At 37.9% G+C, this 69019-nt stretch overlaps 8 protein-coding genes and 1 pseudogene across 15 annotated transcripts; 7 read left to right on the top strand and 2 right to left on the bottom strand.

Annotated features, from left to right (window-relative positions):
- The first annotated feature begins 3936 nt into the window (after positions 1 to 3936).
- On the top strand, positions 3937 to 11467 carry LOC121747107 (protein LEO1 homolog). Of its 2 annotated transcripts, none has more exons than XM_042141093.1 (9): positions 3937 to 4192; positions 7388 to 7719; positions 8360 to 8492; positions 8589 to 8801; positions 10331 to 10504; positions 10567 to 10695; positions 10806 to 10928; positions 11006 to 11109; positions 11186 to 11467. In XM_042141093.1, the coding sequence occupies exons 2-8, from the start codon at positions 7616 to 7618 to the stop codon at positions 11099 to 11101; spliced, it is 972 nt and encodes a 323-aa protein (XP_041997027.1). In that variant the 5' UTR covers positions 3937 to 4192; positions 7388 to 7615; the 3' UTR covers positions 11102 to 11109; positions 11186 to 11467. The 2 variants fall into 2 exon arrangements, with proteins under 2 accessions (XP_041997027.1, XP_041997028.1); XM_042141094.1 differs by having other exon boundaries at positions 7388 to 7750.
- Positions 11468 to 18931: 7464 nt separating this feature from the next.
- Positions 18932 to 21471, top strand: LOC121748012 (UV-B-induced protein At3g17800, chloroplastic-like). Its single transcript, XM_042142216.1, has 4 exons — positions 18932 to 19058; positions 19137 to 19284; positions 19903 to 20201; positions 20469 to 21471. The coding sequence occupies exons 2-4, from the start codon at positions 19156 to 19158 to the stop codon at positions 21295 to 21297; spliced, it is 1257 nt and encodes a 418-aa protein (XP_041998150.1). The 5' UTR covers positions 18932 to 19058; positions 19137 to 19155; the 3' UTR covers positions 21298 to 21471.
- A 2-nt stretch (positions 21472 to 21473) lies between these two features.
- On the bottom strand, positions 21474 to 38049 carry LOC121748014 (N-alpha-acetyltransferase 40-like). 2 transcript variants are annotated; one of them, XM_042142218.1, is made up of 10 exons: positions 37848 to 38049; positions 37636 to 37742; positions 30286 to 30365; positions 29865 to 30182; positions 29287 to 29363; positions 28252 to 28291; positions 28062 to 28130; positions 27834 to 27884; positions 25530 to 25608; positions 21474 to 22036 (listed from the first exon to the last, which is right to left on the bottom strand). In XM_042142218.1, exons 1-9 carry the CDS (start codon positions 37958 to 37960, stop codon positions 25579 to 25581), a joined length of 885 nt encoding a protein of 294 aa, XP_041998152.1. In that variant the 5' UTR covers positions 37961 to 38049; the 3' UTR covers positions 21474 to 22036; positions 25530 to 25578. The 2 variants fall into 2 exon arrangements, with proteins under 2 accessions (XP_041998152.1, XP_041998153.1); XM_042142219.1 differs by lacking the exons at positions 21474 to 22036; positions 25530 to 25608 and having other exon boundaries at positions 27854 to 27884; positions 28100 to 28130.
- Positions 23543 to 27795, top strand: LOC121748013 (annotated as a pseudogene).
- A 6240-nt stretch (positions 38050 to 44289) lies between the features above and the next one.
- LOC121749693 (cyclin-dependent kinase D-3-like) lies at positions 44290 to 49920 on the top strand. Of its 3 annotated transcripts, none has more exons than XM_042144286.1 (9): positions 44290 to 44426; positions 44550 to 44683; positions 45013 to 45311; positions 45387 to 45495; positions 45658 to 45783; positions 46001 to 46236; positions 46305 to 46619; positions 49327 to 49456; positions 49543 to 49920. In XM_042144286.1, the coding sequence occupies exons 2-8, from the start codon at positions 44573 to 44575 to the stop codon at positions 49391 to 49393; spliced, it is 1263 nt and encodes a 420-aa protein (XP_042000220.1). In that variant the 5' UTR covers positions 44290 to 44426; positions 44550 to 44572; the 3' UTR covers positions 49394 to 49456; positions 49543 to 49920. The 3 variants fall into 3 exon arrangements, with proteins under 3 accessions (XP_042000220.1, XP_042000219.1, XP_042000218.1); XM_042144285.1 differs by having other exon boundaries at positions 44506 to 44683; XM_042144284.1 differs by having other exon boundaries at positions 44290 to 44683; positions 49529 to 49920.
- Positions 49921 to 52580: 2660 nt separating this feature from the next.
- On the top strand, positions 52581 to 54590 carry LOC121747477 (alpha-1,3-arabinosyltransferase XAT3-like). 2 transcript variants are annotated; one of them, XM_042141516.1, is made up of 3 exons: positions 52581 to 52882; positions 52971 to 53066; positions 53184 to 54590. In XM_042141516.1, exons 1-3 carry the CDS (start codon positions 52744 to 52746, stop codon positions 54449 to 54451), a joined length of 1503 nt encoding a protein of 500 aa, XP_041997450.1. In that variant the 5' UTR covers positions 52581 to 52743; the 3' UTR covers positions 54452 to 54590. The 2 variants fall into 2 exon arrangements, with proteins under 2 accessions (XP_041997450.1, XP_041997451.1); XM_042141517.1 differs by having other exon boundaries at positions 52756 to 52882; positions 52994 to 53066.
- Positions 54591 to 55936: 1346 nt separating this feature from the next.
- On the top strand, positions 55937 to 56977 carry LOC121749691. Of its 2 annotated transcripts, none has more exons than XM_042144281.1 (2): positions 55937 to 56196; positions 56264 to 56977. In XM_042144281.1, the coding sequence occupies exons 1-2, from the start codon at positions 56035 to 56037 to the stop codon at positions 56822 to 56824; spliced, it is 723 nt and encodes a 240-aa protein (XP_042000215.1). In that variant the 5' UTR covers positions 55937 to 56034; the 3' UTR covers positions 56825 to 56977. The 2 variants fall into 2 exon arrangements, with proteins under 2 accessions (XP_042000215.1, XP_042000216.1); XM_042144282.1 differs by having other exon boundaries at positions 56024 to 56192.
- A 69-nt stretch (positions 56978 to 57046) lies between these two features.
- LOC121749690 (guanine nucleotide-binding protein subunit beta-like protein) lies at positions 57047 to 59120 on the bottom strand. Its single transcript, XM_042144280.1, has 2 exons — positions 58064 to 59120; positions 57047 to 57384 (listed from the first exon to the last, which is right to left on the bottom strand). Exons 1-2 carry the CDS (start codon positions 58955 to 58957, stop codon positions 57283 to 57285), a joined length of 996 nt encoding a protein of 331 aa, XP_042000214.1. The 5' UTR covers positions 58958 to 59120; the 3' UTR covers positions 57047 to 57282.
- A 3655-nt stretch (positions 59121 to 62775) lies between these two features.
- On the top strand, positions 62776 to 65326 carry LOC121746904 (L-Ala-D/L-amino acid epimerase-like). Of its 2 annotated transcripts, XM_042140860.1 has the most exons (8): positions 62776 to 63301; positions 63748 to 63858; positions 63963 to 64179; positions 64250 to 64583; positions 64658 to 64719; positions 64810 to 64882; positions 65100 to 65139; positions 65234 to 65326. In XM_042140860.1, coding segments are annotated over exons 1-7 (1221 nt in total). In that variant the 5' UTR covers positions 62776 to 62878; the 3' UTR covers positions 65101 to 65139; positions 65234 to 65326. The 2 variants fall into 2 exon arrangements, with proteins under 2 accessions (XP_041996794.1, XP_041996793.1); XM_042140859.1 differs by having other exon boundaries at positions 65100 to 65326.
- The last annotated feature ends 3693 nt before the right edge of the window (positions 65327 to 69019 follow it).

Here is a 69019-nt window from a genome sequence, read left to right as displayed (position 1 = left end):
CGAGACACCGAGCCATGTCGAGACGCCGATCCTTTTTCCGAGTTTTTCCGAACCTTTTCCGAGCCAAGTGAGCCGTTTGCACAGTAAGGGTATGCCAGGACTTGCTGTGTTCGTGTGTCGTGTGCGCGTTTTGGGTACGTCGTTTGCATGCGGGGTGTGTTTCGAACGTGTGACTTTGTGTGTTTGTTTTGTAACATGTTGTTAAGTGTATGTACGTGTAACGTGCTAGATATTGAAGTCGTCCACGTAGGAATCATGCATTGTCGTTTAAAGTCTCGTCTCTTCTGACTCTAATCATGATACAATTTATCTTTCAAAAGGGTGATCTTTTACGAGGAAAGTGTGGTTGAAGGGAACCTTTTTAAAAGCTAAGCAATCGAGGTGGGCTTTTCTACCCTACTTTTACGTGGGTTGTTTTTAATACGGACTCTGTTCCGGAATTGTTTATGGAGGTGAACTGTTTGTCTTGCCAAATGTTTTGATTTGAAACCTATCTGAAGTGGTTTACCACATATGTTTAATCGAATTCGGGTCTGTTGGGCTGCGAACCCTCAGGCTAGTGTACACGAGACTGGGTGCCATCTGAGAGCAAGTTGGCCGGTCTAGTGACCTGGGGTGTGGCCACGCCCCTTGTCACCGTTGGGATCAGATAGTGTATGATTGAGGGAATAAGGGTGGCAATATCGGAAAATGACTGCGCAGTCGAATTTATGAAAATATATTTTTGTGTACTTGGGTTATTTTCTTACACTTAAAACCCCAAGGTTACACTGTTATGGCATGACAAACTATGATTTTGGCGTGTGTCCACTGAGTGCAATAAGTACTCAGCCCTGCATGTTGTTTTCTTAATGTGCAGGTTGAGCGGCGATGGGGATGACGGATGTTGAGCAGTGAAAGCCAAATGAGTGTTTTACTTGGTCTTTTGGATGGTGTCGTGTCGTCATACCCGGCATCATCTGTCTTTGGGTCTTTTCCGCTGCTGTGTAATCCGATACAATGTTTTATTTAACTCTGTTTACATTAACTCTAGAAATGTCGCTACAGTACCTGGTTTTAAAATGAATTTCCTTTTATCAAATGTCTTTGGGTCAAATATTCCTGTTTTTCCCCTTTCTTCCCCGCTTCTTTATTCCTCCCCTAGTCGCGGTCCACCGTACTTCCTATCCTTAGGAAATGCGGGCGTGACATCCCAATTGGTGGTTTTATCTACAGGCAGACAATCATACCATTCTTTAGCAGCATCAGTTAAGGAAAAGAGAAAAAGTCTTACCCTCACAATATCATCATCAACACCATTGATCTTAGCTGTATTAGTTATTTCCACGAATTTGGTGAGATGTCGATTTACGTCCTTAGTGTATTTTCCTGCGAAGGCATTTTTCAACCCTATTGATTAAGGGTATCCCCAACTTGAAGTTATTGGCCTCTATCTACGGACCTACAGGAATGTCCACAATGTTATCGTGGCTAAACATATTCATAACTGGAACTACTTCCCTTGCACGTTTTTCTTTTTCAGCTTTTGCCCGAGCTCTTTCGGCTCGCACCTCTTCCACCTCATTTTGGAGGGCGATAATAAGGTCATGGTTGGTAGGTTCTCCCATCTTGTTTCCACCACAATTTGTTTCCCAAAACGTGCAAGTATGCACAATCTGCAGAAACTACAAAAAGAAAATAAAAATTAAATAAAAATTAAAATAAAAAAATGAAAGTAATAAAATCCAAAGTAGCAAAATAATCCTTTCAAGGATATCAATCACGTAGTGAATGTAATCCCCAGCAACGGCGCCAAAAACTTGATGCACTTTTTATTAGCACTAAATAAACCAGCAAGTATACAAATTATATATAGTATAGCTAAATGTCAGTGTCGGATATCGAACACATGGAAAACAATCACAGATTGACTACCTTCTACTAAGCGTCTTTCACTATTTGGAAAACCGAGAGAATTTGGAATTTTTGAAAATAAAAACAATTAAAAGCAAGTAAACAACTAATTGCTAGTAAATCACAGAGATAAAATATGAGAGATAAGGGAATTCTAGGGATGTGCGTTCACAGTTATGGTTATACAAATTTCTAACACTAGGGTTGTCAATCCTAAATCCGTAACTCCCAAAAGCTCCTAAGACCCTTGAAAAGTCCTCACTCTCAATTAACAGTGCCGTTTTAAGGGAAGCTAATTGTAGTGTATACTAAGTGAACCTAACTCGCCAACCTCTTCTCATGATAATGTAGCAGGTTATATTAAATCATCACAGAATGTGTCACTCAAACGTGAAGCATTATCCAACAACTTAGGGAAGAAACGAAGTAAAAACAAAACGAATATTAAATAGAAAAACGGAATTGTATAACCAAAGTAGTTACTAACACATCCCTAGAATCCTATGAGTTTAGTTACACATGATAGAATAATCTAAAAACATAGATTGTAGAGAAAGCAAAGTGAACATAAGAACTACAACAATAAAATCCAAAGGTAGAATCCTTGTAGCATTGATCTTCTCTTGATTCCTTCTTCAACCTCTTGCACTATGGAAAACTCTCAAATTTATGATCTTGAATTAATTGGCAAAAAGAAGATCCTTAATGAAGAGGTTTGAGGAGTATATATAGTGGTAATTTCGAGCATCAGTAAATAAGACAAAAAGTGGCTAAGTTTGGTAAATCTTGGGGAGAAAGTAGGTCAATTCTATGGGCCACATATTCCCAGCGGGGCGCTGCACCTTGGCCAGCGATAGCTGTGGGTTGATCCGTAGCCTCTGCCTCTTGGATAGCGGTCGCTACACTATGTTGCAGCGGTCGTTGTGAATAATCTCGTAGCTTCTAGATCTCTTGGAGCGCTAGCTGCGCACACCCCAGCGGTCGCTGGGCGTGTTCTTTGTTTTAGCACAACTTTCTCCGGAGCGGACCGCTACTGGCTCAGCGGTCGTTGGGCCCCAGCGGCCGCTGTATGGGTTGCAGCGGACCGCTGGGTGTCTCGAATGCTCCATATTTCCAACTTCGACTTTTAGCTGTCTTTTTAGGCTCAAATATTCATATTTTTCACAAAACACGTCAAAATACCAAAATAGATAAAACATGCAAAATATGGACAAGAATTGTGATTTTGACATTAAAAACGGACCAAATAAAGGCCTTAAAACAGTGCAAAATCCGAGCGTATCAACACACTACACAATTTCACATATTTCACACACTTTACGCACAACACACATTTCACACACTACACACATTTCACACACACTACACACATTTCACACACACTACGCACATTTCACACACTTCCACATTTCACACGTTTCACACAGTACACACACTTCACATATTTCACATACTACACTCACTACACACTACACACACTTCACACACCACACATTTGAACCATGTGTAGTGTGTGAAATATATGTAGTGTGTGTAATATGTGAAATATGTATAGTGTGTGAAGTATGTGTAGTGTGTGAAATGTGTGTAGTGTGTGAAATATGTGCAGTGTGTAAAATGTGTGAAATGTGTGAAATGTGTGTAGTGTGTGCACTATGTGAATTATAATTCAATTCATTCCAATTCAATTCCATACAATTTCAATTCCAATTCTGTGTACCAAATGGACCCTAAGGATTTCTATTTTACAAATATTTCAGAAATTTTTAAAAAAGTAAAAAAAATAGCTGCAGTAATAAATGGGTAATCCGGCCAACAAAACACTAATTAACGGTTGACCGTCGGAAATTGATGGAACCGTAAAAAAAGAACCGCATCGATACGAATTTCATTTGTTATGAACCCGTTTTTTAAAAATTGAATATTTGAAGCCAAATTTATATATAAGCCACATGACCAAAATAGACTTACTCTTTGAAATATAATATTTCCACGACCCCAAATTATGTAATTTATGTTTACAATCAGAGAAACTCACTTAATATTTCGAATTTCATTTCAATAGCCTTTATCATGATGATCGACGCCCACATTTTTTTCATTTCATCTACCTCCAGGCTCCAGCCCTCTTAATCTCAGCTGCATTCATACTCTGAAAATTAATTTTTGGTATTCTGAGAAGATCATCGAGTACGAGAGATTAATTTTCGGTTTGTGTGAATAATGAATCAAAACTCTGCAATTTGGGAGAGAATGAGAAACCGTTGCTTAAAATCTCGTGTATTGACGCCTTCTTCAGGTATTGTTGCTTGTTTACGAGAGCCAATTCGTTTTTCTAATTTGATATTTACGTGCTGATCTAATTTGGGGATGATTTGATTACAATTATTTCGACCTAATGCTGACTTAGGTAAACTTGAGTAGTATGCTTCTGCGGTAACATATTTGCTGTAGTATGTGCGATACCGACTTAAGTGAACCTGGAAAGGTTTGTTATAGGTAAATAATGAGAGAGATTTTGAGATTAGAAGGTGATGTAGCTGAATCATTCATCCATATAAGCTTTTGGTTTATGAATTTGATAAGCCAAATGCTCTGTTTGAGTGTCTTTATGGTTAGACTGGTGACTATTTGACTTCGTGGGTATTCTGGTTAGGGTGATTACAAAAAAATTTGGCATATAATTGAAATATAAGACTATGTAAGCAAGAAATTTACATACAGTGGCTAGGATAGCAAACTGTTTGGGTTTTGTTCAATGCTTGACACAGAAAAAATTACCAAGCATTTTCCTTTCCAATGGTGGTAACTCTATCATGTACTATTTGAGAATACGCTTTATTAGTCATGTTTGTGATACGTTGTTTTTCCTTGCCTTCGAGTAATATTGTTGAATTATCCAGTGTGCAATTTCCATATATATGCATCTTTTTTATATTATAGAATTGGAATTGCTGAGTTGCTATTTGATAATAATTCATTGTTGGTACTAAAAGCTAAATTCCTAAAAGAAATGGAAAATGAATTTAAAACTATGAGCAGAAGCATCTATGATGGATTTCACTCTGTCTTAGATTTCAACTTGACTATGTTTTCATATAAAATGGAATGCCTCTCCTTGCATAGTATCTTCTGATGTGAGCTGTTTCATTTATGAATGTTTTTCCTACTTTGGAAAATCATGTAACACAATCATCCAACTAAGTGGATCAGAATTCAGCATCACTAGGCAATCTTTGGCATGTTATATGTATCGGACCTGACCAAGAGTTCTGGACTATAGTTGAACCTGAAAAAAAAATTCTGGTTGACCTTTGGTGTAACAAAATGTAAGCGAAAATAGAGGCTTTTATTGGAATTATAATGATATTTATCTGGGTGGTTCTCTGCTGCTGTCCATGAAATTTTAAAAATTCAAGTCAATGTAAGGGATTGAGACGATCCTTGAAGATATAAAGTAATCTGCTCTACATTTATTGCTTAAAAAAATTTCTCGAGAGAGGTAATTATTAGTATTTCACTGAGTAACAATCTGTGCTCAGTAAAGGATCAACTATTACATAACAAGCATGATGGTAGTCTTTAGAGGCATGGTAAGTTCGAAAGAAAAACAATTATGTTGATCTTGATAGCAGATACAGAATGATGTGGGTAACAACGGTGGTGGAGAAAGGGAAGGGGATGCCACCAAGATTTACTAAAACAACTAGCACCACATCCATTTGTAATTTGTACAATTAAGGCCACAATCTTAGGTGAAAAATTGTAAAACTTGTGTTAATATGGTGTCAATTGTACAATTAAGACCACAAACTTCAGTGAAAATCGTATGTGTTATTGTCAATTGTATAATTAAGGACACAGTCTTCAGTGATAACCATGTGTTACTCGTGAAATCATTTAGGAGACACTTAGGATCATATTAATATGGTGTCAAAACATCTCGTTGCATTTATTACTTTTTGCCATTGTTTTCTCTTTCTTCACGATTTTACTTACTGGTCTCTGAGAAACTTCAAAATAATAATCAGCAGAAAATGTTACTCGTAATGCCAGTTTACTTTCCGGAAAGAATCTGAACTTTCATTCTAAATAACTCCGCCGCAGAACATATAGATCCAGAATTCATTTTAGAGTTCATACACTCAGAGTCTCTCTCTCAGGGTAAGTACCCATTCCCTCCCTCCATCTCACTTAAGGGTAGTTATATAAAAAATGAATAGAGATCAAATCTTGCAAAATCTATTTGGCTATCTATCCGAAGAGGAGTCTGCATCAAGCCATGAAATGAACCACCAGCCTGAATTTATCTCTGTAAGATTTGTTCGTCTTATTTTCCTTTTTAGCTAATAGCATGTTTTTAATGAGTCTGTACGGTCCAATTCAGAAGATCTAACAAAAATTTTCCGATTAGGTTGCATTTATTTAGTTTTTTATTTTCTGCTTGAGACTTGTTAAAAATGGCAACAAAAGAATTAAGAATTTTTGGGGGGATAAATTTACATAACACATGCATAAAAAATTCTGAATGTACAATTATACAGAATATGTGAGTAAACCTTTTATTTTACATCATTCATATATGTTCTAGACAGCTTTTTGCCTGCAATCCAACATCAGGAAGGTGATTGGCATGCGGGCACAACTTAAATGTAATGACGGCTTCCTTATGGTCTATCATTCTTGCCAATATTGTTTTGCTCTGGGTTGTAATCTCTAATGTTTTTGTGCACGTGGAATTAAAAAATATCTGAAAATTGAATATCCTATGTTTGAACTCATAAATTCATAATCATTACTTTGTGTATGCGTAGATGGTGACTGTCATCCACAGATAGTTTTTCCTTTTTTGAATTGAGATTGAAATAGGAACCTAGGGTTTAGTTATTTTCCTTGTGCTATTTTAATTTAAATATTTTCGAGAATGGTTCTCTGGTTTTATGAGTAGCTCTTAAATGAAAATTCAGTGGCCTCAGGCCCTCAATGAAACGTGTTGAATTCTTTTATTTCTAAAATTACTCATTTAGTAGTAGGAATATCTCTGTGATTGCTGAACTAATTTTGGGATGCACTAGTTGGATTGAGTTCCTTCCTCATCAAGGTCCAACTCTTGCATGATCTGGTCCAGTTGAGAAACGTCACAGATGATGCATATGGATTTCATATTTTATAGGAAGAGTACAGGCGATGAAGGAAATGAGCCATAAGTATTTTATGCTTAATGCTTCTTGGTTAACGTAAAAACCTGTTGGAAGATTGATTGACATCAGAACAAACTAGGGAAGCAAATGAAGTATAGATGATTCTCCTGGTTTTTCATATGTTTGTTGCTTCTACACCTTGTTAAATTTTCAGATACTGTTCAAACACTTTATCACCATGTTGTGCACTTGTGCTTTATTTATAAACTTTCCTTATTGTCCTTTTTCTCCTGTAATAGATTTATAGTTTCTCCTTCATTTGCTTAATTTTTGTGTTTGACATTTCACTTCAGGATGAAAGGGACGGAGGAACTGAACATGCTAATGATGCCATATCTAGTCAACTGGTTGAAATTGATGGTGGTCTTCAGTTAAATGAGGATGCCATATGCTCAAGGTCTAGCGATGGAGGGTTTGAGCACCATACGCAAACAGCACCAGAAGAAGAGATCAAAATTGGAAGTGGTGCAGAGTTACATCATGAGGGCGGAAGCACATGTAACTGTGATGAAGGAGGGCCTATGTGTGATAATAAAAGCACATTTAGACATAGGGTCAAAACTGAAGGTGGAGCTGAGTTTAATGATGAGGCTGGAGGGATCGATAAAGAGAGTAGTAGCTCAATGTCTTTTGCTCAAACCCTCCACTTTTGAATAGTTTGTCTTTCTTGTGACTGTTTCTATTATTTGGTGTGCTTTAATTAGTTTGAAATTGAATCTATAGCTATTCGATTAATTATCTTTTAGTACCATGAAGTATTTTTTATGCTCCCATTTTCCTTGAATTTCAGTTTGTTTCTGATGCTTCTGAATTTTGGCGAAGATCCTGCTAATGTTATTGTTTTTAACCTACAATTGGTCAATGTAGTTATCAATCCCTAGACTAGTATATCTAAGAAAGTAAACACCCATTAATTCTTGGCTGGATATATTGTAAGCCCAGTTCAGCTGGCTAGCCCACCTAAGACATGATGACTCTCAATTAGTTTGTCATAGTTTTGAACCCAAGTTGTCCAAACTAGTTGAGATGTGCTTTACATATTGAAGTATTTGTTTGATAGGCTGGCAAACAATAAGTATTCTGAGCCCCTTTCTGAGAGCACTTATGCCTTCTATTTGAGTTGTTGATGTATCACCGACTTGATAATTTTACAGGGCTGTAGATTGCAATTTATCATTGTAATATTTCTCTTATTCACATTTTAGTGTTTTTCTTCTGCATTTTTTTGCTGAACCATTTAGCTCTGAGAATTTATGTTATGACAGGTTATTAAAGACTGAGAATGGAAAGGATCGAGCTCGAATTGAAGATGTAATGCGTGCTCTTTTTGGGGATTCAGATGAGGAACCAGGACAATATGAAGCTGAGTATGGCTCTGATCAAGGGAAAAACAATTCTGTGAGAATTGAGACACTATAATGATTATTTAGTTTTCTGGTTGTTGGCCACCCAGTGATTCAGAATGTACTTATAATGTTTCTTGTGCCAACATAGATATCTCCTGAACACAAATTAAGTTATGAGGGAGATCTGGAGTCTGAAGGTATTGTATCAAGTGAACATACACAATTTGGACCCGAAGAAGAAGAAGAAAAGGCCGACGATAAACTAGAGGGGGAGTCAAAGGATAAACTGGAGGAGCAGTCAATCGGTAGGTTGCTGGTGCTGGAGTTTCCAAACCGCACTCCACTTGCTGACCCATCTCAGGTTACCTCCTTTGTTGCTTTTGCCAGACCATATGCATTTTTTACTATTTTAGCTGTTGATACATATATTCTTTATCCAATTATTAGCAGGTTGCCACAAATAAATAGAAGGTTTTGGACACACTTAAGAAATTAGCATTTTTGAGCCTCATTTGTTGATGAAAACAAAGATAAAATATATCTTTACAATGTGACAATTGATTGATGTCTTGTTGCATTTTAGTGTAAATATGATTACTTGCAAAGTCATTTTATATGCTTGTTCTCAAATTTTAGTAGTGTCCTTGATTTGTAAAGCTGGTTATTTAGAGTATGAGGGTTTTGGTTTCGGTCATGATGCAAGTAATGCTTGTGATGGTGTCCTGAATACAATCTTCAGGAGCTGAATTGAGATGCATACTGATGTTGCCTTTCATGATTTTTTCTGTGGACTACTTTATTGCCTACTCATTATTTTCTTATTTTATTGAGACCTGTTTGTTATCCTGCTTCTGTTTTTCAGAATTCTTCAAAATGTACTCGGGTGCTTGATTCAGATTAGTTTCTTGGATTGGTTTCACGTGGTTTTGGATATAGATTAATCGCCTCTAATTCCTCGTGATGTTCACACTTCTTTCAAAAGTTCCCCAATGAACTATACGAATTGATTTTAGCGTGTCTTTTATTTGATCATATAAACCTTATCCTAATACCTTTATGAATCTAGAAACATATGACTCTTTCTTCCACTAGTCCAACAAATTATATAATGATTGGAATAAGTCTCATCAAATCCTAATGTTTGTAATGGTCGTATGTCATTGAGACATGATGTTTAAAACGCTTATATGTGTACAGCAAACTCTTCCAAGGCGTCTCCAACAGTGGCGGATGAAATGTCAGTCACACATTATTCGGATAGTGAATGTTTAAAGAGTTTTATGTGTAGGTATAATAGACTTTTCTGGTAATCTAGACTAATAATTTGGCAAAGTGAAGACAAGAAGCACGTAGTTGCTTGTGGAACTTGTTGCATGATTGTATTACTACTTGGCCAACCTAAGTGGATACTAATAATCTTAACAAAAGTATTAGGGTTCGTTCGGTACACGGAATTAGGATTGAATTGGAATTAGAATTAGAATTCCACGGAATTGAATTTCAATTCCAAATCCTTTGTTCGGTAAAATGATATAATGTATTTGAAGTTGAATTCAAAGAAATTATGCAGTGTGTGTATGTGTGTGTGTGTGTGCAGGTGTGTACTTGTGTGTGTGTGCAAATTTGTGTATATGTGTGTGTGTGTGTATGTCTGTGCAGGTGTGTGTATGTGTATGTCTGTGCAAGTGTGTGTATGTTGTGTATTTATTGGAAGAGTGTGGCTTAATGCTGGGCAGGACTTCTTCACAGTTTTATTCACAATCGTTCATATTGGTTTCTCTTTGTTAGTTTTCCTTCTACTCTTATCATGTATATACTTCGCGCATGTGGATTACCTTTTGTGTGCAGCTCAAATCTGCGTATATATAACTTGAAACTTCATATTCGCAGATGGCAACAACTGAACTCTCAAACATAATAGCATTTGATAGTAAGCCATTTGACCCAACAACATACTCGGGGGAAGATATTTATATAACAGACACTTCCGGATCTGAAAGGGTTATCCCATCAACCAATATCGTTCAATGGAGAAATGTCGTAAACATTGATGGAACAATCTCTGTAAGTGTTTCAAATTGGCCAAGAAATCATGTTTTCTAGAATCTGAACCTAATCTTGTGCAGGTTGAAAGCAATGCACGCATTGTGAATTGGTCGGATGGGAGCTTCCAGTTGTTAATTGGGAATAAAGCATTTGACATCACGGAGGAAGTCGCAAACAAGATCCTATCATATTCTTTCTTCTGGCATCAGGTGTCATAAATCATTCATTTTTGCATGCTTCATATACCAAATAGTAGCCCTCAATCGTCCATTTATAACCGCACGCATGTTTACCACAATCCCTGTCCTTAACTATACAGGGCATCTACCGGTCTCTGGTGAGCTTCTCTAAATCGGAAAAGGTTGCTTCATCTTCTGTAGTTTCTGATCCCGATAGTTCGACTGTTCATGGTGCTATGCCTGAACCAGAGCAATTACAGCAGGTAGAGTGCTTACACGAATCCCACATTTTTACGACGTTATTTTCCAGTTGTTGAATCAGTTTTACAAAATCCACTAGGATGATCAAAAAGCAACTGAAGACAATCGCTCACTTAACCAGAAGAGTAATGACACCCAATCACAACAACCGTATCTGATGAAACAGACGACGTAGATCTTGAGGTATGCTTTCAGATATCTTTGATTGATTGTATGCGTAGAAACTTATCACTGAAGATTTATATGTTTCTACTCTTAGAGGCAGAAAGATCGTCAAACTAAGAAGCGTAGGCCAAGACGCGGATAAAGCTGAGGGGAGTTGGAACTTGAACATGACAGGGGTTTGATGAGTTGCTGAGTTAAGGAACAATTCTCTTAATAAATTACTGGAAACTTTTTATATGCTTTCATTGGCGTGATTATATATATTTATCAAAGATAATCCTTTAGTTATGCATTCAATGCAATGTTTTTAGGGTTCGTCGATACACAATGAAAATGTTAATGGTAATTGATGTAAGTGTGTGCGTGCGCTTGCGCATTTTGTGTGTGCAATGTGTGGAGATGCCCAATTTTATAACAATTTGAAAATTCTAATTATTTACTTTTAATATCAAATTATGGAACTGGGAGATATTGAAATTGTAATTCAATTTTATATCTAAATGTTTTATGCTATCAAATATTAAATTTAAAATTGAAGACTCAAATTCTAATTTTATAGGATATTATTTTTTCATAATATTTGATAAAGGCTAAATGAGCTTGCATTCAAAATATTAAATATGTCAAGTCAAAGCTTTATAACTGATGCCGAGTCAAAGTGAGTCTTTAAATGACTTATGGAGGGAGTAATACGTACATAGAAGAAGATATTTTTTCTGAAAATTACACTATAACAAAATTGATCTTTATTTGTTTAGGTTTACAAAATTATCTATATTTTAGTAAATAATTTTTCTTTTAATATGATAGGAGTATTTAAAAAATTAGAAATTATGACAAATGACATCCCTTTAGAGCATCCACGATAGCGGACTAGCCGACGCCCTATTCATCGGTTTGCGGCTAGGGCACTCGGCTAGTCCGCTATTGCCTTAGGCTAGCCCGATGGACGAAAAACCAACGCCCTAGAGCTAGCCCGACGGACGAGAAATGAAAACAATTCAGTTAAAATGAACCAAAGTTGAAGAGTCCAAAATAAATAACTTCATCTTATAATATAATTTCTTCATCTTATAATCACATTGCTTCATCTTATAATCAAATAACTTCACTCGAGAAATGAAAATAATTTATAATAATGTATTATGACTAAATAGCCCCTGAGATGAAGTAAAATTGCTCTTAGGATGAATGCCAATTATTTGTACAGTCTCTCATCTCATCCATCAAAACTTAGATTAAATGGCCATTTTAGTCTCTAGTTCTACACTAAGGGGGTGATTTGCATATAATGGGACCCTTACGATATCAACAACAAATTCAGTATATACTATATATGGCATACATATACCATATTTTCGGTATGTCGCGGTATAAAGGAGATGTGAAAATTCATAATGTTACCTTATCGAAATCTTCCAGTAATGTTTCATACCATACCGAAAGTTATGATATACCAAAAAATCGTTATTTTCAATATTTTTTCGATACGATAAGATTGATATTTCAGTACTTTGATATTTTTCACCACCCTTAATCAAAATACTCTTGAATAAAATCCCCAAAAATATAAAATAGACCCAAAATTAATCTAATTCATTCATCTCGCACGTAATAAATTCACATATTAATTCCAGCTTTAAATCCCTCTATATCGAGGGTCTAGTATTTATACGTAGACCTTGTTACCCTTTATCTATTAGGACCTTTTTGGTATGATAAATGAAATAAGAAGGGAATTGAACGAAGATGAGGATGTAGTGAAGATTGGAATGGAATGATAATTCCATGCTATTCTCTTGCTTAGTAGCTACTTCCTTCGTCCGCGATTAGGCGTTTCAATTTACTATTTTAGTTTGTCCGCCACTAGGAGCTCCGGTTTTACTATAAATGGTAGGTACACCTCACTTTTCACTAACTCATTCCTCTCACATTCTATTATAACATAATATATAGAAATGAGTCTCACCTTCCACTATCTTTTCTCACCCACTTTTCTTTATATTTTTTAAACCGGAGCCGAACTCAAATGAGACTTATAATGGTGGATGGAGGGAGTATAAGAAGTACAAAATGAATGGAATTGTTATTTTCTTGGTAATTCCATGCCATTCTCTTGCTTAGTAGCTATAAGAAATACTACAAAAGGAATAGAATTGTTATTTTCTTAGTTGATTTCATTCCTATGTTTAGTAATTACATATAATATAAGAATGTAATGGAATGAAATAGTATGAATAATTAATAATGTTAGATTCCACCAAAAAAATTTGATTCATTCAAAAATATTTTTGCTAAATATTTTGGATCATATTATTTTGGTGTGTGTACAAATAGTGTGTGTTGTGATGTGTGTATGTGCTGCAATATTTGTATATGTGTATTTCAGTGTATGTGTGTGTGGTGCAATGTGGGTGTGTGTGTTTTTGTTGGTTGGTGTATGCATGGAATAAGAATATAAGCAATAACAAAAGAATGAAATGACTATTCTTCTGCTAAATGGAAGGAATGAATATTTTCATAGAAAATGGAATGGTAATTTCAATTAGAAATTACTATTCAAAAGAAAAAAATATACCAAGTAGAAGTAAAAGTTAGTCCCTCCGTCCCATAAAGATTGTCCCATTTTTCCATTTCCGTTCGTCCCACAAAATTTGTCTCATTTCACTTTTAACCATTTTTGGTAGTGAATCTCATATTCCACTAACTCATTCCTACTTACATTTTAGTATAAAACTAATATATAAAAGTTGGTCTCATATTCCACTAACTTTTCATTACATTTCTTAAAACTCGTGCCGGGTCAAAGTGAGACAATCTTTGTGGGACGAAGGGAGTAGAATAAAAGTAAACAAACATGGTCTTACGGTTTTGATATGATTTGATTTTTATAATTAGAAAACAAATCAAATCTATTATATGCAATAGATAACATAATCTTAAGGCTCCGTTTGGTACCTGGAATTAGAGGTGCGGAATTGAAATTGGAGCCTTCAATTCCAAATCCAGTGTTTTGTATCATAAAAATTCTTGCATTTAGAATTGATTTACGATTCCAAATCCTCTAATTCCTCAATTTGAATTCCAAATAAAAAGTGCCCCATCTGTCCGCGAATAGGAGTCCAGTTTTTCCGTTTTAGTCCGTCCGCGAATAGGAGTCCCGATTCCATTTTATCATAAATGGTAATAGGGTCTCACCTTCCACTAACTCATTCCACTCACATTCCATTTAAAACTAATATATACAAGTGGGACTCTTATTCCACTAACTTTTCACATCCATTTTTCTTAACATTTCTTAAAACCTATGCCGCCCGGACTCCTAATGGCGGACGGAGGGAGTAGAGGAATTCCAAATATTTATTAAATTGCACACAAAATGCACACATTCTTACACACACACATACACACACATACACACACACACACAACGCACGCTCACAGCACACACACACAACACACACATATAGCACACAGCACACATACACAAACACATACACACGTCACACACATCACACAAACAACACATACACATTCACACGCGCACACACACAGAGCACACATTCACACGCGCACACATTCACACACACAGCAGCACACATTCACACACACACAACACACACACACACATACCACACATTATTACACACACAACACACACACATACAACACATTATTACACACACACACAGCACACACTGGAAGGGGACGAGAGCGAGCGCGGATTTAAGATTGGATCAAGCTATATGGAAGATAACTGAACCGGATGGATCAGTTAGCAAATGTCGTTGCCACTTGATCAAGTCGTTCACGCTCTCGCTAGCCAACCAATGTAATTTATATAACTCCCAATTTTGCACTACTTTAACAGTAAAACGGCAAGTTCGGGGTCGATCCCACAGAGAAGCGGGTGTATAGAGTGTGTGCGTAGTGAATAGGGTCCGGCTGCTGCCACGCTTTAATTTTGGGAGTTTTAACTACTGAGTTTACACTAGGCAAAAAGTAAACTATCTACTGGATCAAGTCACTGATTACTACTGGATCAAGTAATGACAGGCTGAAAATAAGAACTCAACTAACTAAGCATGCTACGGAAAACATGAAGCGTCTTGCCACTCAACACGATTGAATACTTGGTCAAAGAGTAAAAAGCTAAACTGAATTTGAAAACAGTAAACGCGAGAACAAAAACAAAACAACTCGATTTTATACTAAGAACTCAGAACAGTACAACAAACATGCGAATTAAACTAAGCTAACACTTGAGAGAATACGAAAGCAAGTAAAACCGAGAGGCCCTCGGCGGGAAACTTGAGATTATGCCGACAGATATCGAGAATTCTGTAGCGCTTCCTTCGGTCGCCCTTTCTAACTAAAAACTTCTCTATTTAAGCTATCTCTAGAACTGAGCTAAACTAAAACTAAAACTAAACTAAAAGAAGAACAGTAGAAAGAACGCCCTCAGCTATGGTGGCATATCTAAGCTATTTGGCAGAGGATATTCAGCCCATTTCCTTTCAAATTAGGCATGAGTACTTTACTTTGATATGAGGGAAAAATGAAAACTATTAATTTTGAAATAAGAAAAAGACTAATTATATTTAGCTTATACACGTTCACATTTTGTATAAAAATAAATAGGTTGGTTGAAGTAAGTCAATAATCAATATGGTCTTCTCTTTGATACCACACACTTTCAGTTGGATCTCCTCATGTCGATTGTGTTATTGTGTGTCATACTAAAAATAAAGGTTTGAGTTTGGATGTATATATTTACTCGCATTAAGGATTAGGAGTTGCGAATACCTATTCATTGTCTTCAACAGCATTTTCAATTTGAATATAAAAGAATATTATGTCATTTTCTTGTACATAAATGTATGTGTGGCGTGGATTCATGTAAAACATGCCAATTGTAAGATATTTAATGATGTGTAGCAATAGACATACCACGATTATACTATGACTAGAAATGGTATCTGTAACACCTCCACCACAATTTCCAGTCGTTACACTCCAACTCCAACCACCAAAAATGGGCTCAAATTATAATTTCTTAAAATTGAACCATGAGAAGTAGGCCCGATTTTTGTAATCCAGAAATTTCCACGACTTGCTAGATCCAATCACAAAAGAAAAGATCCTTCATATCTCAAATTACAATATTAGCCTTGTGAGCCGTTTATGCATACCCAATTTTGAGGGATTGGTTGATAGAATATATTGTACCCAACACTAGTCGTATAGAAAATTTGATATGAATAAAAACCATATATTCATTTTATTGAAATTTTCGTTATATCAAAATTCAGTATAATGTAGTTTTAGTATTGTCATTTTCTATATTGATATTATACCGTATTTTCGGCCGAAATTCAGTATATTAGAATTTTATGGCCTACTGGATTTTAGTACGATATACCGCGATTCCGTTATACATTATATTATTATTTAATATCTAGCACTTCATCCTTCTGCCATTAAGAGTCTCATTTTAGATTTATACGAGTTTTAAGAAATACTCCCTATGCTCATGAATAGGAGTCCCGTTTTTTTCCATCTTAGTCCGTCCGCGAATAGGAGTCTCTATTCACTTTTACCGTAAACGGTAATAGGGTCACACATTCCACTAACTCATTTTACTCATATTTCATTAAAACTAATATATATATAAGTAGGACTCATATTAATTAACTTTTTTCCACACACTTTTTTTTTCACATTTCTTAATATTCCACTGACCAGTATATTTTTATATTTTTCTCCCACTCTAAGAACATCTGCAACGGTGGACGGACGGCGTCCGTCCGTCCGTGCCAGCGGCACGGAAGACGTCGTCCGCCACTGCGCTCGCGCCACTGGCACGACGCTACTCGATGCATCAAGCACGTCCGTGCCAGCGAGCAGGTGACGTGGCAGCGTGTGATTGGTCAACGGCATTTTCGTTGGATTTTTTTTTTAAAATCGAAAATAATACCCGAAAATAAAAAAAAAATTCCAATCCCATAAAATACTCGTTTTTCTGTATTTTTTTTATTTTTTTTATTTTTCCCCCCAAAATCATTCATTTTTCACATCAAATCATCTCTCATTCATATTTTTCATACAACTTATCTACACCTTCATCTCTCACTCAAAACCTCAAATGGATTTCACTCATCTCATTGCGGAAGCGGAGCGCGAAGAACAAGAATATTACGAACAACATCATGCCGCTTATGAAGCATATGTCGCAGCGAATACCCCCGCCCCTCCTCCTCAACCAACTAGATCAACTCGCCGCTACATCCATCGTGACCGGGAGGGAGCCCACGAAAGGCTCGTTGCCGACTATTTTGCCGACCCGCCGCGGTTTCCGGCAGATTACTTTAGGCGCCGTTTTCGCATGTCAAAGCGCTTGTTTATGCGTATTGTCAACACATTGTCCGCCCGTGTTGAATTCTTTCAAACAGGTCCAGATGCAGCCGGTCGGCAAAGTATCTCAGCGTTGTAGAAGTGTACGTGTGCCATCCGACAACTCGCTACTGGGCAAACGGCCGACCTCTTCGACGAGTATTTGCATGTCGGTGAGTCCACTGGAATCCTTTGTCTGAAAATTTTTTGCGAGGGCGTTCGTACAGCTTTCGGTGATGAATTCCTTCGGCACCCACCACCGATGATTGCCAACGGTTGCTTCGTCTTCACGAATCAGTCCATGGCTTTCCCAGAATGCTTGGCAGCATTGACTGTATGCATTGAAGGTGGAAGAATTGCCCGACTGCTTGGAGGGGGCAACACTTAAGAGGCCACAAAGACGGCGGCCCAACACTTATCCTTGAAGCGGTCGCCGACTACCACCTATGGATTTGGCATGCATATTTCGGCGTTGCCGGATCCAACAACGACTTGAACGTGCTCTATTCTTCACCCCTCTTCAATGATGTGTTGAATGGTGTAGCACCGGCGATCGACTTCACCGTCAACGGAAATACATACCCCATGGGTTACTATCTCGCCGATGGTATCTACCCAAGGTGGTCGACTTTCGTGAAGATGCTCAGCAACCCGCAAGACCCGAGACAGGTTCTTTTTGCGCACCGTCAAGAGTCCGCGCGGAAAGACGTCAAAAGAGCCTTTGGGGTCCTTCAAGCCCGATTCAACATTGTGAAGGCCCCGACTCGGCTGTGGTACGTGAATAATATCGCCGACATCATGTACACGTGTATTATCTTACACAACATGATTATAGCCGACGAAGGACCGAGGGCGGCTAGCTTCTACGACGAGGATGAAGTCGGAAGCTCAAGCGCGAGGTCTCCCCCACGCCGAGGTGTGCATATGTCAGTGGGTGAGAGGATCGAAATAAGGCACACAATGCGTGATACCCGAACCCACGTTGAGCTACAAGAAGACCTAATCAAACACATGTGAGCGAAATTCGGCAACTAGTAGTGGGTTTTTTAATTTTACGAATTTAATTATGTAATTTTTAATCTTTAGGAGTTTAATTATGAAAATTTTAATTTTAGGATTTTAATTATGTAATTTTTAATGTATTTTGTAATATTATTCCGGGTATGTGTAATGTATTTTAATTTTGTGGAAATGTTTTTTATTTAAATTGAATAATGGAATGGTGAGACCCTTGTGCTCGTCCTTGCAGAAGAGCACAACTGTGGGTGTTGTGCTCTTGCCTAACAGCAGACAGAAAAAGTGGCGCCGGACCCACAACCGTGCTCGTTGGCAAGAGCATGGCTGTGGGTGCTCTAATTGTGATCCATGATTTTCTTCTTCTGGCTTAGTTTTACAGGGTATTCTTGTAATTAAACATAGTTCAACAACTCTGAGTGGAGGCAGTTTATAAAAACACGGGATTCCCACAGAAAGATAGGAAGGACACTGTTTTGAAACGAGCGACGAATAAATGAATTAAATATTCATAATTCCAGTCAACATTTGCGAGCTAGCACGAAGACGAACGCATCAAGGTATTTAAATCTCTACTGAAATTATCTGCCGATCAACTTGATTTTGGGGTTTCTGACGATCATTTGCTTGTCTGGTAGTATCCACAACTGATTCAGGATGGAAACAGTAGCTACTTTTCGGGCTTCTATTTGCAGCATCTCACCCAATTGGGCTTCCCGCCCCGGACCGGATAGATCCGATGCCAGGGTCGGGTCGAGGCCCGTGCTCTCTAACGCTTGGATTCAGGTATTGATCGGTTGCTTCATTTGCGCTGTGGTTTTTGCTTCTTTGAGGCGAGAATTAGGACTGGGGTCTTGATTAATTTAGGCTGAGCTAATTAGAATGATTGCCGTTTTTGTTGGATGAATTATTTTAGAATTCCGTTGAAAATGTTTCAATTTTTTTTGTTCGTGATAAGGTAATTGCTGATTCATCTTAAATTTATTCTTTTGATCAGTGTAATTAAGATGAAGAGGGTGAATTTCCTCTTTTTATGTTCGGGAAATTTATGTTTCATCTATATGGTAGACCTATTTGTAAGATAAAAAAAAAGAGTCTTGAGAAGAACAAGGGAGGATTCTTTTATAAACTGGGAAATTATTGGGCCGAGCTTAAGAGATTTACAAGTTGTGTTTTTATCTGGCCTTTTGTATTGAATAATTATCTGGAGGAGTTTATCAATCTACGTTTTTGACATGGCTCTGTATTAGAACTTGTAAAGCTTAATCCATTGTGTTTAATTCAAGTTTATGTAAATGTGATAAAGCTATGGTGTGCGGATTTATTATTCTTTTCACTTGGTTGATGAACTAGTGTACTCTTATGAAAAATATAACTTATTTGAATTGGGATTGTAAACTGCAGAAAACACCACTGGTTTCTAAATTCAAGATAGGAAACAAAAATGCGAGATATTTGAGCAGGAGGCGTACTGCCACCAGAGCTTCTATGCAGCCTTCTGACTCTGGCAGTTCGGAATATCCCATTGCTCCTCTACAGATGGAGTCTCCGATAGGGCAATTTCTCTCTCAAATATTAGCAAGTCACCCCCATCTTGTTCCTGCTGCTGTAGAACAGCAACTTGAACAGCTGCAAACTGACTGTGAGTCAGAGAAAGAGAAGGAAGAGCCATCTGCATCTGGAACTGATCTTGTTTTATACAGGTAACAAGATTAACTCTTACGACTTAAGTTGCTATCAGCTTAATGATAGAACCACATCTCTGTGGAGGTGATTCCATATTTACACGATGCATAAACTGTATTGATCATAATCTAATATATTTCTAAGCTGCCAAATAGTTTTTCATGTGTGGCATTATTTGTATTGTGATTATTATTATTATGATATTATCTTTTTGCTGAAGACTGAAGTGGTCAAGTGGAATGTCTATTATGATTAATTTTTACATTGCTTCCTTTCAATTATAGGAGAATTGCGGAGGTTAAGGCTAGTGAAAGAAAAAAGGCATTGGAAGAGATCTTGTACGCATTAGTTGTACAGAAATTCATGGATGCCAGTGTATCCCTGGTTCCAACAATCACTCCATCAACACCCGATGGTCCTGTTCGTGTTGATATTTGGCCTGGCAAAGATGATAAATTGGAACGCCTCCACTCTCCTGAAGCTTATGAGATGATCCAGAATCACCTGTCTCTCATTCTTGGCAACCGGCTTGGCGACTCTACCTCTGTAGTTCAAATAAGCAAACTAAGGGTCGGGCAGGTTTATGCTGCTTCAGTAATGTATGGATATTTCCTCAAACGTGTGGACCAAAGGTTTCAGTTGGAGAAGAGTATGAAAGTCCTTCCCGAGGGTATTGATAATGGAGATGAACAAGTTGCATGGGAGGAAACAAGACCAAGTGATGATGACATTAATCAGTTTCGCAGGAACGCTCAACCTCACCCAGAAATGTCATCTTTTCCCGGAGGCGCTGGTATTGGAGTTGGTGTTGATGGGGTAAAGCCATCCAGATTGCGAACTTATGTTATGTCATTTGATGGAGAGACGCTTCAAAAATATGCAACCATCAGATCTAAGGAAGCTATTAGCATCGTTGAGAAACACACGGAAGCATTATTTGGTAGGCCTGAGATCGTAGTCAAGCCTGAAGGAACCATTGATCCCCAAAACGATGAAATCAAAATTAGCTTTGGCAGCCTGAGGAGACTTGTTTTGGAAGCTGTGACTTTTGGTTCCTTCCTTTGGGATGTTGAGAGTTACGTCGATTCAAGGTACCATTTTGTTGCAAACTAAGCCTTGTGATGGTGGTTTTACTTAAAGGACGAGATGCTGCTGTCTTGCACTACTTGACTTGTACATAGTAACCTTTCTTTAAATTAGTCCAATGTTTATCATGTTATCTATAATCTATGGAAACCGTATCACTTGCCAGATTTTTATACATTCTAAATCCTAAATTCCCAGCAACGTTTACGTCTCCCATTTAAATTTCTATGTTCTTCATTGCTTTGTCTTTATCAAATTTATGATTATGGAACTGAACTTCTCCAGGATTATGTTTTCAGTCATTTATTTACTAATTTGAATCATTACTGAATGTTACATTTCATTCATGATCCACCTCATTATTGCTCAGCAGCTGAAATATCTTTCATCACTTAAGGTAAACAGCTTCTTCTTGTTTCACTTTTCAAGTTTGAGACGATGAAGAGGTCTCCCAGAAACGTCGTAAAATGCTATCTTTGCCTTATCGTAAGCAATCTCAAGAGACAAGAAGCCTTGGCCATCATGATAGAAGTGCATCATGCTCTCATTGTGCATTCCATAATGGATTATATTCTTCCATGCCTTTGAACCAACCCCACTTGTTAGGAACTGCATTGACCTGCTTCACAACAACCATGTCAAAGAAAACAGGTCAAAACCCCTTATATTAACCAAAATAAAAGTTTCTAGAAACATACCCGTTCTCGTTGCTAAGATGCTGCAAGCAGTGGTCATGTCCATTGATGTACATATCCACCTTGTGACTCTATACAACAAGTTTCAAAATATATTCAATCTATTGAATTCCAACCTCTGAGCATGTTGTGTATTTGTGTTAAAGAAAGAGTGATGCTAAATGACCATAATGTGGCCAGCCATAAACATAAAATATTAATAAAAAAATTATGTATTTAATGATATTTTACTTGAAGTTAGTTCATCTTAAAAGTATCAAATTTTCAAGACTAATTTACCCATTTGCATAAATAAGGACTAGAGTACAACTAATAATAAATAATCTTGGAAATGTTATATTGTGTATGTGTAAGTTTCTTTTGTGTCATATTTCTTTTTTTCTTTTAATTATGTTATATTATTATTTAATTTATATTATATAACTACTTTTAAATTAGAATATAAATATATTCATGATATTAAAATTATATAATTGGTATTTAGCTTCACTTACGAATGAAATAATTTAAACTATATTATATTTAGCATTAATATTTAAATAACTTATAAATAATAGTATAAATAAAATAAATGTAAACATTACTATAAAAATATTTTATATAAAATTAATTCAAATATTATGGAGAGAGAATGTTGTAAATTTAAATTTGAAGTAAAAAATTGAGAAAATGGTAATTAAGTAAAATTATCTTAGCACTAACTATTACTATTAATTTATTGCATTGACTTTTATAATTATTTACAAAAATGTCATTGTGTGGCTGGCCACATTATAGCTTATGCATTACTCAATAAATAAATCCCACTATCATTAATTCTAATGAAACAACAATATTTATATTCTTATTTGATTACCGGCCAGCCAATCAGATTGCGAGGACTACGTAAAGTTACAAATAATGCTCAACAGTACACAAATCAAACAGAGTAATCTGATTGGCTTAAGAGTTGCTTGTTTGTCCATTGTTGATTGGTCGTTCGTTGTCTTTTGTCGAATGATCGTTTATAGTAATAATACTCCCTTCGTCCCAATATAGTTGAGGCATTTCCTTGGAGCACAAGATTTAAGAAATTAATTTGTTACGGTTTAAAGCGGAAAGAGTAAAATAAGAGGGATGAAGAGAAAGTAGAGTAAAAAAGGAAATAAAGTTTATACCAAAAAGAAAATGACTCAACTACTTTGGGACGGAGGGAGTACTATTGTTTGGTCGTTCATTAATTTGAATAATTACATAAATCACAACACATCATATACGAGAGTCGTAGCTAAAAGTGAAATAACAAAATTCAAATTCACGATAATTTGCACCAGCTAGAATATGAGAAATGGTTTCTTATTTTATAGTACTCCATTCGTCTCTCTCAAGATGTCCACGTGATTTTACAAGGAATTGTTAGATGTAGTAAATAGAGAGAAATGAAAGGTGTATATCTTGAATGAGACGAAGGTAATAGTACTTTTAGAATTTTGTCTTTTTGGTAGCATTAGACATTGACGCTAGAGCCAAACTTCCCGATCAGCAGTTTCAAGTCACAAAGGAAAAATTCATTCAAAGAACAAGTTCAAATTCTTTCTTGGAACTAACCGTCAAGAATTTTTGTTTAATTTGAAATCCCAATAGAATGACGACGTATAAAGATTCTATGCAAGATTTCCTTCTCAATGCCCCACATTGACGTTCCATTGCCACATCGAGTTTAATTTGGGTGAAAACTAAATTTATGGAAAATTGCTACAACAACTAAGTTTGTATTTATTTATTTTTTACTTTCAAAGTTGACGAGCTAAACTAAATTAGGCGCCAATAGCCTTTTAATATTTCGCAATCCAAAGAAAGAAAAACTTAAGCTATAGACAAACATGGTGACAAAAGGCAGATTTAGTTGCCTCTTATAATAAGAAGATTGTGTTGCATATACATGATCTAGTAATAGTCTGGTTAATTCTTGGGGTTAAAAATCTCAAGTCTGAATCCACTATCTTTAAAATTTTTCATTCAACCAAAAAGGACTGTGTTGTGTACAGGTATGTCTAGTAGTATGTAATTAACATTCGAAGCTAAAGTTCTCAGGTTTTAATAAAACCGTTACACACGGGATCTTTAAAATTATTTGTTCATTCAAAAAAAAAATAGAAAGAGAAACAACTAATAATTAAAAAAAGTGAGGCAAACAAAACATACGACAAGAACCTCACTGAAAACAAATGAAATTCATGAATTTTAAATTACAAGAATTTGTGATATGGATTTATTGGCACAGCAAAGATCGCCTGGAAATGTTTAGCGGCGTTGACTCAACATCAAGTGGTAATGCAGATAAGAAAAAGGGTGGCCAAGAATGATAATCATCTAAAGTAAAAGTTCATAATGATCTCAACAAGAAGATTAAGTCTCTAATCTAGTTGAGGTTTTCTCATTTTCAATGAATGCAAGTTAGTCCTACTTCCAAGTTGAACTTGTCTCATTTTCTTCTACATCATTTTCAGCATTACTTTATCTTGTATCTGCTATAACAAGATTAACTTTTCCTTTCAGTAGACCCCACCGATTAAAGCCCCTTCCAACGAGCCAAATCGATCCCTTTCCATTTCGTTACTTTCCACTATTTTGATGTTGGATTCAGTTAGGCCTACATATTCACCCACCCACCACCCTTATATCTAATCCTTTTATAAGCTGTATCTAACCTGCACTATTTTCTGCACTTTCACGGTTTACTTCGACCTATAAAAACTCTCCTCTACTACATAGATACCCCACGAGGGAATTGAGAGCATGCACTTCTCTATAGCTAAGAAAGAAAAGTTTGCCCGTTGACACCATGGTCACTGAGCTTATCATGGAGGCAAGTAATATCCTTAGGAAAAGAGTGAACGATGATACTTCCATTCCACACTCTGGTAATATGTCAGAAGCTTCAGCACAAAGCTCAAATCAAGCTTACTTCCGCTCCCAAGAGTATTATATTCATCACGAATCTTTCAAGTAGGGTCAACTTCTATATGCTACGAGGCATAGAAAATATAACCATTATTGTTTCTAAGTTCTAACCACATATGTCTGCTTCTTTTTCTTTTTCCCCCTAAAAAGGCTCTTTGTAGGCTCTTGGAACGTAGGAGGCGTCCGACCTCCAGACAACTTGAACCTCGACAAGTTGCTCAACACTCAAGACACCATGGCAGATATATATGTGTTGGGGTAATCTTTAACTATTATGAGCATGTAAAGTTACATATCTATGACTTCTAGCTTAATGAAAGGGACTAGAATTAGCTTTTATTTTTTTATTTATTAACTAATAACTCCTGGCAGGTTTCAAGAAATTGTCCCTCTCAATGCTGGAAATATTTTGGCGACAGAAAATAGTGACGTTTCAGTGAAGTGGAACTCTTTAATTAAAGCGGCTCTTAACAAGAGGACACCGGCAGAAGATACATTACAAAAGACAGAAATTGGAGAGTCACAAAGAATTTATCCCCTAAGAACACAGAGTTCCACCAAGTCTAATGCCACAGATTATAAATGCATAATAAGTAAACAAATGGTAGGAATATATATTACCATATGGGCAAGAACAGAGCTACACCAGTACATCAGCAATCTGGGTGTCTCATGAGTCGGATGTGGTATTTTGGGGCGCCTGGGAAACAAGGTAATAAGTTTGAATCAGACTTGATGAATGTTAATGATAAATTATGAAGATAACCTACTCTTAATGGTAATGTGTCGTACATTGCATGTGATATTATTTCCAAATTTGTTTTGAAGTATACTGATTTACCAGTAGTAACTAACTGTATCTATACGATATAACAGGGTTCAGTCTCCGTCAGATTTTGCTTGCATGAAACAATCTTTTGTTTTGTATGTAGCCATTTGGCTTCAGGTGGTAAAGAAGGCGATGAGAGACACCGAAATGCAGATGCAGCACATATATTAGCACGGACCCTATTTCTGCCTGAACCCCTCCAGCATTTGCCCAGAAAAATTTTAGACCATGAGTATGTAGATCAGATATATCGCCCAGATCACATAGTGATTATGCTGCCTATTATTTTATGGGAGATGAACTGAAGTTGAACTTTTTTATGCATATTTAAGCATAAGTACTGCTTTCTTGAAAGCACTAGTCACTTGATAACTTGTAGTGCTAATACCTTCTAGGCTTTTATACATGGAAAATATGAACAATTTACTTGAACTTAACATAAGAGTCTTTCTAACTTGTTTTGAATAACTTCAAAACATTACTTATTATCAATACTGGATTCACTCATGTAGCCTCTAATGCTCAAACGTTGCTCCTGTTTTGCAACAGCCGGGTGATTTGGCTAGGAGACTTAAATTACAGGATTCACCTTCCTGAGGATACAACGAGATCCTTGGTGATGAATAAAGAGTGGAGCTTACTGTTAGAAAATGATCAGGTAAAGAACACAAGGAAAACTTTTGATTGTATTAAAAAACGTACTTCACCTAGAATAGCCACAGTCAGTTATTCTAATAATTTAATTCTGCACAATTCAAATAAAGCTGATAGCTGAGATGAACAAAGGACGTGCCTTTGAGGAATGGCATGAGGAACTAATTGAGTTTGCACCTACATATAAATATGACCAGAACTCGGATGACTATTATGGACCTGGTCAAAAAATAAAAGTGAAGAGAATGCGAGCTCCAGCATGGTAAGCCATTTTCCCCTTTAAATTTTCTACTCAACTAACTGTTCCCAGAGGTGATAGAAGTAGAATTTGTGCAGATGTGATAGAATAATTTGGTTTGGCAAAGGACTGAAGCAGATCCAGTACAACAGAGTTGAATCCAGATTATCTGATCATAGACCTGTTTACGCAAGGTTCACTGCATATGTAGAGGTGTCTAAACTCCCAGGAATGCAAAGCAGCGCCTTGTCAAGCTGAACTGCTTATTCAGAAACCGATTTATATTAAGTAAATCTGAATGACTAATTCCTATATTTTGTAGCTACTAGAGGATACAAGCAAATCTTAATGTACCACCTCCACCACTCCCCGCCGCCAGATTTGTATATTTATGATGGCAAATGTACAGAGTGCTGGAGCTTCAATGAGATGCACCATATAAAGATATTATCAGATATATCATCTACAACCAAAAATTTGAATTGCTGAAATTTATTTAGTTCAAGTTGAACTTTGGCAGGAGTGAATAACGAATTCAAAAATTAAAGAGCAAAAATGGAGCCACTAAACAAATAAAAGAGTATGAATCAGTTGACTAAAATAAAAGCTGTCATGAAAATGGAGATTGTTTAGTAGTAAGTTACTATCACTAATATATATTGTTTAAGATTGTCATCCTTATTATAGCTTACATGACATAAATCAGTTTTAAATGTGGAGGGGGAGGAAGAGTTAAATAAGAGTAGTGGAATCTCTGTATATAAACTCAAACAGGATATTTTCAAATCAATAAGCTTAGGAAGTGGCTGGAATGCAAGAATAAGGTGGGAATGGAATATGTTAATTCCTAATCTCATGACTTGGCATGATTTTACAATTGGATATCATCATACTCCAAGGAATTAGTAATCCATGTGGATGGGATTAGTCATCCCTTCCTCCCCCTTCGTATTACATATTCCTTATTTTCAAGAATGAATTTCATCTATTCTTTTGACAAAAACTATCCTTTAATTTTTGTTATAATAAATTAACCATTTCTTTTATCTCTCTTGGATATCGTTAGATGTGTCAAACTGATCGGCGTGGACTAAAAGATTGTCAAACTCGTCCAAAAATTGGGCTGAGTGGGTCAGCAATGTTTGACATCTCTAGATAATATGTGAGCATACTAGATAGAAATGTAAGATAGATATGAACGCACTAGTATAGAGCTTGAGCCTCCAAGAGTGCCAGAGCTTCGCAATAAAAGATTCTACAAAAAAATTCATGAGTATTTTAAGTGTTTTCATTAAGCTATACAGCAGTCCTCTCAATCAAATAATTCGAGTTCGGGGGTGTTTTACGTGGTTTAACAGTAAAAGGCATCAAAGTGCATTGGCAGGAAAATATCACATGTTTACATGTTAAACACATTAAATTATAAACACACCTCCAAGACTGCCTGAGCTTCATTGTCTAATGACTTACAAAGTATCTCATAGTTTTTCTCTGGTCCCAACTGCAAGAGGAAAAAAGATAATAACAATATGAATATCGGAATTCCAAGGTTTAAAATATTAACTTTTCACCATGTTGGAGAAGTTGGATAAAAGTTGTCAGTATCAATAGAGTGTTCTAACCGGATTCACTTTTGAGGGAGAAATTGCAGCAATTGTGTACCTGAAAGAGATTAAAATGCAATAAAGAGTAGTTGAGAAGCCACGCAAATACCAGCCCCACCAAAAAAACCAATGAAGCATTAGAGTCATGGTTCTGCCCAAGCAACTGGGGCCTGTCAAGCATGATATTGCAGGTGGACGGTATACATGAATCGCAAGAAAGATATTTCCTTTTTTCTTAATGAAGCTACACAGGAAATGGAGGCCCAAAAAAAAATTTCACAGAAAAAATATCTTACGGTATAATATCAAAGTCCCTTGTATAATGGAGTTCTTCAGTAATTTCTAATGAAACAAAATAAACTATGAGACAAGACATTGTTTTTTTACATGAAAGTCGCCATAAGAGGAAGATTTGCAGTTTGCTGATGAGTAACATTTCAACCAGAATGTGATGACTTAATGTGCTGATGACAAAAGTTACATAAGCAATTTTAGGCAAAGCAATTACTAATCGTACTTCACATTTTACATTCTCCTATAAGTAAATTGCTGGGATCATCACTAAAAGAATCTTGAAACTGGTTTTGAAAGTGTCGGCTTGAGCAAACCATTGCTAAAAAAGTGATGTCTGAGAAATATTTCTATAGAGCTTGTAGTGAGAAATAGAAATATCAAATCTCAGTTCAGTAGTTACTTGGCATGAATAATTGCAGACATCAGACAGGTAGAAGTCAAGTGCCAAAGATCATGTGCCGCAACTATTCTTTGTAATGCATTGCAGAACCAGAGTTAAGAGAAATTAAAAATATCGTGGATACAAGTCATGTGGCTATGTTCAGTTTCTTGTTTCATAATACGCAGAATAAAAACCAGTTAAGTGATATATAATCTGGAGTCGATTAGCTAGTGGACTGTGATGTTTTTCAAACTAGACGTAGCCCTGGCTGGCAGTTGGCGGTTCAGAACTTTTATTCTCTTTACGATTCTACATAAAAAATAAATGATGTATTTACCATTTAAATCATTTCAAACAGTGTATACACAACGACCCACCTCAGTTTACATATATAAAAGTTCATTGCCATTGGATTTGCTCTTTGGACGGTTAGAACCACAGCACCCATTCCATTCTGAAATAGAAGCAAGATAAGCAATGAGTTTCTCTGAACAGGGAAACCTCACCATTAGGCATTAGGAAAATTGTTTCAATGAGTGGCATTTGAATTTCATAGGCCATGTTAGTGAAATTAATGGAGAGAGAATTCAAAGAGACCAGTAATATATTCTTTAATGGTATAGACATCCCTAGTGGGTTGGCATTTGTGAACGAATTTGTTCAAATGATTTTTTCTCACACAATCCTGATTCTGCATAGGTACTTTAAGGGGGTATTTAGCAATCTATGGGGAATGGGAATGGCTAACACATACCCAAACCCCCAAACAAAAACAAAATGACTGATTCCTCACTTTTCAAAATGAACTTGAGTGTCATGGAATGATTCTGCCACACCAAACAACCCTCTTCTTTTCATTCCAATTCCCCACTTCATTAACCCCCATAAGCCTCACTCAAATTTTGATAAGAAAAATATATTCCAGCTAAATGCAAATAGGAACATATAACCATACCTGAGAAGCAATTAGCTCAATTAGTTGCATTAAGAATTTCCCTAGTCCCTTTCCTTGAGCACGATGCTCAAGCTGTAATTCATAAACATAAAGTACAGGTACCTCTTCCTCCAGAGTGAATCGGTAATGTACAAAACCTACAATAGAACCCTTACAATTGCATGGCCTCTCCACGTCCCTGAGCTCTAATGCTTTATCAGCATCCTCATCCGATACCTCATGCACAAATATGTAACGAGCTTCTGGCGCAACCATATCACGTCTCTTAATCTTTTCTTCATCTGACCACTCAGGTCCAAAAGGTGCCTCCATGTTCAGCTGAATAAGTAAATACATCCAGGGTTGTCAAAGAAAAAACACAAATCAAAACATAGGTTTTGAGAAACGCAGCAGAAGGATTATTATATGACATCAAGGCTACCTTAAGAAGATTTTGTATGTATTGTTTTGTACGAACAGGGAGCCTATCGCCACGTCCTGACTCCAAATGTGCATGCAATCCTGGTAATGACATGATTTAGATAGTACTGTGAATATTTAAAACAGAAGGCGTCCAATGCAGGAATCAAGAAAGAGTAACAATTACAAGAGCATGTCTGCTTAACCAGTATGATACATCAATTACAGGATACATAGGTTAAAAACAGAAAAAATCGGAAGCCTTGCATTTCTGGGGGATTTCTAATAAAAATTTGCAGAAAAAAGTACATTTGAATTCTTTTTCAATCATTCCCCAAATGCAATTTTCCAAACATAGAATGCTGTTACAACCAAAAAAACTACTTAGCACATGTTATGCTCTTAAAAAACCCAAAACCACAACAACAAAAATAAAAATAACAATAATACTAATATAAAGTGTAGGGATCAGACGAATTCCGGATTCACTATTTACCGAGACCTCTTTGGTCTTGTTACAAGATGGCTCAGTCAAACCATCAACCAAGCGACTGATATGTACAAAAGATCTAGCTATTACAGTCAAGATACACAATAGCTATTACAGACTAAGTCCTTGTGCTTAATCAATTCAAGACAAGCATCAATAACCCTGCACACTCAACAAAACCTTGTTAGTATCACAAGGTAATAGATCCAAACGGATCTGGTACAATAAAGGCAGAATACCGAACGAAATCACAAAGAAAACAACAATCAACGGCTCAGCCACCCGCCGATGATACAAGCCTATTCTCCAGAACACAGATCCAAAGGAGCACAGCTGAATCTGCCGGTGATTGACCTCACACTCCAGATTCCAGGCCTAACCGACTCCTACACTTCAGATCTACACCGTTCGAGAACAACCTCGCACAGAAACACTCCAAACAGAAACCCTAGTTCCCACCCAACTCCAGCAACCGAAATAGTTGCTTCCTCTATTACTGTAGCAAGATCTGAAGCACTTTCAACCGTGCAAGATCACACAGAATCACCAGAGAATCGTCGGAGAAGAAGGGAAGAAGAAGAAGAGTCAAAGAACTCTGAGAGAGAGAGAGAGATATCCGAAGAGAGAGAGTGAGAGTATTGAATGAGATAGAGAATCAGGAGACTCACACACATAACAAGCACACCCTACAATCCGACGGCTGAGAGCCATGATCCGAGTGGGAGAACACGTGGCTGAATCTGGAGTGGAAGTCATGAGTCTTGGGCCAGGCCCAAATCAGCAATGCATGGGCCAGTAACTAAAACCAGCCCAAATGAGAGTCCACCAAATATTCAACATGCTCCACCTTGGACTTCATTATGGGAAACCAGCTTGCACCACACGGCTAAGGTGTAAATTCATCACAGCCTACATGGTAGCCCCCTCAGCCCCAAAGAACAAAGTTCACTGGCATTTTTGGGAACCACCAAGTTGCCTCTAGACACCAGAGGGTTGAAAACCCATTAGTCTAAGAGGACTTGTTGCCTCAAGTCACCCATCACCCTTACCACAGTGGATTAGGTAACTGAGGTCTTTTTTCCCCGGGACATGCACTTATCCAAAATCAAAATGCAAAAACTTAATGCAGAAAATTAGTTTTTCAAGAGGTAAGCATTTAGTACCCATATCAGCTGGGTTCTTATCTGTGTGTACTTTAGAAAGAAAAACTTCACCTTTTTCTACAATATCCCTAATGTAATGAAATCTTACATCAATATGCTTAGTTCTATCATGGAAAACAGGATTCTTGCACAGTTGAATAGCAGATTGAGAGTCAGAGAATACCACAGGAGGAGTTTTCACAAAGTTAAGTTCAGAAAGTACTCCCTTTAGCCACACAGCTTCTTTCATAGCTTCAGTGATAGCAATGTACTCAGACTCAGTAGTAGACAAGGCAACAATATGTTGCAGTTGTGACTTCCAACTAATGCAGGACCTACACACAGTAAAAACATAGGAAGTGATGGACTTCCTCTTATCCCTGTCATTAGCATAGTTAGAATCAACATATCCAGCAAGTTTAACACCTTCTTCACACTTAGAATAGCATAAACCATACTTTGCAGTATGCTTCAAGTATCTCAACAACCACTTCAAAGCTTCCCAATGCACAGGACCATGATTAGACATATATCTACTCAAGCATGAAACAGCATAAGCAATATCAGGTCTAGTACTGACCATTAAGTACATAACAGATCCAATAGCATTAGCATAGGGAACTTTCTTCATGGAATTGATTTCAAGATCAGTTTGAGGGCAAAGGTCTTTACTCAACACAAAATGAGCAGCTAAGGGCACTGAAGCAGGCTTAGCATCATACATGTTAAATTTTTTCAGAATTTTGTACACATAGGGTTCTTGATGCAAAACAAGAGTATAATTCTTTCTATCCCTGAAAATATTAATTCCCAGAATTTTCTGAGCATCCCCTAAGTCTTTCATGTCAAAATTCTTGCTCAAAGCAGCTTGCACAGCACTTATGGTGTTCAAACAAGGACCCATGATCAGCATGTCATCAACATACAACAATAGAAACACAGGAACAGTACCAAGGTTCTTCACATACAAGCAAGCATCAAAAGTGCTTCTCACAAAGCCCAAATTGTGCATACAAGTATTAAACTTAATGTTCCACTGCCTAGGAGACTGCTTTAGACCATATAGAGCCTTTTTCAGCAAACACACATGATTAGGAAACTTTGGATCTACAAAACCTTCAGGCTGTCTCATGTATATGGGTTTATCAAGATCACCATGCAAGAAGGCAGTTTTAACATCCATTTGCTTTAATTCCCAATCAAAATGAGCACACAATGCAAGGATTAACCTCACAGTAGTAAACTTAACAACAGGAGCAAATATTTCAGTATAATCTACCCCCTCTTGTTGAGTAAATCCTTTAGCCACCAATCTGGCCTTATACCTCAGCCCCTCCACCTCATTCTTTAGCTTATACAACCATCTACAGTCAACAACAGAGGCACCAAGAGGCAGGGGTACAAGGATCCAGGTCATATTAACTTTCAGAGAATTCATCTCTTCAATCATAGCATCATGCCACTTAGCCCAGAATTTAGATTTTGTAGCCTGCTTAAAGGTTTGAGGCTCATCCCCATCAGATTCATGCACATTGAAAGCCAAGTTTATGAGAGCAATTAGCCCTACATATCTAGCAGGTTTATTCACATTCACCCTTCTGGATCTATCCCTAGCAAGCACATAGTCATTCAAATTTGGTGCATCAATGACATTTTGAACTCCAGGAGGACTGTTTAACACATTCTGAGCAGGCACAGGAGCATTACTCCTAATAGGACTAGCATGCACATTGTCATCAGGTAAAGCCACATTGTTAACATTATCCTCAGGTAGATTTCCCTCATTAGGTGTGTCACTAGGACTATAGGCTGGCACTGAGTTCCAAAAAGGTTGCTCCACCTCACTTGAAGCATCCACTGGATGCTCCACATCAGTGGGTAAAATTGTGGACTCCTCCTCACTTGGAGGGTCACTGTCCACACTCTCTAGAGCTGAAGGATCAGTCAACCTCAGACAAGGAAAGTCATGCTCATTGAACACAACATCCCTGCTGATAATGACCTTAAATCCAGGCTCATCTCTCAGCCAGATCCTATACCCTTTAACACCCTCAGGATAACCCAAGAGAACACCTTTTCTAGACCTAGGTTCAAGTTTGTCAGACTTGGTATGCACAAAAGCAGAGCAGCCAAACACTCTTAGGTGAGAAAGGTTCAAAGGTTTTCCATAAAACACATATTCAGGGCACTGCCCCAATAAAGGCACAGAGGGAGACCTATTTACCAGATAAGTAGCAGTCAACAAAGCTTCACCCCAAAATTTTTTTGACAAACCAGATTTAGAAAGCATGCATCTAACCTTTTCAAGTAAAGTCCTATTCATTCTTTCAGCTACTCCATTTTGTTGAGGAGTATAAGGAACAGTTTTATGCCTTTTAATACCATGCCCAGCACATAAGTCATCAAATTGGTTATTACAAAATTCAAGACCATTATCAGTTCTGATTCCTTTGATTTTCTTTCCAGTTTGGTTTTCAATCAAGGTTTTCCAAGTAGTAAATTTTCCAAACACATCAGATTTATGTTTCATCAGAAAACACCACACTTTCCTTGAAAAATCATCAATCACAGAGAGAAAGTAGACAGAACCAGAGTGAGATGACACAGGAGCAGGTCCCCAAACATCCATATGCAAATATTCAAGCACATTCTTACTCACATTAGCAGGGACAGGTGTAGGAAAAGATACTCTATGTTGTTTACCAAGCACACAAGTATCACAGAAAGGTAATTCACCACAGACATCAGAATCAGCTAGAATGTCATGTTTTTTCAGAATATTCATACCCTTCTCACTCATGTGGCCTAGCCTATTATGCCATAGCAAAATTTTGTCAGACTTTACAACATTAGCAGATGCTTTTTCACAAGTAAGAGGCACAGCATTGCAGACATACAAACCACACCTTTTTTGAGCTTTAAATAAGCACATAGAACCTTTACAGATTTTCATACAGCCATCCCCCCACTTCCCACTCAGACCAGAACCTTCAAGAGCATTACATGACATCAAGTTATAACACAGATCTGGAACATATCTAACACCCTTCAAATTAAGCACATAGCCATTACTAAATTTTAAACACACTGTGCCAATACCAAGAATTTCACATTTCTTGTCATCAGCCATTGACACATAAGTGCTAGAAACAGGCTTCATGTCAGAAAACACCTGCTTGAAGGGACTTACATGGAAAGTGCAACCAGAATCACATAACCAGTCATTTAAGGTATAAGGACACATAGGGGAAGCATTGATATTCAACAAATCATGCACCATAAACACAGATTCATTGTCAGTTGTTTCATACTTAACCATACTGGCAATGTTTTCAATCTGAGAGCAGTTATTATTATGGTGAGGAGGCTTATTCTTCTTAGGCTTGGTACATTCCTTTTTATAATGTCCAGTTTCTCCACAATTGTAACATTTTCTGAAGGATTTAGGGTCCCTACTACTGGATCTGGACCTAAATTTCTTCCTTGAGTTGGATCTGTTATTAGAACCACCATTTGATTCATATCCCCCTCTTGAATTAGACCTACCCCTAACATTAAACACTTTATTGGCAGTAGATTTGTCAGAACCCCTTTCCCTCAGATCAAGTTCCTTAGATTTAAGGGAGCTAATTATTAAATCAAGAGGAGCAGAGTCTCTGCCATATTTAATGGCAGCCTTTACATCACTATAGGAATCAGGTATGGCATTCATTAGGGCAATACTTGTATATTCATCAATTGTTTTATCACCTGATCTCTTAATGTCTTGCACAAGTTTCTGAAATCTATCCACATTATCATCTATATCCTTAGACAAATCAAGTTTGAATTTAAACAGCTTTTCAAGCAAATACATTCTTGAGGACATAGAAGTTTCTGTAAACAGAGTATCAAGGAGTTTCCACATTTCAGAGGCAGATTCAACATGATCAACTTTCCTAATCACAGAGTCAGATAAATTGAGAATAATAGTGGCTCTAGCCAACTCATTCATTTCATCTTGCTTTTCAGGAGAAACATCATCAGACAAAGTACCATCAACAGACTTGAAAACCTTTTGCTGAATCAAAATACACTTCAATTTTTGTTTCCAAATCATAAAGTCATTTTTTCCATTAAAAGGAACCAAACCAATGGGCTGAGACATTTTGGACATCAATTCAGCCAAAACACAGTGAGCAAGGTAAGAACACACAGCTCTGCACACAATAGGGAAAAGAGACATGCAGGCTATGGCCTAACACAGATTTTCACAGAAGGAGCACAAAAGAACACGAAGTCAAGTACCCAGAGGGCAGTAACAGCTATCTGAACAGAAAAATTTTCTCAAGAACAAAAAGAAAAAACACCATACACACAGGTCAAGCCCAAATCCCTGACTGTCACGAGCAGCACTGGCTAAGGCTATCCCAGATCGCAAGCACTCACTCTTGGAGGGCGCAGGGGGTCACTTAGGCAGTATATGTGCTTGGTGGCCAGGTAATAAGGGGTCAGAGAGACAGATAAAACAACAATCAAACACGGAAGCAGGTAAACACAGAGAAAACAACACAGATAAGCCTAAAACCTTGCCAAGGTTTACTACCAGCAGCAAAAGCCCAAACCTAGGGTGGCTTTAAACAGGAAAAACAAGAAAACAGAGAGAGTCACAGCCAATTTACCAGAGCAAACCCCCTACTCGAGGGAGGGTTCCACTTGCCCACCTCCTTAATGCGACTCGGCGTGCCGGAATCGTCCCCCCGTGGCTCTGATACCACTGTAGGGATCAGACGAATTCCGGATTCACTATTTACCGAGACCTCTTTGGTCTTGTTACAAGATGGCTCAGTCAAACCATCAACCAAGCGACTGATATGTACAAAAGATCTAGCTATTACAGTCAAGATACACAATAGCTATTACAGACTAAGTCCTTGTGCTTAATCAATTCAAGACAAGCATCAATAACCCTGCACACTCAACAAAACCTTGTTAGTATCACAAGGTAATAGATCCAAACGGATCTGGTACAATAAAGGCAGAATACCGAACGAAATCACAAAGAAAACAACAATCAACGGCTCAGCCACCCGCCGATGATACAAGCCTATTCTCCAGAACACAGATCCAAAGGAGCACAGCTGAATCTGCCGGTGATTGACCTCACACTCCAGATTCCAGGCCTAACCGACTCCTACACTTCAGATCTACACCGTTCGAGAACAACCTCGCACAGAAACACTCCAAACAGAAACCCTAGTTCCCACCCAACTCCAGCAACCGAAATAGTTGCTTCCTCCATTACTGTAGCAAGATCTGAAGCACTTTCAACCGTGCAAGATCACACAGAATCACCAGAGAATCGTCAAAGAACTCTGAGAGAGAGAGAGAGAGATATCCGAAGAGAGAGAGTGAGAGTATTGAATGAGATAGAGAATCAGGAGACTCACACACATAACAAGCACACCCTACAATCCGACGGCTGAGAGCCATGATCCGAGTGGGAGAACACGTGGCTGAATCTGGAGTGGAAGTCATGAGTCTTGGGCCAGGCCCAAATCAACAATGCATGGGCCAGTAACTAAAACCAGCCCAAATGAGAGTCCACCAAATATTCAACATAAAGAATAAAAATCACATTGCCAAACAGCAAAATGTTACAATGCCGTCACATTAGAAAATAATTTCACCTACCTAAACCATAACTACTGTTTTAATATCAGAAAAAATGTAAGAGACAAAGCTTGAGATGCAGACAAACCGTTTCCTCGATAGTGGCGAAAATGCGGACAAGTAGCGAGATGATCTTTCACCGAAGAAGCAGCTTTGATCCTGTTCTCGATTGCTTTCTTCTTCTCAATTATCTGCCTTAGCATATGGATTGCGAAACCGATATTAAATCGAAAACGCTCAATTTTTCAGCTTAGGAAACAAGGAAATAATTCAGTTTAATTGATGGATAAACCAATATACCTCTCGCCTCGCCTCGTCTTCTTCCTTGCTCTCTCGCAACTTTTGCCTTCAACTTCCATCTGACAATATTTTTCTTTCTCTTTCCCTCGCATTTGTTTTATTTCGTCTGCCATTTATATATTCTTCTTGAAAAATAAAATTACTCCATGAAATACCCCAAAAAAATTGTAAATTTTAGAATTTTCTTTTAATTGAAATCGAATATGTGGGAGTTTCATTATGAGGCTTGACTTCATAATCTTTTCAATTAAAAATATTACTACTAAATACGTTCTTTCCCTCGCACACTTTCTGATGGAGGAAACGTTTCCCTTTCTGGATTTTCTACCGAGTTGCATCAAATTTGGTTAGGTAATATTTTTAGTCTATTTACCTTATGTTTATTCAAAATAGGGAAATTATAGATTTTGTAGTTTAAAAGTTTGGTCTCTGGAGAAATTTAGTAGAATAATTATTGTGTTGCATACGTTTTTAGTTTAGAAACTAATTAAACAACATACGTGATGTTGTAAATCCTAAATCAACCACTAATCTTTAGTTTTATTTAGGTTCTAGTATTGTTTGCTACTTACTTTTTGTAAGTATTAATATTTTTTAAAATTATTTTTTAGTCTAAGGAGTGAAAATATGAATGATGAACTGCATATTCCTTAAACTGCGAATGATTGAAAGCCAGAAATTGAAATGAAATTTGCATCAATAGATGATGCATTTGAATTCTACAATCAATATGCACGTGAAGCTGGTTTTAGTGCAAGAATAAGCAATAGCAAACAGAATAAGATGAATGAAGTTGTTTGGAAACAATTTGTATGCTTTAAAGCTGGCCAAACTGATGAAGTCCGCTCAAAAAATCGAGCGTCGAGTGGTGGCCCGATCAAGAAAAGAGCTCGTGGTGAAGTTAGAACTGATTCTAAGGCAAAGATCTCCATTGTAAAACAACAAACTGGACCCTATTGGAGTATTAGCTTATTCATTGAAGGTCATAATCATGAACTTTCTACTCCTTCAAAGGTGCATTTACTCCAATCACACCGTAGTGTCTCTACTGCGAAGAGAGTGCTGACACAACAATTTTTAGAAGCTAATATACCGACTTGTCAGCAAATGCAACTAATGGAGATAGAGCATGGGGGCCTGAAAGTGTAGGTTGCACTGAAAGAGATATCAGGAATCATGAGAGAGATATGAGGGATGAACGGAAGGGGATCGATGCCGAAACTTTGGTAGAATTCTTTACATCTGAAAAGGAGAAAATTTCATCATTTTTCTTTGACTATGAGACAGATTCAGATAATAGGTTCAAAAGATGTTTTTTGGGCAGGTCATAAATCAAGGAGTGCTTATAGTGTATTCGGTGATGTTGTCGTGTTTGATTTTTACACGGTTCGTAGGAGTAAATCATCACCATCAAACAATTGTTTTTGGTTGTGGATTTCTAAGTGATGAGAAGACAAAATCATATTTGTGGCTGCTTAATAAGTTCATGGAAGCTATGCCAACAAGTTCACCAAAAGCAATCATCATTGATCAAGATCCTGCTATAACGAAAGCACTTGCACAAGTTTTGTCGGAAATAGTACACTGTTATTGTTCGTGGCACATATTGAATAAATTTTCGGAAAAGATTTCAGCAGTGACTTTCCGAGAGCATTATCAGAGCATAAAAAATGTTATAAAAAAAATTCTACTTATCCTGAGGAATTCGAGCATGGTTGGAAAGATGTTATTAGATCTGCTAACTTAGAGAAAAATAGTTGGATCTTGTTGATGTATGAATTGCGGCATAAGTGGGTTCCGGCATACTTTAGTCATGTATTTTTTGCTGGGATGTTAAGTAGTCAGAGATCTGAGAGTTCGCATTCATTTTTCAAAAAGTATGTCTCTCACAAGAACTCATTGATGGATTTTATCACTCGATTCAATCGAGCACTAAGACACCAAAGACACAATGAGTTAGTTGCTGATCATATTGACATGAATGAGCATCCCACAATCAAAACAAATTGGCCGATGGAAACGCAAATGGTTAAAGTGTACACGAAGAAAAAATGGACGGAGTTTCAAGATGAAATGAGTCAAAGTCATGGTTACTTTGTAGAGCATACCACTACAAGAGATGATATCATAATTTACAATGTTGTAAGTTTTCAAAGTTACTCCTCAAAACCAAGGCAACTCATGCATGATAGACAAAGAGATCATATATCTTGTAGTTGTGGAAAATTCGAGTTTGATGGCATTCCGTGCAGACACATGCTAGCTTTCTTCCGGATTAGCCAAATATTTGAACTACCTGAGAAGTATATACTTAAAAGATGGACGCAAAAAGCAAAGATTGGTGTTGTTTATGCACTAGATGATGAAAATACCAACGATGATCCAACAAGACTTTTGATGACACTGACGCTCCAAGTTATCCTATAAGGCTTCAATATTGATTGATTATGCATCTTTGACTGATGATGGGACAAAGTTTTTTAATGAACAACTTGATTCCTTGCATGGCAAAATTAAAGAGATGGGTGCTAGTTCAACCACTGTGCCCAGTAGTCAAACAAGGAAGAACTCAGATAAACCCAGAAATATTGGCGATCCTTCTAATATAAGAACAAAGGGATGCGGTAAGAGAATGTTATCGTCAAACGAGAAGTCAACTTTAATGGCTAGAGCTTGTCATGGATGTGGACTAAGTGGAGTATCACATGACAAACGTAATTGTCCAAAATTGCATGACTGGTGTGTGAATCGCTGTTGAATTTTATCATTTATATTTTATGGTTGTTTTAGTAATCAATCAATTTAACTTTACTATTTTCACTCTCGTCTTCAAATTTCAGATTAGTCCCATACGATGGTTACGGCGGCAATGGTTTTGCAAACGAAAAAGACTGATCTCCATAGTTATTGAAATTATTTTTTATGTTGTTTCTCTATTGCTGCTAAGATAATACTATGAGAGTACATCTAGTTTTTTTATGAGATTAATCATTTATTTTAATTTTCTCTATGCATTAAATTTGGTTTTATGAGATTGGTCATTTATTTCGTGATATTTTTATGGACAAAATATGTACTCCACAATAATTGAACTGAAATAGGTAATTGTGTACAAAACACACATAATAAAGAATAGACAATTGAAATAATTAGCAGTGTTTTTCAGAAACTTCAAAGCTAATGAATGGAGTAGTGCTGAATTGAGATGCTACTTTATTTGATCAGAAACTTATTACGAGAATGAGATTTCTTTAATGGTCATCAACAATAATTCAGTTATTACTAGTCACTTGTATCATGAGTGATGAAGAAACCGACATAAGTAGTCTGCTTTTGGAAGCTGAACATCCATTTCATGCCCAACCTTCAATATGAATTAATAGTATAAACTACTCATATCGCCTAATAGTTCTGCAAATTTGGAAGAAAGCATAAAATCAAAACATCCAAAAGTAAAACACGTGCCAGTGACATATAAGTGTATAACAAAACCGAAAGAGTATCTCAATATTCAAGAGTTACAGTAATTTGACAAATGCATATTTCTTGTTTGTTGCTATATTGAGGCAATAAATTTTAGACGACAATTTGGTGTCTAAGTTAATCAGAAGAGAAATTATTTATGATTTACTGCATCTCGATCTCTTCTAGTTTCATCTTCCAAGATTATATTCTTGAAAAATTCCAAAAACATAAAATCCACCCACCGCTACCCCTCGTTCCTTTTCATTAAATTGAGGAATTTGACCGATGGTGAAAAAACATTCACCAAAAAATCATGCGCTACCACCACCAGATCCCTCTCCGGATTTCCCACGAGATTACAACCTATTGTGCTGATCGTACTGCCGTTGAACTTCCCCACCGTGAAGACAAAGTTTATGTCTCAGCGGTCGCCCAAGTCTGCAGATCTGCGAAGGTCGCCAACCCCTGGGCGCGCCCGAGCTCCACCAAATTGATGTCTGATCCCGCCGTGACTAGGTTATGCGGCGAATTTCCGACAAACTCACGGCGATGCAGAAAAAAATCCAAAGAGGAAGAGATATATTCAAAATTCTGAAATCTAAAAGGAGAGAGATAAAATGTACTCCCTCCGTCCCATTAAATATGCAACATTTGATTTTCGGCACGAGATTTTATGTAGTGTTGTTTTGTGAGTTAATGAAGAGAGAGTAAGGTAAGAGAGAAGAAAAAGTAGAGAGAGTATTGTTTCTATTTTTAGAAACGTTTCATTTTTAATGGGACAGACCAAAAAGGAAAACGTTTCATTTCTAATGGGACAGAGGGAGTATAATAGAAAGAGAAAAGAAATAAAGATAAGAACGTGTTTCCCTCTCTCTCCTACGTGGATCAGAGTCGCTCACATAAGAGCATCAGCAGTGGCGCAGAATTCCCGGCGGAATTCCCCAAAACACCTCCTACCACGTCATACGGACTTCCCACTGTACTGCCACGTCAACTTCCCACTGCACAGTGGCGGACATCCCCAAGGACTTCCCGAAGGACTTCCCACAATTAAAAAAACCACAAATTCACAAATTAAATAATTTCCGGAATTAAACAATTTACGGAATTAAAATTTCGACACAAATAGGGGAAAAATTCCATTAAATAAAAAAAAGAAAAGTACATTTCACCAAATTAAAAAAAACATTTCAATAATTAAAAACTACATCAACGACGACCCATCCACTGCCATACTTCTTCAATAATATCGTTCTGGACCCGAACACGGGCTTGTCTTTTGCGCATGTCGGCAAATGCACGGACTCGATTAACATCGTCATGAGGTATCCCCATGCGTACATTGCTAGTGGCCATGCCATGGCTTGGATCCGCAGCACCAGCATCATCATTGGTCCAATCAGTCAGTGCTGAACCTTCATCTTCGACAATCATGTTGCGCATGATAATACATGCGTATATGATGTCGGTGATGCTGTCAGCATACCACAGCCGTGTTGGACCCTTCACTGCCGCCCATCGAGCCTGGAGCACACCAAATGCCCGCTCCACATCTTTGCGCGCTGCCTCCTGACGACCCGCAAAATATATCTTCTTTTCATCTGCTGGGCATCTGATCGTCTTCACAAAGACGGGCCACATAGGGTATATCCCATCCGCCAAATAATAGCCCATATTGTGTTGGTTGCCGTTGGCGAAGAAGTTGACGGCTAGACCAACGCCCATGCACTGCTCGTTGAAAAGGGGCGACGACTGGAGGACGTTGATGTCGTTGTTAGACCCGGCTACTCCAAAATAGGCATGCCAAATCCACAACCGGTAGTCAACTACTGCTTCAAGGATCATCGTGGGATTCTTGGCCTTGAAACCAGTAGTGTATATCCCTTTCCAGGCAGCGGGGCAGTTCTTTCATTCCCAGTGCATACAATGTATGCTGCCTAACATCCCCGGAAACCCGTGCTGATTACCGTGCATATCCAGCAGAGCCTAACAATCTTCGGGGGTAGGCCTCCGAAGATACCTATCCCCGAATATCTCCCTAACGCCCTGACAAAAATACTTCAGGCAATCGCGGGCAGTTGTCTCGCCGATGTGGAGGTACTCGTCGAACATGTCGGTCGCGCCTCCGTATGCCAGCTGCCTGATTGCGACAGTGCACTTCTGAATCGGCGTGTGGCCGGGTTTACCAGCCGCATCCTCCCGCACCCTGAAATACCCGTATTGACGCTCCAAAGCGCCCACGATACGCAGAAAGAGCGGACGATGCATCCTAAACCGTCGCCGGAACAGGTTCTCCCCAAACCGTGGCTCCGGTGCAAAGTAATCCTCATACAACTGAGCGTGGGTAGCGAGGTGGTCCCAGGGTATTATAGTTCGACGATGGATGGGTCGAGGTACCGCCGACGCCATGGCCGCTTGTTCCTCCATCTCCGTTGATTCCCGCACACGTGCATGAATCAGACGCATCATGTGTTCATAATGCCTACCACTACCACTACCACTATCAGCCATTCCGGATATATAAAAGAAATGTAGAGAGAGAAACTTGTTAAAACAAGTGGTGCGAATGAAATGTAGTTCAACGAGCCGTATATATAGAAAATTTTAAAAAAAATTAATGCAATAAACGAGAATTCCGTGCGGACATCTGTGGGAGTCAACGCAATGGCGGACGTCCGCACGCCTGTCACGCCGCGGAACTGCGGTGTTCTCGGCGGAATTCCGTATCCGTGCATACCATGCACAATGGCGGACGTCAGCCGCAGAATTCCGGCACGCCAGTCGGAATTCTGCCGGGACGGATGCCATTGCTGATGCTCTAAAGCTCACGCAAGTTGTGCAGCAGGCGTGCCGAAATTTCGCCGGGACGGACGCCATTGCTGATGCTATGAAGCTCACGCAAGTTGTGTAGTAGAATAGTTCTCTATTCGAAGATATATATAAGTAAGTTGAGAGGGAAATTATTCCCTACCGAAATTCCATTACTTGATTTGTTTAGCAACAAAAGTGCAAAAACCCATTAAACAAAAGTTGAAACACACGCAGCTTCACACACTACGCTCCCTCCGGCATTCCCCCAATCGCAATTGCATCCGCATATATCTTCACACGATTGTATGTCATATGTTCTTCACTCACACCTCAGTTTTATCTTTATCGCAGGATGACAACTTGTATTCACACTGATTTATAGAAAAACCCACGAATTTGAGCATCAAATTCTTGAATCTTGAAAAGGGTGGGCGAACACGCGGAGAAAGATGGCGGACATGGATCAGCTGTTGACCAAGAAGGTAGCCGATCGTTATCTCAAACGCGAAGTTCTCGGTGAAGGTACATATGGTGTCGTTTACAAAGCCATCGATACTAAGGTACCATCCATCCCTACGCCACTTCTCATACGTGCTCGTCAATTTCATCTTGCCAATTTTCGGAATTGCTGTCTTAATTTACCGACTAATTATTGTTCTAGGGTTTTTTGGGGTTTGAGTCCTCAGGCAGCTTTTACCCTTGCTGAATTTTGTGTGTTCTATTTTAGTAATTGCTGCACTCGTCCACCTATTGAAGTTTCTGAAATTGGGGAAAGATACGGATGTTTCAGTTATATTGGGGTTATGGGGATGGAGGTTTCATACAAGCGATATCATTTTGTGGCAATTTTCTGTGAGCTGCTCTGATTTCAGCTATGATAATTGTGCAGACTGGGCAAGTAGTTGCTATCAAGAAAATTCGTTTGGGGAAGCAGAAGGAAGGTGTCAATTTCACAGCTTTAAGAGAAATTAAGTTGCTCAAAGAGCTTAAGGATCCTAACATCATCGAGTTGATTGATGCATTCCCTCACAAGGGGAACTTGCACCTTGTGTTTGAGTTTATGGAGACAGATCTCGAAGCTGTTATTCGTGATAGAAATATTGTTCTTTCTCCAGCTGACATCAAGTCATACATTCAGATGACACTGAAGGGGCTTTCCATTTGCCATAAAAAATGGGTCCTGCATAGGTCTTTTTTCTTTTTCTTAGAGCTAATCAAGTTCAACTTTTCATTTATTTTGGTTTCTTATATTAGTTTGAACAGGGACATGAAACCGAACAACTTGCTGATTGGACCTGCTGGACAACTTAAACTTGCAGATTTTGGTTTAGCTCGTATATTTGGAAGCCCTGATCGAAGGTTCACACATCAGGTATTGTGTCTTGGGTAATCGGGATTCTGACCCCGATTACATTCAAACTTGTTGCATGAAATATTGTTAGAACCTAATAGTATTTCTTACTCCGACCATTCGATTAATTGTTTATACAAGGTGTTGTGGAAAATCATATTGAACCTTGTAGTGTCGTGTTAGGTTTTTGCTAGATGGTACAGAGCTCCCGAGCTTCTGTTTGGTGCCAAACAATATGGTCCAGGGGTGGATGTATGGGCTGCAGCATGCATATTTGCTGAGCTGCTTTTACGTCGACCTTTTCTGCAGGTGCAATTTAATCTGCTTATGTCATCTTCTCATTCATATTTGCTAAGTGGATTCTGGAAGGCAGTGTACTTCTCAAATCTTTTCATCGTCCTAAATTATCAGTTTTTCTTGCTATGATCAAGGCACACATAAGTTATAGGCCATACATGTGTGATAAATTTGAGCATGTGATGCCTGCGGTGGTTGAGATGTGAGGCTCAAACTAGATTTTCTGCAGGGAAACAGTGATATTGATCAACTAGGAAAGATATTTGCGGCTTTTGGGACGCCAAAGGCATCCCAATGGTCAGATATGGTCTATCTTCCAGATTATGTGGAATATCAGCATGTGCCTGGTCAAACACTGCGCACATTATTTCCCATGGCTAGTGATGATTGTTTAGACCTTTTAGGGAAGATGTTCATGTATGATCCTAAAGCAAGAATTTCAGCTCACCAGGCTCTGGAGCATAGGTATTCTTATTCAACTGTACTGAAGTTAGTCGGAAAACATTTAAATTTATCTTTTGCTTTTCCTTTAGGTATTTTTCTTCCATACCTCCACCTACAGAACCTGCTTTGCTTCGAAGACCTCCGCCAAAGAAGGAATCGGCCAATCCAAAGGCCTCAGAGTTTAATCCTCTGGATGGACCAACAGTGCTGTCTCCTCCTAGAAAACAAAGAAGAGTCATGCCTCAACGGGAGGGCTTTGATGTGAATGCTCACAATACGATCAAGATGGACGACCATGGCAATGAGACAAAGCAGGCAGCCGGGGAGAGGAGTGAGCACGCTCCAATGTCTTTGGATTTTTCAGTTTTTGGCATGAGGCCACCAAATAGACCAACTATTAACAGGTAGGCTCTTTCTGTACACTTGATGACAATATATATTCCTTGAATGTTCAGTTGTTTGTTTATATCATTATATGTTTTGATAAAAAGGAGCAGCTACAGTAGATATGCTCAAAAGTCATACCCACTTTTTGTTTGAAATTTTAAATGTGGAAATTTAGTGAACTGTGTAAGTAGGGATCTTCAGACACGGCATAAAATCATCGTAACTGTAGCATAGTTGTCAAATTTGCTCATACCCCTGGGCCACTTTGGGATGTGTCCTCAATTTGATGGTTATCTGGAGAAATAAGTATCCCATGAAACTTGACCTGGAATGCCAAACTATATAAATACTTCACTTCTTCAGAAAGATAAATAGAGGGAGGGCGGAGGGGCAGAAAGCTGCAGAGAACCAATGAAAGGAGAACAGATTAGGGCTATGCTCGTATTTTAGCTCAGGAAGTGAAGAGACTTAACATTGTATTGGAAAGAGCAGACTTTCTTGTTACCTATCTGTAGTTAATTTTTTTTTAATAATAACAAGACTACTCGACCAAAGTAAAGCAATTGAAAAGTATATGTACTTTATCGGTTTTGCATTCAAGCCTACCCCGTAATTTACCTAGAAGAAAAGATTCACATGTGTGCCACATGTCCTTTTATATACTCTGATTTGTAACTATCAAGTAGCAGACAGTTGTGAAGAAAATATTACATATAGTACCACTAGCAAACTCATGTATCTTGAATGGTGGTAAGATTTTTAAAAAAACTTGTAAAAAACATATTCCTATCAAACTTTTTAGTTATTCATCAATGAATTGCCAACCATACATCAGTTTCTACAGAATTGCTGCTGATGTTTGGAACTGATTCGAGCAGCATCAAATGTTGTGCTCATTTGAGTATTTAGGTCAATAATTCAGCTAAAATACAATATGCATTAAAATTATACGAAGGGCAATTCTTATAATGGTCATTTTAGTACAATAGATAAACTTATGAGCTCTTCTTGATTGCTGGTAGCTCTTATAAAATATCCCCTTGTATTTGTGGAGAAGGTGATGGTGAGTTTAATATGGTGAGTTTAATATATATGACAGTGTCAAATTTATCAATTAAATATAATCTCTTGGATGATACATATATAAAAGAATTGTGGATTTCTAATGGATCGCACCTTTCTTTTAAAATCTTTGAATTGACAAAGTTAAGGAATCAATGTAAACGAAATATATGTATGAACTCCCAATCTTGAACAATATAGTACTCCTTCTGTCCCAATATTCGTGGCATGTTTCCTTTTTTGGCCATCCCATGTAACACGGGCTGTGTTATTTTTAGGATACCTTTACATAATACTCCCTCCGCCCGCGAATAGGAGTCCTGTTTTTCCATTTTAGTCCGTCCGCGAATAGGAGTCCCGGTTCACTTTTACCATAAATGATAATAGGGTCCTACCTTCCACTAACTCATTCCACTCACATTTCATTTAAAACTAATATATACAAGAGGGACCCCTATTCCACTAACTTTTTTCCACCCACTTTTCTTAACATTTCTTAAAACCCGTGCCGCCAAGAAATGGGACTCCTAATGGCGGACGAAGGGAGTATTTGATTATTTTTCACTCACACAATACATTACTTTTCAACTCTCCTTAATACTAGTGGCCAAAAGTTTTAGCCCATGAATATTAGTTCCAAAGATTCTCTTGGATAGTAGCCTAGTAGATTTTTTTTGAACTAGGTTAGAATTTTTAATCAATAAATCCAATCTAATGCGCTTTTTTTTACGACAAAAAAGAAAGTTAAAGAGGGGATGTTCATATAACTGCAAAAGTAGGGTCCAAAAGTAGGGATCGAAGGAGTTCATAGTATAATCAGCTGGGTGAAGTTACAGCTGGAAACACTTTTTGTCAAATGTAATCTTTCTCCTTATCGGCTAGATACTCTAGGTAATTCTTAAGAAATCTTTCAACCCAAGGTTGTTAGATGAAACCTATGACCAGCCGAACTTGGGTTAGAGAGTAATAGTGGATACCGTCGCAGTAGTAAAAGGGGAATTTCTAGTTCTGCTAAAGCCTGAAGGGCATGTGAGAGTTGTGGTGTACCTTCTCAGTTCTAGTAGGGATTGTTTGTACAAGTGACTTAATTTATGTTCCATTGTTAGTCTTGTTATCGTCTGTCTGTTTCATCGTAGTGGTTTGAGGAGGAAAGGGAGTAGGGTATTGACCCTTGTCTTCCCTGGAAATTTGTGATAAATAGGGCAAGGAGCCAAGGACTCCTCCTGGTCTTACCTAATGCTGAATGTCCCTTTTGCATGTAAAAACAAGCCCATTTTATGGTTTAATCGAGATAATTTGTTTAGTTCAGTTCTAGCTTGGATAAATGAGTTAATTGTGTGTACATTTGGATTTGAGAGGGGATTTGGATTTTGATCCTTTTTTCTGTCAGTACTTTCATGAAGAGATAGGGAGGGTTGATATTTTGGGCTGAGATTGGCCATCTGCAGAGAATTTCGGGTTGTTTCAGAGGATTTTTTTTGGGGGGGGGGGGGGGGGGGGGGGGGTTGTGAGAAAACGAAATTTCCAGTCAATCTCTGTTACTAAATATAATGGTCATCGCTTGGACTGTCTGACCGTAAATATGCATATCTATCCAAAGCTCATATGACGGGCTGTCAATTGTGTTTTATGTGATGTTTGGACTGACATATTTCCTTCCAGTGCTGACAGATCACATCTAAAGAAGAAACTTGATCTTGAATTTCAACTACCCGAAGAAGAAGAATAACCTTGTAGACAAGCACGTACGGATATCTGATTTCTGCACAATGTATAAAGCTTCCTACCCGAGGTTTGTACTGGCCCTTCACAATGATCATATTTTCGTTGCATCTTTTAGTGTTTTTCTTTACCATAAAATCAGTATTACCCTCGCAGATTTGGAAATCGACTGTGTCCCGAGGAGGAGCCATAGGCTGAATGGATTTAACTAATGATTGTGTAGCCCTGTACTTTTTAACCGGAAGACAAATCACATTGCCGGTAATTTTTGTTTTTCTTTCATTTTCACTTGTTCTAATTAATTGATGGTTGGCAAAAGTTCAACATGCAAATTGTCTATTAATTCTTGTATTAAGTTGTGAGAGATCTGAATGTTTTGCGGCTGTTTACATCTATTCGTTAAAAGAAACCATGTACTCAAATTTCGAGCACGTTCTAGGTCGTTTTTGTTTGTTGTAGACTGGATTTCACCTGTAATAATTTTACTCAATTATGTGAAACGTAGTGAAATATTGCTATATGATTTTATTAAAATGTGATTTACTTTGTGGGCATTTTTGCAAGTTTTGGCGTACTTTACTCTGCTTAAATTCTTGCAACTACTCCTAAAAGATTTGTAATTCTGAATAGCCAATAGTTCCATTTTGTATGAGGGTCATCAATATTTGTCCCAAATGAATCCTAGATTCCAGTGAATGCAAATTATGCAATCAAGTACTATAATATTTGAATATTTTGTAATACTATTTGTTAAGATGTCCCTTTTTTATTCAACCTACCCCTTAGTGCCTTCTACCTCACAATTGCACTTTTTCAAGTCATTAGAGCAGGTACACAAGCAACATTTTTTCCACGCTAAACTAATAATTTGTCTTTGTTTAGGGTCTGAATATGATGATCAACTCTTCTATACTGAAATACTGAATAAAAGTGATTATATATGTGTACATTATTCACTGGTTTCTAGTATGCTTGTCTCCCATTCCTTTTATATTAAAAATTGGAAATATAAATTATAATACCCCATCATCCACCATAACATGGAGAGCTATCCATTGTTGATAGTGGAATTAAAAAGATTAAAATACGCTTCAAAGAAAATAATACCCCAGTTTTGAGCGTCTATGTATAGTAGGTACATATATTTACATTTGTACATCTTCGACACAAGTTTTATGTAGAAATAACAAGTTGTGTAGATTTATTTATCTTCTGGATGTTTACGACTTAAAATTCAAATAACGTATGTACAAATATACATTTATAATTAAATTTGGATAAATTGCCAAATAAATTACAAAAGATGGTTAAATTTTGGTATGTCCTCCCTTTTTTGGCAAATTATGTGACAGCCTATTCAAAACACATGGACAAAACATTGTTCCAAACTTAAGCAGACATTGCCGGTTTTACCATTTTATCCACTTGTTTTAAACTGGTTGTCTTATTAGCGCATAACTAGACAGATAAGGGAAGGATGAGATGACTGAAAATTTGATCTTTTGTAGTATATTCTTTTGCTTTTGAAAAATGTGGAGCAAACCATAAATGATTATCTTTTTATAATTTATTTGACAATTAGCGTATTTGTTTATAGTGTGTTCTTCAACAAATTCATTATTTATGCTCCATGGAATGCAACTCATTGCCTACTGCTTAATAGTTAGCTTCGGACTTCTCTACCGACACTAAGTTGTTTCAATTTCTTAATTCTCAACATTGTTTACGTTATAATTAAATTAAAATTAAGATGGGGCATGGTATTAGGATACCCGCAAGAAACTCCAAATTTGGGACTAACAACTTTTTTAAACTTATACTCTAATCGAATATCATATTATTATATATACTATTATTTCTTTAGCTACCACTTTTATACCCATGCATATAGAGGATGTGACATATTCTACAATTGACCTCACAAATAATTTTCACCCTCTAATTTCTAATAGCTGTAGTTGAAGTCATCCTTTCTGAACAAACAACCGTGCCACCTATAATCGAAGGAATATGATTTATAAATTGGCATTGGCAGATTTGAGAATCTCCCTAAGCTCTCACGTTAATTGATTGTAAATTATAAACATCGTTCCTAGCTAAATAATTAAGTTTTCTTTATTTTATAGAGTAGCAGACGTCTTCTATTTTATGAAAGTACAATATAAATGGTCAAGTATTGAAATACCATTGGATTGTCTAAAAGTATATTTATTATTATTATTATTCCTATTTAAAGTATTAATATTAAGTTTAGGCATGTACCAAAGATGCGCTAATTATAGACAAAATTAATCTTGATAATATTTAATCAAAAATCTTTTCTATTAGTACTATTTTACGTTTCATCTTCCACCCAAAAACCTACAAATATACTTTATACATACCTACATACATATATAATAGGGATATTGACATCTAATATCATGGAACTTTAAAAAAGTTGGGTTTTTCCCACGAACTTTGAAATTGGCAAATAACATCACGAACTTTACTCCGAGTTTGTTATTTCCCACCAATGAAAAAATTTCGGCAAATAATATCATGATACGGAATTTTTCGTAATTTCTCGACAACAACTTCGAGAGTTTCAAGATTTTCAATCTTTGAGAATAGTTTTTCTTGAGGCACACCCTCCAAATTTGTTCTTCAATCTATTAATATAGTCGGAATTTTTTCATTGGTCGGAAATAACAAACTCGGGGTAAAGTTCGTGATATTATTTGCAAATTTCAAAGTTAGTGGGAAAACCCAACTTTTTGAAAGTTCCATGATATTATGTGCCAATATCCCTATATAATATAAGTGCATCTAATTTAATTGAAAATCCTTTCTATTGTGAAGTACTACTTGCGCATTCATCGTCGATCCAAAAACTACAAATACTCTTATAAATGTGCAATGATATAAGATGACATCATAAATATACACTTGACAACGATCAAACCAACGAGAAATTATAATTCATCTTTTACATGAAAAAATAGTGAATTATTTTTTAGAAACCATGTCGTTTGTTGGATGGGCGAAGACCATGATAAAATACAAATGTCCGATTATAATTGGATACGAAAACAACGTTGCAAAGAAATCAATCAAATACCTACACAATTTGACAAGATATATAGAATCTATAAGTCAAATTCCAAAAGTAATATTGCAACTAACCTATAAATCAATCATTGAAATGGGGAGCACGAAAAATTAAGTTGGTATAAGCTACGTATAAACATATTTAATTAATTAATTATTTCGACTCCGTCTACTTCCCCTTGACTTTTAGTGGGACTCCATTTAAGCAAAGATCTCGACGCTTTCATCACCTCAAGCAAGAAGAGCTCCATTTCCAAGTAAGTTAAGATGTATGATCCTATTTTCGCCAAGAGCTTCAGCCGCTTAGATCGCCAACGATTCGGATGCTTCGCTCTCGTCCTCGCTCTCTTCATCGCGCTAAGCATTTCCTCCGCATTCAAGCCTACTTTGCATCCCTTGACACTTAGTACGTAGCCTCTCTTTCTCTTGATTTTGCATTCTCGAGAGAGAAACTAAGTACTGAAAATTAGGCTTTGTATTGTTGTATATCTCAGTTGGCGATGCTGTCAATTTGCAGCTCTCGATCAGTGCTGTGGAAACCATGCTCATAGATGATGCCATTATCGACAATATCACTGCTCAAACAGGAGGTATATGTGTGTTGATGTTGTTAGGAATGTCGACTGCATGTCCAACTTCCAACCGTTGTTGAAATTGATATGATGATTAAAACAACACTAACAAAATAATGCTGTTGTGTTTCTCAGAAGATAGTGCTAAGAGCATGCTCGTGATCAACGAAACAGCCAAAATCGAGCCGTTGAATTTGCAAAGCATGTTTGTAACGAACGAGTCAGTGACGGAACTAGCTAGAGAATGGCGGAATGTGGAGCCGTTGTGCAGAGTTTTAAAATCACATGCAGATTACTGCGAGATCCAAGGAGACGTAAGAGTCGACGCGAATTCATCGACGGTTTTCCTGGTGAAGCCGCGTTCGTATCAAATTTTGGATACGAACGCCGTTTCTGATTGGATCATAGAGCCTTATCCAAGGAGAGGAACTGGATTTGTTAAAAAATGGACGGTTAAATTAGCGGCGGAAGACGACGCCTCCGTTCCGAAATGCGACCGGCTTCACTCTCTCCCTGCATTGCTCTTCTCAATCGGAGGATTCACCGGAAATCACTTCCACGATTTCGCCGATTTACTAGTTCCACTGTTTACGACGTCGTTCCGATTCAAACGAAACGTGCATTTTCTCGCCACCGACTACAAGCCGTGGTGGCCGGCGAAGTTCCGCCCCCTCCTCCGCCGCCTCACCGGAAGCGAAATCCTCGACATCGACAACGAAAACATCACAAATTGCTACGGGAGACTAATCGCCGGCCTCAAATTCGACAGCGAGCTCGTGGTGGCGGCTGATTCCACTTCTTCCTCCGGCGCGAGCATGCATAAATTCCGGCAGCTCCTCCGGCAAACTTACTCTCTGAACAGAGAAAAAGCGATCCGCGGCGGAGTGCGGCCTCGCCTGATGATCGTGTCGAGGAAGAGGACACGAATTCTGACGAACGAGGATCGGATCTCGCGAGCGGCGGCGAAGCTAGGGTTCGAGGTGGTCTCCGCCGAGGGCGACCACTCGACAAATCTGACGGAATTCGCGCAGCTGGTGAACTCGTGCGACGTGATGGTGGGGGTGCACGGCGCGGGGCTGACGAACATGGTTTTCCTGCCGGAGAAGGCGGTGCTGGTACAGATTGTGCCGTTGGGCGCCATTGACGCGTTCGCGAAGCTCGATTTTGGGGATCCGGCGGCGGGGATGGGGATTAGGTATCTGGATTACAAAATTGGGTTGAAGGAGAGCTCTCTGATTCTGCGATATGCGGCGGATCATCCGGTGATTAGAGATCCGATTTCGATACACAGGAAGGGCTGGGGTGAGCTCAGAGACGTTTACTTGAATAATCAGAATGTCACCATTGATGTACGGACGTTTAGAGCTACTTTGGCTAAGGCGCTTAAGCTCTTGCGTCGTTGATCCGTTCGTTCATCTTTGTTTTCTTTTTTATAGGTTTTGCATTTCGTGTAAGTATGTGTTCTTGATCATGCAAATGTTGCGGGAATTCATTTTTAATAGTAAAAATTGCCAAATAAATAATGAAAGAAGATCGAATTCGTTCAAATTCGGGTCCGTGTCAGTGTCACATTTTTTAAAATTTGCAAGTTAAATCACAAAAGATGAAAATTTCACAATTATCCCATCAACCTCATTTACGGCGAGATAATGTGCCGACAAATTTTAAATATATCACCGGCCACATGTTTATGTACTATCACACTTAAAAAGTGAGTTACATACTTCTACGTATTTAAATCCGGTTGCTACATCATACATATTTCAACCGAAATGAGTCAGATAAGATAACTGATAAATTCTAATATTTCATATAGTATATGAACTAAATTTGGACTTGCTGCAACTTATAGAACTCTGATGAAGTTCAAATGGTAAAAATTAAATGATTGATTTTTTCTATTTAGGACAAAAAGTTGTTAAGCTTTTTCATTATCTAATGCTGGGGAAGTTGGTGCAGTCTACTCTATTCAAACGTGTGTGCTCGTCATGTGTGTTTTGTTTTATTTTTTGGGGCAAAACCTAACATATATTGTTGGACTTAATAAAATGTGAAGAGGGTGGTGACGGGTGACGCATCAATTTCATCAAAGATAATAAATTTAAATAATTTCCATAGGAATATTTCACACGTAACACTACAATCTAGATGCTTAATTAATTAAAAAAAATAATATGCGATTGTTGGAGACATGTTTAACAATTTAATAAAACTGACTCTTTATTTCACGGTTTTATAAAGCTATCTATTATTGTATATTACTACACCATGGCTTATTTAGATATTTATCTACATATTATTATCAGATTAAAATTTGACCATTTATGCTGAAAACCAATTCCAGTGTTTCAGCATAAGTTGTCCCTGGCTAAATTGTAAGCAAATGACCCAGTATTATTTAAAGGATTGGTTGATGTAGTTTTAAAATTGAGAACAATCACACCTCTATGAGTTGAATAGAACTGGAATGTTAAACATGACAGTGAAATAGAAAGAAAAAACAGGCGAGAGAAAATTTTAATAATACAATAAGTTAATTTATAAATTTATAATATTTCATATGTCTATTTCTTTTAAACTTTAGTTTTTTAAAGTTTCAATCATATTGTACAATCGCATATAAGTTTCATCAAAAGTGAACAAGAATCAATGCAGTTTGAGTGTACATCCATGATAATGAAAATTTGAATATGGGATGCATAGTGGGATCCTAATTTTGGTAATGTGTCTAGATGCTTATGAAGATCTTATAGTTATGGTAAACAGAACGTGTGCATGCTAAGATGACGAGGAAATACACCTTTCAAATTTTGTAACTTGTACTGCCTAAAACAGCAATTCAGATTCTTTATCTCACAATTCAATTCATTATTTCTATAATACTTAGTATACCAATAAAAAAGATGTATTGTAATTGTATAGTACAATATCTATTATTTAATGTTGCCCATCTCTCTTCTAGCCTCTGTATGAAATCTGGAGTTAGATGGAGGAGAAGCAGCTCGATTACGTGCTGGTGCCGTTGGGGATGGCTATGTTTCTCGGCTACCACCTCTGGCTTCTCTTCACCATCATCCGAAATCCGACAAGAACTGTCATCGGCATCAACTCTCAGAGCCGCCATAAATGGCTCTTCTGCTTGATGTCTGTTAGTATTCCTTTTCCCTTTCTGTTTGTAATCAGTTTTCATGGTTGTTTGTTTTGATAATTGACAGGATCCACTAAAAAATGGAGTACTGGCAGTTCAAACGATCCGTAACAACATAATGGCATCGACCCTCTTGGCGACGACAGCCATCACTCTGAGCTCGCTCATAAGCGTGTATGTCAGCAACAAGTCCAGCTCCCCCTCCTCCAAGTTGATCTACGGGAACAAATCCTCCCTCATGTCCTCGCTCAAGTTCTTTGCCATTTTGCTCTGCTTTCTCGTGGCATTCCTCTGTAACGTCCAGTCCATAAGGTACTACGCGCACGTCAGCTTTCTAGCCACCGTGCCCACCTCTCAGGGCAAGATAGACGCCATTGAGTACGTGGCCAGGAACTTGAACAGGGGTAGCTTCTTCTGGTCGCTCGGACTCAGAGCTTTCTACTTGTCCTTTCCTCTCTTCCTCTGGGTGTTCGGCCCGATACCCATGTTCCTTTGCTGCTTCGCCATGTCGTTCCTTCTCTATTTCTTGGACACCACCACCAACTTCACCAGAGATATGCACTCTCATTCTATCAAGCAGGAAGCCACTGTTGAAGAAGCGGAGCCTGTAGATGCTCATGCCACATGACCTATTTCTCTCTAGCTAAATTACACTTTTAAAGTTCAACTTTGGTGTATTATCTTATGATAATAGGTATTGCATGATTGCAGAATTTGATCAGTAATCTTGAAACTGCAGATAACTGTTATGTTGAATAACACTACTTTTTTTCCATGGAAACTGCAAACAATTGTATAGAAGCATAATCTACACATAGCACAAATGCTACAGATTTCTCTGGAGAAACACTTAACAAACTCGAAAGCTTTTATATGATAAAATGGAACATATGTGAATCTTTAAGAGTACAAAATATGAAAACTCAAAAACGAGTAGCCACGTAGAAGGAAATACAGAGATATGATTATGCATATAAAATTAGAATTGAATTGTGCTGAAACCTAGCAGACAAAAATCCCAAGTGATCAAAAAACATTGTCAAAATTTTCCACATGCTGGAAATTTACGAGAGTTGAATCACATTCCTAGTATCGGCCGATGCCCCAAACTCGGATGACACCATCGGTATAGCCACTGAAAAGGGTGCTTCCATCAGCTTTCCAGCTGAGACTGGTGCAATATATAACCTGCAGCAAACAATTATGAATAAGCATAACTTACAGTCAAAACTATAAATACATAGAATTTCATTGATAAGTCAGATCCGGAGATGGACAATCAAGATTATTGAACTACTACTAAACATAGCCAAGCAAATTAGTAAATTAAGATCTTAAATTTTGATTCAAACTGTGCTTTATTTGTTCAAATTTGATTCAAATTAAAGATCTTTAAAAAATTAAAAACAAACATGAAAGTTTCATCTGTTTCTGTTTCCCTAAACGAACCTATAATCATATACAGTTTATAAGTGCAAAGGCTTGACCAAACAAACACTTAGGATTCAAGGAGGGTGGATTGAGAATGGCAGATAGGAACAGAGTGACTACGGTTGCTCGGAGTATATAATCGTTACACTTACTTCCCATTATCATCAAATTTTAAGTGTTCAACCAGACAAATTCATTAAAAAAACACAATCAAACAGAAGCATTTTTTTTGAAAAAAATGGGGATCAAACCTAAAAATTCGACATTATAAGAGATGAAACAACTCAAAATTGCATTCTGTTATTCAAAAATACTCTACTATACATACATTAAGATAAATTGGTAACCAACCAACGAAAGAATTACAATCATAATTACAAAAAGAAACAAATTAATTAAAAAATACTTTAAGCAGATAACACGACAAAAAATTTACCTTGTTTTTGCCAGCAGCAGTTTGCCCAGCTTCATCTCTGGCCATTTCACTCTCCTGCTTCAAATCCACCTTGAGATCCGAAACAACACTCTTGCTCTCCAAATCCCAAATCTTGATTCCCGATTCAGTGGCAGCGCAGAGCCAATACCTATTAGGGCTAAACGTCAGAGCATTAACAATCGAGCCAGCCTCCAACGAGTACAGCATCTTCCCCTCCGTCAAATCCCAAAGCAAAATCACACCATCCTTTCCCCCACTGGCGCACAGCGAGCCATCAGGCGACACCACCACCGTGTTCACGTATCCAGTGTGTCCAGTCAGAGTCGCACGCAGCTTGCAATTGGTCAGATTCCAGACCTTGACAGTCTTATCCCACGACCCCGACACCACCGTGGGCTGGCCGGCGTCGGGCGAGAACCGGACGCAGGAGACCCAATCGGAGTGCGATTCGCCTTGCTCGATGGTGTACTTGCACTCCCCGAGCGTGTTCCAGAGCTTGATCGTCTTGTCGCGCGACGCCGAGACGATCTGGCGGTTGTCGGCGGAGAAGGCGACGGAGAGGACGTCCTTGGCGTGGCCGACGAAGCGGCGGGCTGTTTCGCCGGTGTGTAGGTCCCAGAGGCGGAGCTCGGCGTCCCAGGAGGCGGAGAGGGCGAATTGGCCGTCGGAGGAGAGGACGACGTCGTGGACGAAGTGAGAGTGGCCGGTGAAGCGGCGGGTGGCGACGCCGGAGGAGGAGGAGTCCTTGGTGAGGGTCCAGAGGATTAGGGATTTGTCGCGGGAGGAGGTGACGATGGTGTCGGAGTTGTCGATTGGGGCGGCGATGGCGGTGACCCAGTCGGTGTGGCCGCGCATGGTGCCGCGGAGGACGAGCTGTTCCTGCCCCATTCCCATGGCTGCTAGGGTTTTGGATTAGGGGTTTTCGAGGGAGAAGAAGCAGCCGGATTGACTTATTACAAAGGCGACGGGTATTTATATATTGAGAAAAACATAGGTTTGGAATATTTTATACCTATACAAAAGTATTAACACAATTTTTTTATTAATGAATCTATTCCAATCTTTAAAACTCGGTAATTTTATATCAATATATGATTAGTAATTGTATCAATTTTATATCGATTTTATGAGAGAAAATTCATTCTAACAATTTTATTCTAATTTTTACTAGTATTTTACTAGGATGAAAAGGTAGTATACATATTTCCTTTTAATTATTTTTATTTTTATAATTATAATTATCTAAAATTTAGTACTAATTGATAAAAATTATTAGTACAATTTAGAAAATTGGGATAAAATTGATAAATCTAAAGGAATAATTTCATAGTTACATATGCAAACAAAGACATCTACTTAAAACCCAAGGGTGTGGTCGAGTGGTATGAGACTTGTCCATCCTTGCCTTTGGATACGGAGCAGCCTTAAATACAAATCAGCAAGTTACCAAAAAAAAGACCTCTACTTAGTAAGAGTAGTAGTTAAAACAAAAAATTGTTAAAATTTTCAAATTTTAAGAATTTAGAATGTTGAATTTGTTGTAGTTCCATGAGGCTGATGTGCGCACAAATTTTCAAGTTTTGAAACTGAAAAAAAAGGTTACAATATTGTAGGGAGTTGGCTCTGTGTAGCAGATAGATAAACTGATCCTACCCACATTACATGAAATATAAATAAAAATTATGATATAACTGATCCATGTTCCAATCTTGAAAATGGTGTTCCAATCTTGAAAATGCAAAGCTCAAAGTCACAGATAGTTTCATTTAACTTATAGATGATGACATGTCACTTGATGCTACACAAGTTCATCAACAAGGGAAGCAAATGACAATGATCAGAGAGGAAGTCCTGCACAGAATTGGATCATAAAGAACTACATAACCGGAATGAAATTGATGTGTGTGTGTGTGTGTTGTACATATATAAACCATCCAAGATTTTTTGCTACCTCAACCAGTCTATTGAAATTAAACAGTTCAAAACATGTTAAAACTAAACTCAGCAACCTGTTGTTTACTGAAAACAGGTGAATGCATTTTCAGTAATCCATCAAGAACTCAAGTTACTTCAGAGGTTAGGGAGATGATAAGTTCGGCTATCTCAGCAGAGGCCTTTGTTTTGGCAGCTTTCAAAGCCCTCTCAGACATCTCTTCCATCAGAGTATCGTTATCTGTCAAAGACCAAAGCGAGTCATAAGAGCTGGCATAAGCAGTTTGAGAAAGACTCTTCGGATAAGTTTTCTCCTTTTAGTTTGGCAATTGAAAAGAAAAGAAAAAAGGGTTATGCGTCAAGTTTCATAAGTTAGCCTACTACTACCACACCAGATTCATCAGTTCCGAATTCAACAAAAGAAGATGGAATAAGAAGCAGTAAGAGATTATATGCGATGAATTTCAATGAAAAAACAGCAATGATCATTTGTATTAGAAATGTTTCTCATACCGATAATTCCTATTTCATTTGTGAGCAAGAACTCATTTATTTACTGAATTGTGATCTTCCTCATATATTTCATTTGTAGTGGAGAGTGGCGTTTGATTTGCTACTTTTATCATGCTGAAAGAGACTCCAATGACTCAACAAATAGAATTATTTTTTAAAAATTATGTAGAAAAAAGTTCATTAATGCAACTTTGTGAATAGAAAAGCTATCCATGTAAAAAGTTTCAAGATTTTGCCCAAACATTATCTTATCTTCTTCACTTTTTATTAATTAAAAAACTATTTCTCCTACTGAATTACTTAGAACTGCAATTGTCAACCAAAATATTATTAGGCGGCCAACTCAAAATAAAAAATTTGCTATAAAGTGTTTTACAAGTAATAACAAAGAAGAAATTATTATTTGGATAAACTAAAACAGTCCAACCAAGTCCTGGGCCGGTGTTCACTCAGGCCCACACAGATTTGAGTTTTCCTCCTGAACGTAGGCCCAGGATTGGATAATTATATATCTTTGTTTTGTTTGAGTTATTTATGTTAATCATATTTCCAAATAAAAATTTGTTTTGTGAATAAGATAAAAAAAACAATCAAATACAAAAAATTTCGATTTTATTTTACTTTAGATTATCTATGCTGATGTATGGAATATTTTAGTGATATTATTGATATCACTTGGCAATGGATATTTTCGCAGGATAAGAAGCCATTTCGACGTATTAATATTAGGTGTATTACGTATTTATCTGGAAAAAAAAGTGCATTTTGAGAATATGTGAACACATACAGTTTCATGTCAACATTTACATCTCCAATGTAGCATCACAAATGAACTTTTTGTGGCCTAAATTATTAATAATAGTTTTGTTATCCAAAAGCAGCCATTAGGGGCATTAGAGGGTCACTAAGCATATTCGTAAAGACATATTCTGTTTAATTAGTCTCATTCAATGATAACAACTTGTTCTTAATCTCTCAAACTAAATGACAGTCTCATCTAACAACCATTCCCTATTTTGGTAGAGACCAAATATATAGAAAAAAATTATTGATAGGAGCAATGTTTTCTAATATGTATTTAGCTAACGCTAACACACACTGCCAAAAAAGCTTATTTGACATTAATAAAATAATAACCATCACAAATTGATATTTGAAAAACAACTTTAGAGGCACGCTCGACAAAACAAAGACTTTTATTTTTATTAAATTGAGTAAATGGATTGATACATTCATATACTCAAATTTTATTTAATTACACTAATAATTAAAAACTGCCATAAAACAAGTACTCCATAAAAGATCCATCACAAAAATAATACTAATAATTATAATGATAATAGTAGGAAACATAAATTTAAAAGATCAAAATCCAAAATTGAGAGAGCAATGGATAATTAATAGTATTAAGACAACTTATTTGGTAAGAATTGAACTACAGTACAAATATTAATATAAAGATTTCGACATTAAAAGTGCCGGAAATTTAGTAGGAGTTTCGAAAAAAATTAAAATGATAAATTTTACGTGGATATTGCAATTATATCAAGTTTAATTTTTGTTGTTGTTAGAACAAAGATATTTATCGGCGGACCAAGTGATTATTCTTCGTGCTGATTATAGGTAACTCGAAAGGTGAGACAACTGGCCTGAGTAGAGTCACATGTCACTCAACCACATCCTTGAATTTAAATGTTTAATTAGTATTTTAATGCAAAGTAGCAAAATAATAAGAAGGCTGAATACTATCTCCGGCGTCAATTAATGGAGTACCTCATTTTACCATTTTGCTATTTTTGTTTCATTTTGTTTTTACTGTATAATAAGCAGATATACTATTTATTTGATAAGCAAATTAAAGCTCACATTATGTTAGTAAATTTTATACAGAATCAACACCTTTCTCATTTTGCCATTGTCCTATTTTTGTTTCGTTTTGTTTTTATAATATAATAAGCAGAAAAAAAATGTGACTCATAGTAATTCTTTTCGTGTTTAACAATTCTTGAAATTTGAACTGCCACAAATTTAGGTGGATACTGCAATCATGACAATTTAATCTCTTTTTTATCTTCTCAAAATAACAAACACGTTTCGAAATATTGCATGGATGAAAATCAAAATCTTGAAAAATAGCCTGAAATGGAAATTTTGGCGAGGTGGAGTAGAAGATAAACAGATACATCACACATGCAAATTGCAAAACACACACAGCACCAAATACAGTAATTAATTATTGCATACAAACACGTTTCAAAAACATCCAAAAACAATTGGGTTTCTTCTTCTCTCTCACTCTCCTCAAATCACAATTGAAAATTTTGAAGCAAACTGTTTCTGTTCACTCTCACTAAATCAGAGGGAGAAAAAATGGTTCCTTCCGCCGCCTTCCTCTCCCTGCAATCGCCGCCTCTCCGCTTCTCCAAGAGCCCCACCGCCTGCATGGCGGCTCCGCCGGCGTGCCTGGGGTTCAAGAACCTGATGGAGACGTACGCGGTGAGCGTGCAGCGCGCGGAGGGGAGGGCGCTGAACGTGCCGCTGCTCGCGCCGTTCATGATCGCGACGGCGCGGGTGGACAGCGTGGAGAATGTGGCCGTGCGGGTGGAGCTCCGCAACGGCTGCGTTGGGTGGGGGGAGTCGCCGATCCTCCCCGGTGTCACGGCGGAGGATCAGGCGGCGGCCCTGGCCGCGGTGGCCGAGGCTTGCCGGGCTCTGCTTGAGAGCCCTGGCAAGACCTTGGCCATTGTTCTTGCTGAGATTGGTGGGATGCTTCCTGGCCATTCTTTTGCTTCTGTGAGTTTCGCACTAGTTCCTGTAATTCTTACTTTATAAATTAATCTCTGGTTTGGATTTGACATAGTTTAGATGGTTTGTTGGATTGGTTTGGATTTGACATAGTTTAGATGGTTTGTTGGATTCTAATTGTACTGGATTTGAATTAATCATGTTTGGTGGTGTATTTGGGATTTTCTTCATTAGGGTTCATAATCCCAATTGACACTGTTTTGGTGATGTTGATTGTGACTATCCTCATTTCTTAGTTTTCACTCTGTTTTTCAAGATTTCATAGTCTGTTGTTTAGCAAACTACAATGTTAAATAGTCTTTGAATTTGAAGATTCTGTATTTTTTGTGTCACTACCAAAATGCCTCGACATATATATTACTTCCAACTTCCCTCATTCTACGATGTAGGATGGATTTGCAACCTAATTGAATGTATATGTCTGATTGATGAAGGTCAGAGCAGGGATCGAGATGGCATTGATCGATGCAGTTGCAAACAGCATTGGAGTGCCTCTATGGAGACTGTTCGGTGGATTCTCAAACGCGATAACAACAGATATAACAGTTAGATACTTCTCTGTTCATACATACTTCTCTGTTCATGTGAAGAAAATCATTAGCAGGTGAAGTGACTAACTAATAAGTAATAACTATAATCATACAAACAGATTCCAATAGTTTCCCCAACCGAAGCAGCAGAGCTGGCTTCTAAGTATCGCGTTCGAGGTTTCAAGACTTTGAAGCTCAAAGTGGGGAAGAACTTGTCTGCTGACATTGAAGTTCTTAAAGCTATACGCACAGTCCATCCCGACTGCTTGTTCATTTTAGATGCTAACGAAGGTTATAGCTCTGAAGAAGCCATTCAAGTTCTCCAAAAGTTACACGGTAAATATATGTTCCGTCTACCTGCATATATTTTCTTGACGATCTCAGTAACCTTTCTCTTTTCCTGCAGAAATGGAGGTGACGCCTATTCTTTTCGAACAACCAGTTCACAGAGATGACTGGAGAGGCCTTGGTCGCGTTAGTCGCGTTGCCAGAACCAAGTATGGAGTATCTGTTGCTGCTGATGAAAGTTGCCGTAGTTTAGATGATGTGAAGAAAATAGTGAAGGAAGACCTTGCACACGTAGTCAACATCAAGCTCGCCAAAATGGGAGTGCTTGGGGCTCTCGAGATCATTGATCTAGCAAGGGAGTCCGGATTGGATTTGATGATTGGTGGTATGGTCGAAACAAGGCTTGCTATGGGCTTTGCCGGTCATTTGGCAGCTGGTCTCGGGTGTTTCAAGTAAGCAACACTAGTGTTTTAATTCAAGTAATACTATGTGAAAAAAAGCATATTTTTCACTCATTTGTTTGCAGATTCATTGACCTCGACACTCCCCTCTTACTAGCAGAGGATCCTGTTCTCGGAGGCTATGAAGGTACTTTCTCGATTTCTAGTTCGTGCTTGTAGTTAGCATCACGGATTCGTTTCTTAACAAATTACTAACCCGATACGTTCCCTGGCTTAGTTTCTGGCCCTGTTTACAAGTTCACTAATACTAGAGGTCACGGCGGTTTTCTGCACTGGGACAATATTTGCTGGTAAGTTACTATATTGAACTCAACTACTTTTACTTATACAACAGACTGTCCATATCGGTTTCACTGTTCGACATTTTGGTCGTAATATAAACGCACAATCACTGAGACACACAGCTCGTTGGAGGACTATTAAATTCTGCACTGCCCTAAAGCATGACGGAGTAGAGTTTACACATACGTATATTTGATCTTGGGAGTTTATGTGTTTGTGTTGCAGATAAGATGATGAAGCTCACTGCTCTGGCCATGGTTGGATGGTGGGATAGTTATTAGTAATATTGTGTTGTTAACTTTAGGCTATATAAACATGTAAGATGACATAATTAATGTATGGAATTTTCATTTGTGTAGTGGCAGGAATGGGCTGTGAATGATGACGATGATCACTGTAGTAACTTGGCTATATATATAACTTGATGAATTTGAGTTGAGAGTTCGCATTTAGATACATATTAAATGCACTTGAACAAGTGATATGGAGTTTAGTTTATGGTTCAGAGAATTTAAAAGTTCAGTTCACTATTTCGGTTAGTGTTGATGAAGTCTCTATATTACATTCAAACTTAGTCGGTTTAATAATCTAATACTCCACTTTTGAACTTGATGATTAAGATTTGATAGTATTTTAAGAATAATTGCTTGTGTGGTTTACATTCGATTCAATAAAGTAAGATAAGGATTAAAATAAAATCCAAGAAAAATAATATAATGATTATGTTTGGTAGCTAAGATAAAAATTAGGATAAAGAACTAAAATTATTAATATAAGATACAACCCAAACTCCCACCCAAATGTTTAAGCCATCCGCAATGTTGTCTCTTATCCGTCTCTTAACCGTCTCATCTCTTCATTATTCATGCACCACACTGTACTTTTCATCTCATCTCTTCATTAAGAGACAACAACCCTCAATCTCTTAACCGTCTCTTAATCATCTCATCCTTTAACTATTCATTCAATTTCATTTTTTATTTTTTTTCAAACAAATTCAATTAATAAAAAACACACTTCATTAAATAAAATAAAAATACAACTTGAAATTCAAAAAAAAAACTACATAATTAAGATCCTAAAAAAATAAAAATTACATAATTTAAAATACAATTTTATAGAAATTTAAAAAACTACTCCGCCGGCGAATCATTCCCCGAAGGCGGTGGCGGTGCACTCAAGCTACGTGGAGGCGGAATACCAATTTGTCTTGCCATATACTCAATTCCGACAAGATGGACTTAATATTGTGGAGGCGTCATGCGGGAAGTGTCTGTCATCGTGGCGGTCAAGTACATGGACAATAGGGTGTTCGAGCCCGAGCCCGCCTGGCTTGATTCGCCTCGGCCCCTCCTCCCTCTAGCCACCTTCGACGCCTTGCGGCCGACGGCGCCCACGGGATGAGTCCCATGCATCGGTGGTCGTGCCCTCAACCTCTTGTGAGGCGCTGCCTGACCCACCCTCACTAGACGAGTATTGGCCACCCGCCGTGTGCTTCGTGCGCTACGAGCTCGAGCCTTGACTGGACTGGACACCGCAGGCCCACCTTTCAACGTCTTTGACGGCCTCCCAAACATCGACATGTTTGAATTTTTTGCCGTTGTCGTCAAAGAAGACTCGCAAAGTCGCTCTCATAATGTCGGCTCCAGTGGCTCTGCTTTGGTAATGAGCTGCTTCATTCTTGTAGATGCCGCAGAATATTTTGACATCTCTGTCTACTCGGTCAAAGTAACTTCGGAGCATCTTCATGGTGCGGCGGCGGGACCCCTTTGGCTTGGTCTAGTTGTAGGCGTCGGTGACCTTTTCCCAAAAACTCTTTCGGATTTGTTGATTCCCGACGATGGGATCAAACGAGATGCTTACCCAAGCATTGAACAGAGACATCGTGTCCTTGTGGCCGTATAGATGACGACCTACATCCTCCTCCTCCTTGGCCGCCTCCTCCTTTTCCTCCACGGCTTCGAATGCGCGACCCCTGGAGCTTCCACCGCCTCGTCTTCCTTCCGGATTGTGTTCATCCGGATAATCCTCCCTAATTTGAGATAATCCCTGCCAATACCTCGGGGCGGAGGGACAAGCGTATGCATCCACATCAAAATAGGGTGGTTGGTACGCTGTCGGCGTCGACGAGCCTTGGGTGCTCGGCGTCGACGAGCCTTGGGTGCTCGGCGTCGACGAACCGGAACCGGAACCACCCAAGGCATTGTACATGCCCCCAGTCGCCAAACGCGTTCATGTCAAAGCCGCCGGAGCCCCCGGAGTTTCTGTTGCCAGACATTTTGTGATGAAAATTTGAGAGGTGAGATGAAAATTGGAGAGCAAATGGAGATGATTTGAGAAGAATAGATGTGTGTTTGTGTGTATAATGAGAATGAAAGAAGAGTTTTTATAGAGTAAAAAAAGAAAAAAAATTAAAAAAATACCGTTGAACGGTCATATGACTGTTTTTTAATTTTTTTAATTAAAATCGAATTAAAAAAAATTTATTGCGTTAGCGTGACGACGCTCACTCGCGGGCCGGCGAGTGGGTGATGCGAATCAAATTATACATTTTTATTCCCCTAACTTTACATGATTTATATAGTTTGATGCTTGCAAAAGTATGTTTTATGGTGTAGGAATGAAGCTCGGATGGTGAAAAAGTTGTGCAAGACTGCCCAATATGACAGACTGCCCAGTTTGCGTCCTGAGTCAAGAAAGCTCTCAAAATGAGGCACCCGGCCGGGTGTCTTTTATGCCTAACAAAATACCCGGCCGGGTATGATGTTTAGAACACAAAAATTCCAGCAAGTCCTCAAAATTGGTCACCCGACCGGGTGAATTTTATGCCCAATAATCCACCAGGCCGGGTGGATCAACTATAACTGTAATATTGCAGTTAAGTGCGACAGTTTCCTTTCCCAAGAGAAATAGGGTGGCAGAAGAAAGGAGAAAAAAAGGAGGGAGAGAAAAAAAGGTGACGAGACGGATCTGGAGCATTTGCCATTCAAATCTTGTCTGATTTATGATTCAATCTTGTCTTTTAGCTAATGTCTATTTAACTTGGTTAAAAGGTGGAAACGTAGATAAAGAGTTTAAGATTCATATCGTGTTCAGCGTATGAATCTTGGATAAGTTAATTTACATGTATTACAATAATTGTTGGATATTTACTATGCTTCTGTAGGAATGTTTAATTGATTTTGTAAATGAATCATGTACGTTGGAACGTAGAAGTTGGATTAGAGCTTACTATGCGCCTGTAGGAGTGATAATCCGACGAGTACGAATTTGATCTTAGTGTTCAGCAAGGTTAAATTCAAGCATCTATGAACATGTTCAGTGTGAGTAGAATGAACGAGATTATTACAACTTTCATTAGATTAATCGTTAATCTATAAGTTAATTGGTCCGTTAAGTTAATTCACATTTGGAGCATATTAGGAGCAACGCTCTCTATCTCTTGAGTTTCTCTATTTTCATTCTTTAGTTTTCAATTTGTTTATTAATCTTATCAATCTCGAATTAAATAGCCTATGCCTCCCTGTGGATCGACACTCGAAGTACTACAATCGGCTCTGTATTCTTGCATATTCGTTGTAATATTAGAGTCAATTTATTAAACTTGTGTGAACTGTACCATTAATATTTGAACTCGAAAATTACACATCAGTGGGCGCGCCAACCGTCTCGCTGGGACGAGACGCTCGCCGAGACCGGGATGAGACGCGGGGCTGCAACGCGGTCTCGATGCCGTCTCGTCTCGCCGAGACGAGATAGAGATGACAACGAGACGCGTTGCGGATGGCCTTACAACTTCAATAGTCATAATTGAAGAAGGAAAAGAAAAGAAAATAGTATTGTTCGTCACTAAAATCAAAAATGAAGTTATTAAAATGGATTTAGAGCATCCACAACCGTGCTCTTGCCAGCGGCACGGTTGTGGGCCCGGGCGGTACTATTCATGCCTGCTCTCTGGCAAGAGCACAACACCCACAACTGTGCTCTTCCGCAAGGACGAGCACAATTAATATAAAATTCAATTACACAAAAACATTTCCATAATATTAAAATTCATTTAAAACCCACAATAAATATTACAAATGACAAATAAAATTAAACATTGCATAATTAAAATCCTAAAAATTAAAAATTACATAATTAAA

This window comes from Salvia splendens, chromosome 9 (genome assembly GCF_004379255.2).
Source record: "Salvia splendens isolate huo1 chromosome 9, SspV2, whole genome shotgun sequence".
In the NCBI taxonomy this organism is placed as follows: Eukaryota; Viridiplantae; Streptophyta; class Magnoliopsida; order Lamiales; family Lamiaceae; genus Salvia; species Salvia splendens.
Note: the sequence above shows the minus strand (reverse complement) of the source record. Positions and strands in the feature narration are given on the sequence as shown.

What these genes read in the sequence shown, in the direction of transcription:
- LOC121747107 (XM_042141093.1), top strand. Translation starts at nt 7,616, where the DNA reads ATGTGTGATAATAAAAGCACATTTAGACATAGGGTCAAAACTGAAGGT. An exon ending in ATCAAGGGAAAAACAATTCT is followed by an intron (nt 8,493 to 8,588) that starts GTGAGAATTGAG and finishes GTGCCAACATAG; the next exon opens with ATATCTCCTGAACACAAATT. An exon ending in ATTCTTTCTTCTGGCATCAG is followed by an intron (nt 10,696 to 10,805) that starts GTGTCATAAATC and finishes TTAACTATACAG; the next exon opens with GGCATCTACCGGTCTCTGGT.
- LOC121749690 (XM_042144280.1), bottom strand. Translation starts at nt 58,957, where the DNA reads ATGGGAATGGGGCAGGAACAGCTCGTCCTCCGCGGCACCATGCGCGGC. An exon ending in CTGCTGCTGGCAAAAACAAG is followed by an intron (nt 57,385 to 58,063) that starts GTAAATTTTTTG and finishes TGTTTGCTGCAG; the next exon opens with GTTATATATTGCACCAGTCT.
- LOC121749693 (XM_042144286.1), top strand. Translation starts at nt 44,573, where the DNA reads ATGGCGGACATGGATCAGCTGTTGACCAAGAAGGTAGCCGATCGTTAT. An exon ending in ACAAAGCCATCGATACTAAG is followed by an intron (nt 44,684 to 45,012) that starts GTACCATCCATC and finishes ATAATTGTGCAG; the next exon opens with ACTGGGCAAGTAGTTGCTAT. An exon ending in CACCAGGCTCTGGAGCATAG is followed by an intron (nt 46,237 to 46,304) that starts GTATTCTTATTC and finishes CTTTTCCTTTAG; the next exon opens with GTATTTTTCTTCCATACCTC.
- LOC121748014 (XM_042142218.1), bottom strand. Translation starts at nt 37,960, where the DNA reads ATGGCAGACGAAATAAAACAAATGCGAGGGAAAGAGAAAGAAAAATAT. An exon ending in TTTTATATATGTAAACTGAG is followed by an intron (nt 28,292 to 29,286) that starts GTGGGTCGTTGT and finishes AATCTCTTTCAG; the next exon opens with GTACACAATTGCTGCAATTT. An exon ending in AAGCTCAGGCAGTCTTGGAG is followed by an intron (nt 27,885 to 28,061) that starts GTGTGTTTATAA and finishes ATTTTTTTGTAG; the next exon opens with AATCTTTTATTGCGAAGCTC.
- LOC121748012 (XM_042142216.1), top strand. Translation starts at nt 19,156, where the DNA reads ATGGAAACAGTAGCTACTTTTCGGGCTTCTATTTGCAGCATCTCACCC. An exon ending in TCTCTAACGCTTGGATTCAG is followed by an intron (nt 19,285 to 19,902) that starts GTATTGATCGGT and finishes TGTAAACTGCAG; the next exon opens with AAAACACCACTGGTTTCTAA. An exon ending in ACTGATCTTGTTTTATACAG is followed by an intron (nt 20,202 to 20,468) that starts GTAACAAGATTA and finishes TTTCAATTATAG; the next exon opens with GAGAATTGCGGAGGTTAAGG.
- LOC121749691 (XM_042144281.1), top strand. Translation starts at nt 56,035, where the DNA reads ATGGAGGAGAAGCAGCTCGATTACGTGCTGGTGCCGTTGGGGATGGCT. An exon ending in GGCTCTTCTGCTTGATGTCT is followed by an intron (nt 56,197 to 56,263) that starts GTTAGTATTCCT and finishes GATAATTGACAG; the next exon opens with GATCCACTAAAAAATGGAGT.
- LOC121746904 (XM_042140860.1), top strand. Translation starts at nt 62,879, where the DNA reads ATGGTTCCTTCCGCCGCCTTCCTCTCCCTGCAATCGCCGCCTCTCCGC. An exon ending in CTGGCCATTCTTTTGCTTCT is followed by an intron (nt 63,302 to 63,747) that starts GTGAGTTTCGCA and finishes TGATTGATGAAG; the next exon opens with GTCAGAGCAGGGATCGAGAT. An exon ending in TGTTCTCGGAGGCTATGAAG is followed by an intron (nt 64,720 to 64,809) that starts GTACTTTCTCGA and finishes TCCCTGGCTTAG; the next exon opens with TTTCTGGCCCTGTTTACAAG.
- LOC121747477 (XM_042141516.1), top strand. Translation starts at nt 52,744, where the DNA reads ATGTATGATCCTATTTTCGCCAAGAGCTTCAGCCGCTTAGATCGCCAA. An exon ending in TTTGCATCCCTTGACACTTA is followed by an intron (nt 52,883 to 52,970) that starts GTACGTAGCCTC and finishes TGTATATCTCAG; the next exon opens with TTGGCGATGCTGTCAATTTG. An exon ending in TATCACTGCTCAAACAGGAG is followed by an intron (nt 53,067 to 53,183) that starts GTATATGTGTGT and finishes TGTGTTTCTCAG; the next exon opens with AAGATAGTGCTAAGAGCATG.